Below are 72,089 nucleotides of genomic sequence, written 5' to 3'. Positions count from 1 at the left end.
CGAAGTTCCAGGGGCTCCGCTCTCAGGCTCAAGAAATGTTTCCCTTGGATTTTCAGGAAAACCTATCGTTAACGAGATATCAAAGCCAGTTACCCTAGAAGTAGGTCCATTGTCCCGCACTACTGATCTGTTACTTACTAAGTCATGTCCAGAAAATCTATTAGGCATTAAAACACTGAAAGAGTTGGGTGCAGTCATATGCTGTTCCCCAGAGGGAATACGACTGTTCCTACGTGACTTTAAGGGTCACTATGTATTACGAGATTTTGATTCAAGACTGTCTAAAGTTCCGCAGCATCTATGGGCGCAAGGTCCAACTGATGTAGGTTACATGCAAATCACACCCCATCGTGTGACTCTCAAACCAGGTGTAGTGTTACCACGAATCAGGCAGTATAGATTGCCACCCGAGGCTGTAGCAGCCTTATCCAAAATTATAGACGAGCTCATCGCTCAAGGAGTAGTTGTAGAAACTGACTCCAATGTATGTAATTCTCCGATCATTCCAGTCATGAAACGCACTGATCCAAATGCACCCCCAGTATATCGATTAGTGATTGATTTACGAGAGCTTAATAAATGTATTATTCCTCAGTACCCAGTTGTCCCAGATATTTCCTCCCTGTTAACTGCTATTGATCCCGAAGCCATGTTCTTCACTGTCATAGACCTCAAGAATGCATTTTTTAGTGTTCCCATTCATCCAGACAGCCAGTTTCTTTTCGGATTTTGTTTAAATGGAAGGAGCTATATGTTCACACGCGCTCCTCAAGGTTTCACAGAAAGCCCTAGTATTTACAGTCAAGCACTGAAGAGACAACTAGACAATATTCACATGCCAACTGACACTGCCCTGCTCCAGTATGTCGATGATCTACTGATCACAGCCCGTTCTGAACGTGATTGCGAGCGGGCATCACTGACAGTTCTGTATTTCCTAGCCGAGATGGGGCACAAGGTGTCCCCTTCGAAGCTTCAATTCTGTGTCCAGCAAGTGGTATACTTAGGACACTTGCTGTCCAAGAGGGGTAGGCAGTTGACACCCGACCGTATCCAGTTAATAGCGAGTCTTCCCCAGCCCAGAACCCAGAAGGAGGTACGTGCTTTTATCGGCCTTACTTCTTATTGCAGACAATGGATTCCCCAGTATGCATTTCTAGCCAAGCCACTGATACAGTTAACGACACAGGAGGCAGCCGTATCGACTGTCCTCCCTTGGACATCTGAACATACACTTAGTTTCAATGAGTTAAAGACAGCTTTATGCCAAGCTCCAGTTCTAGCTACACCGAACTACAGTAAGCCTTTTACACTTTTCGTCACAGAACGTGAAGGTACAGCATTATCTGTTCTCACACAAGATCAAGCAGGTCAATACAAGCCCTGTGCTTATTTTTCGAGCACATTAGATCCAGTCGCCCAGGCGTTGCCTGCGTGCCTCAAGTCAGTTGCAGCCACAGCACTAGCTATCAGACAAAGTGATTCCATAGTTTTAGGACACTCCCTGACAGTACAAGTTCCACACTCCGTAGAAGTTCTTTTAAACCGAACACAAACACAGCACTTGACAATTGCACGTTTAACAGGTTATGAATTGACACTGTTTCAGCCACACATAGAAATTAGACGCTGCAATATCCTGAATCCTGCTACACTGTTACCATCAGTTAATTCAAATCCTGACACACATGACTGCGTGGAAGTAGTTAACATTACGACAAAGCCAAGACAAGACCTGACAGATATTCCGTTACTAGATCCTGACCTGACACTTTATGTGGATGGTTCATGTATGAGAACTAGTACAGGAGAACTAGTCGCCGCATATGCAGTGACTACTGACACTGAAGTTATTGAAACACACCGTATTGATACCCTGTCCGCTCAAGCAGCAGAGCTAGTTGCTCTGACACAAGCCTGTATACACGCCAAGAACCTGAAAGTTAATGTTTACACAGATTCACGTTACGCATTTGGAGTTGTACACGACTTCGGAGTGCTCTGGCAGGAGAGAGGTTTCATGACTTCTCATGGAACCAAGATTCAGCATGGTCTCCTTATTCAAGCTCTGTTAGATGCCATACATTTACCGACATCCATTGCTATCATGAAATGCAAAGCACATACGAAAGTTACTGACATTATTTCTCAAGGCAATGATCTAGCAGATCGCACAGCCAAGCTTACAGCACAGACTCCAGACATTCCAGTTAACCTGACACACACTCCAGATCCGACTACATGTATGACAATTAAGGACCCTACTCAAGATGTCATAGATATCCAGTTACATGCTACTCCTGAAGAAATCAAGAAATGGTCCGAACAAGGAGGGGCCCAGACAGATCAAGGATGGTTAACAAAGGGTAGAGCCACATGGTTTCTCCCCGACTCTATGGTTCAAGTCATTATTAATACCGCACATAGTCCAGCACATTTAGGAGAAAAAGCTATGCTAGACAGTATCCAGAACATTTGGTTCAACAAGCATTTACGAGCTGCAGCCAAGCAGAAAGTCCGTACCTGTATGATATGTTGTCAGTTTAATCCAGGTAAAAGTGTCCCGGTGGAACAAGGTGGTTTCCAGCCTCCTGACCACCCTTTTGAGGTCCTCCAGATGGATTATATTCAGATGGAGCGATGTCGAGGTTTCAAGTATGTCCTTGTAGTTGTATGCGCTTTGTCCAGATGGACAGAAGCATATCCAGTCCCAGATTACACAGCCGCGACCACTGCCAAGCAGTTGGTTCGTGAATTCTTCCCTCGATATGGACTCCCTAGAGTCGTATATTCTGATAACGGTCAGCCATTCTCATCTGAACTCATGAAGCACGTTTCCCTTTTGTTAGGGTACCAGTGGAAGTTCCATTGTGTACGCCATCCTGAAGCAGCCGGTCTAGTCGAGAGACATAATCAGACCCTGAAAATTCGAATCGCCAAAGTTTGTCAAGAGAAAGGTGTGGACTGGCTAGTAGCTCTGCCAGTCGCTTTGTTTTATATGCGCATGGTCGCACATTCCAGATCAGGTCTGTCCCCGTATGAGGTCGTTTTCGGCCGCCCCCCTAACATGTGGGGTACTCCTAGACCCCGAAGTATTACCGATGTTTCATGTAATATGCTGACAGATTACCTAGCTTCCTTGATGTCTGCCCTCAACTCATGTCGTTCACAGGTTGCTGCCGCATTTCCAGACAATACCGAGGTGGCACCGCATGAAATCGTTCCAGGTTCGCTGGTGATGATCCGAAATTTTGACAGATCAAGTCCGCTGGAACCTCGTTGGAAGGAGCCCCGTCAGGTCCTCCTCACCACCCGTACAGCCGTGAAGTTGGAAGGCCGAAAAGGATGGATACATCTTTCTCACGTAAAACTTTTCAATGGATTGAAACCCGTTTCTAAAAACATTTCCAAGGATTCCCAGGATTTTAAGGACTGCCGAAATATTGTTCCTAAGGACTGTCCCGCAAAAGACATTGACACAACCCCTTCCCTGTTAGAGAAAACTCCGCAGCAGGAGTATAAGTTAAAGCTCCGGTCTAGTAAAATAAGTCAGTCAGTTTGATTGTATAAGTCCTCCCCTAGGTGAAACGGTTAGGCTGTTTCTGACATGTATAAAATAGACCCCCATAGTGAGAGAGTTAGTCAAAACTCAATTCAATGTATCATTTTTCTAAGCTTCATATTATTCATCAGCATTATGATTTCTTGCATCAGCTATGCATTTTTCCTGTATTTTTCAGTTTCTCATGTAAATAAGTCTGCTAATGTTACAGGAGAGCACACGTTTAGTGATCTGCCTCCTCACGAATATGCTTACCGCCTCGCTATGCGTAACAATTCATTTATCCGTATGTTACATTACTCACACCAGACCAGCAATGCCACTAATTGTTGGGTGTGTGGTCGACTCCCCCCTTTCCAGACCCCGAAGGGAGTTCTGCCACTTTTTCCTTATCCATTCTCACATAATGGTTCGTGTGGAGCATGGTCCACGTTAACGTCATCCTCAACAGATATGTCTTTTCTTAACAGTACATGTTTCCCAGACAAGCAAGGTTTCCCCCACAGAACAGGTTTAGATCTAGAAAATGAAGTGTATAATTTAGGTAATTATTCGTCGAATTTCATGGTCCTGAATGTCCAGTCTGATACTACTCCAGACTCACCTGCTATTTCAGTATTACCAGTCAAAGGCGAATTATGTGTCCGTAGTCATGGTTCTGTACACGTAGGACATAGTGATTGTACTACTATTGTCAAGTATAGTGACAGTGGGAAATCTAATTTTAAAGCTTCACGTCATTCTTATTTTGTTTGTGGTCAGACCGCATATGTTCGTCTGCCCCTCGATTGGGAAGGAAACTGTTACATTGCCTTCCTACTGCCACCAGTTTTTCTAGCCCCACCTGACTATCATAGAAACACACATCTAGTACATACTAGACACAAGAGAAACCTCCCGATCGTCGATTATACTGAAACTACCGCAGAGCAATTCATTGATATAGATAAAGGTGTGTTCCCTTATTTAGGTACAGTTGTAAACAGTAAGCTAATCCGTAGGTTAACAAGAACCCTTGAAGCAGTAGTAGATGAGACTGCCTCCGCTCTAGGTAACTTAACCGAAGAGCAATCCTTTATGAGAATTGTCGTTTTACAGAATCGTCTCGTCCTTGACGTCATACTGGCCGATAGGGGCGGGGCCTGTAGAGTTCTCGGATCTAGTTGCTGCATTTTCATTCCTAATAACGCGCCGTCTGTTTATTCAGCTATAACCAGACTTCATAAAATTACCCATCTGTTACACCAAGATCCAGGCACCTGGACATGGTCCGGTTGGTTCTGGAATATAATTTCCGCCTGGGGATGGAAAGTCCTGTCCTTTCTAGGTATTGCAGTAGCGATCATATTCAGCTGCTGCCTCTGTATACAATGTGGCCCTGCGATTTGCGGCATTTGTGCTACCTCTTGTATTCCTAGTCCCAAGCCCCGTTCTAAATCCCGTTCCAAGACAATTCGAGACGAGCAAATGATACTATATGAAATGATAGATGGTATCATGAATATTGATGTTTCCTGATGGAAACGTAGTGACAAGGAGGGAATGTGGAAAAGTAAATTTTGCCATGTTCTGTGTCCCTACGTGTCATCCCTCATATGTTATGTGTGCATGACCAATATGCATATGTTATTCCCCATGTCCGATTAATGACGCAATTATAGTTGTGTCCACCTCTAGTATGCCAGTTTCCAGTTCTCGTGAATACTACGAATATCAGGCCTATGTAAAGCTACGTTGCCACGTTCCCCAGTGTGCACGTTATTTCATTATAAAGTCCCCGTTTCCAGGCCTCAACAGGGCCCGGACACTAGATTCAGCTCCTGTCTCCTGAAGCCTCGCTGAGGAGCGATACAGCCCCCACCTGTATCCTCGACCTTTCACTTACTTCCTGCCTCGCAGTGCCCGGTGCAGCTTGGCTCTGCCTCTGAGTCTGCCAAAAGTCCAGTTATCAGTTCAGTCCTCCTTCTCTGCATTCCTAAGCTACTGAACTGCATCAATAGTTTCCGTCATTGTCTAGCCTTCACGTCTCCATGTTAGAGAAATACTGTATTTACTGGTCATTTAATATTCTTCATCACGCACTACATGTAGAATAATGCATGGTCCAGTCTTAGAGTCAAGTTAGCTTTTCCCCTCATGACTTCTAGTTTATATCAACATGTTCCCTAAACATCAGATACTAGATAGGGTTTAGGTACATGTCGCTCCGACCCTCCAGACTTTAGTCTCTGCTCCTAGCACAGAGTTCATAGCCCCCAGCTTCTCCTAGTGATACGTCATTGCCAGTTTACGCGCACCACCAGGTTAGAGGTCCCGGCTCCTTAGGTAGCCCCCTCCAATGTTTCCGCCCCATTCATGACATATTCTGTTACGTCTGCACCACATGTCTATGTATACGCCCAGTTACACCTACTTTTACTGTTATCTTTCGCGACTGCTACGCGTCACACCTTCTGCTCCACCCACTGCTACGCCTACTGCAATGTAATGCTATGTGTTCGCGCTATGTATATATGCCCGTGTATTGTTATTAAAAGTTAGCGCGCTCATCCCAGACCCAGCCCCGGCAGCTGCCGGGCCACTCTAGCCCTGCCATTCTGTTCCTATGCAGGTTGTCCTGATCCTGTCCTTATGCTGTAATAAACCTGCAGAAACTCCTACTACCTCGAATCTTGACTCTTATTTATTGAGCTATCTGTTATGATATATGCCTAGTCAAAAATAGGGTATTATTTATTTATTTACCACAGGTGTCTGATTAAGGTTGAAGCATGCAGTCTTTGATTGATTTCCCTTTTGGCGGTATATAGTAGTTGTCGAATGTTGGCTTGTGCAGATCCAGTACTGGAAGATATGTATTCTGGCTCCTGTATTAGTGCATATATGCGATCGGTGTCATTGGTATTAAATTCGAATGTGTCTGCGACACGTTTGAAATAGCAGTTCAACAAGATCTACATACTATCTTCAGAACCTCTCCAAAACATCGCCCAAATATATCTACTAATGAATTCCAAGCACTACGACAACTTTCCTCTAATTGTAACTTAAAAATTTGCAAAGCAGACAAAGGAGGAGCACTAGTAGCCTTAGATACTTGCTACTATAACCAAAATCTGGACACTCACTTGAATAATTCAGATCTTTACATGCCTCTGAACACCGATCCTACCTACGAATTCAAACAGGTTTTGATCACTGTTGTCAACAAAGCTGTCTCTTCTGGGACCATCACAGAAAAAGATAAAAGATTCCTTATCAAAGAACATCCTCAGATACCATACATCTACCTAGTACCTAAAATTCATAAGCACGCCACCAAGCCACCCTTCAGACCCATAGTGAGCACACGTGATTCCATACACGAGCCCACTGGCAAGTACATCGATAAACATTTACAAAGATCTGTGACAAGCATGTCTACATATATACAGAACCTAAGAACAAATAGGGTCGGCTCTTAATCAGCAAGGCTGAGCCACAATTCTATATCAACGAAGAACAATTGCCTATACTGATATTTGGTTAACAAAGAGTTTGCCACCAGAGCAAAGAAAGTTTATCCAAGCTGGGATGTGCTTATAAGTAGCCTTTTATTCGAATATCTCAGTCAAAAAAACAGGGGTATATTTGTATCAGTCATATACAGTTTGAACAAAAGCAACATTTTTTGAGTACACTAGAGAAATTGTGGACAGAAAAAATCAATGGAATATTAAAATTCAACATACATGCTAAATCCAGTCATATCACAATCATACCTTACCAATCATACACAAAACACGTACAAAAACAAATACACCCACGACTAGATAGAAATAAATAATCGTGTGATGTATTAGGTCTGCTGCAGTCTATACAAATATATACACAATTATATTTACAGATATAAATCAAAAATAAATCAGCAGAATTAAATGTCAAATCAGAAACACTATATACAACAATTTTTTTGTAAGCCAGTAATGTGTCACTCTGTTCACACTACGGGACAACACCAATGTGAAAGAAGCAGACACTGGACATGGGACGGCCTACGCGTTTCAAATCCCCAGGGTTTGACAGGGATTTTCGTCAGGGCCAAATGATTCACTATGGAGCATATCCGGAGAAAGGAAAAGCCTTGAGAGTATCTGTAGGGTTGCGAGTTCAAGTAGAGATGGAATGGGGAGCCAGAGGATCGTGAGAAAATACGTCCCCGCTGGCACTAATCTCCCGCGCAGGAGATTAGTGCCAGCGGGGACGCCGATTCATCGAAACCTGCAGAGCTCTAAACCGAGGCTGTTTTCAAAAAATTGTGTTGGATTTTTACAACCATCGTTCCTGTTCAAGGACGTATTTTCTCACGATCCTCTGGCTCCCCATTCCATCTCTAATTGAACTCGCAACCCTACAGATACTCTCAAGGCTTTTCCTTTCTCCGGATATGCTCCATAGTGAATCATTTGGCCCTGACGAAAATCCCTGTCAAACCCTGGGGATTTGAAACGTGTAGGCCGTCCCATGTCCAGTGTCTGCTTCTTTCACATTGGTGTTGTCCCGTAGTGTGAACAGAGTGACACATTACTGGCTTACAAAAAAATTGTTGTATATAGTGTTTCTGATTTGACATTTAATTCTGCTGATTTATTTTTGATTTATATCTGTAAATATAATTGTGTATATATTTGTATAGACTGCAGCAGACCTAATACATCACACGATTATTTATTTCTATCTAGTCGTGGGTGTATTTGTTTTTGTACGTGTTTTGTGTATGATTGGTAAGGTATGATTGTGATATGACTGGATTTAGCATGTATGTTGAATTTTAATATTCCATTGATTTTTTCTGTCCACAATTTCTCTAGTGTACTCAAAAAATGATGCTTTTGTTCAAACTGTATATGACTGATACAAATATACCCCTGTTTTTTTGACTGAGATATTCGAATAAAAGGCTACTTATAAGCACATCCCAGCTTGGATAAACTTCCTTTGCTCTGGTGGCAAACTCTTTGTTAACCAAATATCAGTATAGGCAATTGTTCTTCGTTGATATACATATATACAGGACACTACAGATTTCCTAATCAAGCTTCAAAACATCAACATTCCACCGGATCAATCTGTAATCTTATGTACCATCGATGTAAACTCACTATACACATCAATACCTCACAATTTGGGATTGGAAGCACTAGAAACTGCCCTGGTACAAAGTCAAAAATCTACAGACCTTCAAGTTTTCATCATGGAATTGATGCAATACACATTGCATCACAGCTACTTCAAATCTTCTACTGGTCAATTTTACCAACAACTATCTGGAGTTGCCATGGGAAACTGTGCAGCTCCAGCATATGCGAACTTATTCATGCACTCATTCGAGAACCAACATATATTGAAACATCAGATGTGGCAACCATACATACATGCTTACTATCGGTATATCGATGACATTTTCCTTGTTTGGAAAGGTAACGAAATTCAACTAAAGCAAGCTATCTGCGATTTGAATCATGTGGACGACCGCATCCAATTCACATACTGTTCTGATTCTAAATCCATATCTTTCCTTGATGTACAGATTTCGCTATCCAATAATCAATTTGTCACCTCAATATACACCAAAACCACAGACCGGAACAACTACTTACATTACCGGGGTTTCCACCAACCCAGCTTGAAACGTCACTTGCCATACTCGCAGCTTTTGCGGGCCAAAAGAATTGCATCCACACCAGAAAATTATGCTCAAAACAGCGCTACGATCATCACCAAATTTAAACAACGGGGTTACCCCGATGAACTTACTGAAGCAGCAAAAAATAGAGTCTCGAGTAAACTCAGACAGGAGCTACTGAAACCCCGAGAAAAGCCAGCAGACTCAGATACCCGCGTAGTGTTTGTCTCCAAATACTCCACGCAATCTATCAAAATCAAACAGTCTATTCGCAAGCACTGGCAAATGCTACAACTTGAAACAGATTTCAATAAAATATTTGACAAACTACCTATTTTCGCACACCAACGTTCTAAAAACATTGCATCCATGTTGAAGCCAACACCTACTAAAGAGGAAATCGCCTACAAGGGCACTATACCATGCCACAACTGTGGCCACTGCAGTAGCATCATTTCAGGAAATTGCTTATCACACCCCACACAAGGGACGCCTATCCGCCTTCGAGTTAATGCTACCTGTGACTCTATGAACGTTATATACATGCTAAAATGCCCGTGTGGCCTCCCATATGTGGGCAAGACTGAATGCAAAATTAAAATAAGACTAACTGAGCACCGCAGTAACATACGCACTAAAAATCTCAAGTCCTGTGTAGCGGCTCATTTCATTCAACATGGTCACAATCCCAGCCAAATACGCTTCCTCATTGTGGAAGTAGTGGACAAATATCCACACATCGACAACAACAAGAACTTGCTGCGTCGTGAACTGTACTGGATACACCGCCTTCTGGCCATGCACCCGAAGGGATTAAATGACAGACTGGAATACAGTTGTTACCTTTAGAATTTTCCCAGTACTGTACCTCCACCCTTCGTACTATGAACTGCAGATTTGTTTGATCCCCCTTATAGCTCTTCATTTTACCCTCCACTGCACCCATTCATGTGTTACGTTCCATGGGTCTTATTGTTTTACATGTGCCACGGGTTGCATATTGTCTTGATATTATTGTTTACAACATATTTCCTCGTTTTAATAATTATACTGTGAGTTTATGATTGTTGACATAACTACACCTATCTATCTTTGAATCTTCTCCACTCACTTTTTCTTTTGTGACTTTCTGTATCTTACCTGATAGATTATAGTTCCACTGTGCACGTTTTACTTTCCCTTCCTGTTACCCTATTTCTTCAATTCCTCTTATAGACGTTAGTTCAATTTCTGACGCTTCTCGCGTTATTTATCATTCTTTTTCATTTTACCCTATTCCTTCTGGGAACTCTCCCCATACTCTCCTCCCTATTATTGATCACATTCCGTTTCTCTATTACTTCGTTTATGTTTTTTCTCATTCATGTTCCATTGCGTATTCTGTCTCCTTCTAGCTTTAGTCCGTCTTTACTCTCTCTGCTCCTCGTGTACATAGCACACCTTATGCGCATGCTCGGCGTCTTCCGGGTTTGTGGACACTTTACTCGGAGCTTATCTGCTCACACCATATAGAATGTATCTCCACCTTGGTTAATCGGTAAGAATGCACGATTTACCCAGTTTTCTTTTCGTTTCACAGGCTATCATCTAATCACACGCGTACTGCCGATATTTTAGAAACACGTTTATTCCGGTGTTGGTTTCTTCGGTTTACCTATCTTTTCATTGGGCATTCGTGACTTTCTTGATTCACACTTTTGTCTCTAACTTCAATTTCCTTCATCAAATTTTAGTTAATTCGTGGCACCTCACTTTTGCATTGCGTTTTGGTCTACATTTGGTTTTCTATCATCTTCCATTTACGAAGTAGATTATTATTACCACTAACTTCACACAAGCATGCGTTGTGTATTTACGACTCCTGTAGTAGCGTTCTACATATGTTTCCTTTTACTTTCTAGATTCCCCCTGAAGAAGTGCACCTTTGCACGAAATGCATCGGGGATTATTTGATTGCACTGTTCTGCATAAACTTTGATATCCATATTATATATCATATGACGGCAATATGATTATGGAATTATTGAACTGTCAAATGTAACCACCACTATGGAGAAAGACTTGTTGAAATAAACTCTAAAACTTCACGTAGAACAATTGATTTTGGAACATTATTAATTACAACCACGCACCACGGTGCCTACTAGAGTGCCCAGGATTTGTCCTTACCCCCTGTAAGGCTTGTTTTGTTCTTATATTTGTACGCACCTTTTGGACCTAGAAGGTGACTTCCTGTGCACCTATATAACTGAGTATCGCATAAACTGTTTACCTTGGAGTGCAGTGGTCTTTTCATACTTTATCTATTTCCTCCCCAAAAAGAAACAACTCACCAGGGGTAAGAGAGTGGGATCTGCGCCCTGGTACACATCTGAGTTGAGGACATTGAGGAAGGGTTGCAAGAGGCTGGAGCGGACATGGAGGAAAGATTGGAGCGAAACGAGCCGGAGAGAATATCGGACGGCTCTTAGTACCTACAAATCTGCTATTCGGGTAGCTAAATCTGGATTCTTTGCGGAGAGAATTGGCTCTGCGGCCAACTCCTTGAAGGAATCATTTCGGGTCATTAAAGAACTCTTGAAAGCCCCCGAACCTCAGGTCATTCACGAGGACCCACGTGAGAAATGTTCCGAACTGGCCTCCTTCTTCAAGACAAAAATTGATAACATCCTTGCATCTCTCCCCCGGCTCACCGAGGATGTTGCCTCGGATGGTAGCCCAGGGCTTCAGCCCATGGTGCGATCGGTAGAGCTGGTTTCTCTCGGCCCTGTCACTGTGGAAGAAGTTCTCGCAGCTTTGATAACCATGAAAAGTGGTTCTCCGAAAGACCCTGCACCCATGAAGTACTTGAAGCAGGTAGCCCCCACCATCGGTCGGCCAGTGACGGACCTTATAAATCTGTCTCTTGCCCAAGGAGTGGTACCCCCTAGCTGGAAGGGAGCGGTTGTGAAGGCTCTGTTGAAGAAGCCTAACCTGTACCCAGTCGACCTCGCCAACTTTAGGCCTATCTCCCTGCTCCCCGGCCTTAGCAAGGTGGCGGAGAAGTTGGTGAATAGTCGCCTATCTGGCTTCCTGGAGTCCAACTCCCTTCTGGCCAAATCTCAAACTGGCTTTCGTCCCGGTCAGGGGACCGATACTGCCCTGCTGACAGTCGTGGAGAGTGCAAGGAGCATTTTGGATTCAGGGGGATCGGTGGCAGTGATCCTCCTGGACCTTAGTGCTGCCTTTGACACCGTAGACCATCAGGTGCTTCTCCGTCGGCTGTCGGGGGTGGGGGTCTCCGGGATGGCCCTCAAGTGGTTCGCCTCCTTTTTGGAAGGTCGGACATTTGAGGTGTGGGAAGGCCATGAGAAATCACCCTCAGTACCTCTCCAGTGTGGTGTGCCACAGGGCTCATCGTTGAGCCCTACCTTATTTAACATTTACATGGCCCCCCTGGAGAGTGTGGTACTGCCTCTGGGTATCAAGATCATCAGCTATGCTGATGATACCCAGCTGGTGGTAGGTCTTCCCCAGGTAACTCACCATCCTGACCGGCTGCACACGTGCTTGGACAAGATCTTCACGTGGATGTGTAGCTCAGCTCTTAAGCTCAACGGCTCCAAAACGGAACTGATGTTGCTTGGGAACTCCCCTCCCTCCTTACCACCTAGCAGTTGGCCCAGCTGCCTGGGACCTGTACCCACCCCCAAGCAGGAGATCAAGAGCCTGGGGGTGTGGCTTGAGCAGGACCTTTCTTTTAAAACACACGCTAAAAAGATCTCAGGCGTGTGTTTTGGCCTGCTCCAATCAGCCCGGAAGATCCTACCTCTTCTCCCAGCGGCCTCTAGGAGGTTACTTATTCAGGGGCTTATCATCTCGCGGCTGGACTTCAGTAACGTACTGTTTTTGGGCGCCCCAGAGTCCACCCTAAACAAACTGCAGCAAGTGCAGAATGCGGCCGCCAGGCTCCTGACGGACATTCCTAGGCGCCAGTCGGCTCGTCCTGCACTGAAGGCGCTACATTGGCTTCCCGTCAGAGAGAGGGTGAAATTTAAGGCACTCTGTGTAGCCCATAAGATACTACAGGGGAAAGGCCCACCCATTCTCGGGGATATGGTCCAGTCTTACAAGGCCTCCCGCTCTCTTCGCTCTGACCATCAACATCTGCTGCTGGTCATGAGGGCGAGGAAGGCAAGAACAGGTGGTAGAAGATTCTCTATAAATGTGGCCATCCTGTGGAACTCTCTCCCCCTGTACCTGCGCTCGGAAGCGAGTTTTTTACGGTTTCGTAAACTCTTAAAAACTTTCCTGTTCCCTGTCTAATTCTGGCGCTTTGTGTGGTAGTGGCCTTTCTCTGGAAGAGCGCGGGGATGCCTATTGGTAACCAGGCGCTATATTAAAACTTGTTAATAATAATAATAATAATAGAGGCTACTATAAGTGTACAGGGGCATGGGATAACATGGGCTGGCACCAATGCATTCCCAGGTTGCCAGCTCCATAATGGTCCCAATGAAAAGTATCATGTGTGGCATCAAACAACTTTTCACTTCACACCCGACTTTTTCCTTAAGTTGGATTAAATGTTCCATGCACCTAGGTGGCTGCCGTAGAGATTGCCCAACTGATTTCCTCAGTCTTTCCTGTACCCTGGCCGACATCCAGTGGCTGCTGCCTCCAAGACAGGAATCCAACCTCCTGCCACGTTCCTCCATTACAGGATGACTAGTGGCATATCACAGCAGTGAGCTTCAAAGCTCTCACCACTACTGAAATGCAACTAGGCTTCCCCCCAGAGAAGGAAAAAGTCAGCCCCTTGCCCAAGGCACATTTGCAAGCTGGGCAGGAGGGGAAAAAATAGATAGTTAGGAGGTGTACAACCGTGAAGGCTTGCCCCACCCCAAAGGTGGGTTGCCTGGTCTGTACAGCTGAAGGAGGGTTCTGTCATTTTTAAAAGTGGCAGAATAGAGTCTTCTGGGTAGAAAAGATGCCACACTTCCCAAGAAGTAGTCGCCTCAGGGGCAAATAAGCAACTGGAGCAAATATCCCATTGGCTACTAGCTCCACATCACTAATGCCCCTAAATCTAGGCGTTAAGGGGCTCTCTTTGGCACTAGATCATCAGTCCTGGTCTACTTCCAAAAACTGGCAAAGAAGAGACCCAAGTCTCCGGCTTCAGGACCTGCACAAAACAAGGCACCAAAGACTGCACCTGTGGCAGCCACTCTGCAACCGCATAATTGAGACTCATCCTGAACCAGAGATTGGTTCCAAAGGAAACAGTAACCCCGCTGCAAGCCAAAGGCAACTCCAGAACTCCATTGGACTAGAGGTACTTGTCTCCTGCAGCCTGCAGGCAAGAACCACACTCCCAGATCCAATGAAGCACTTGCCATCAGGTCTGCCAAGGGAATCGCCCAAAATATGGCTACCATTTTTCCCCGGACTTTAGGACATTAAAGTGAGCAAACACTGAGGTTGTCAATTACTAAGGCTTGTTGGTAGCGAGCCAGGCTACTACAACCCTTATTCGACTCTGTGCCTTAAGGGAACCCTGAAGCATCTTCAACCCGAAACCTCCATGGCACCATTGTCATGAGTTTGCATTCTCAACTTCACCAGCACCGTCTAAGCGACAAAGTCAGCACCCGCAGCTCCGGCTACAGCACCAGGGACAGCCAGGACTACTCTGCACCTAGGCGCTACTAACCAGGTAAAAATCAACTGACTATCCGAGCCTGGTCCTAGGACCTGCCTCACCATCACCCCCAGTGGTTTACAGTGAGCTCGACCTACAAGTGGCCGATTGTCACTAGTCCATTTCCCCTTTGGCTGCAACGTTAATGTTTTGCAGGAGAGAAATGGACTGATTTATACTATGGAATTCAGACATACCATAACATACCATGCTATATCACACCACACCATATCATACAATAATAGGCCATTCCACCAAATGACAGGCCAGACCATACAATAAAAGGTCATACCATACAATGCAATGCCATACCATACTATAAAATGCAAAATAACAGGCCACACCATCCCATACTATGTAATTCAGGCCCTACCATACCATACCACGCCATGGCATGCCACACCATACCACACCACACCATACAATGACAAAGCATACCATACCATATGATACCTGTAAAAAGCTGCCTCTCTATATAGTGCACTGAAACAAAGTACACTGTTCAGAGAGTCCAATGGATCCCAGCTTGGCATTCAGAGGCAAAAGTTTATTATACTAACGCTCTATTTGTGGTAGTGTGGGCAAGCAGTTTGGCTTATCAGAGAGTAGTGCTAAGCATTTGTTGTACTGAAAGAGTAGATAAATGATACACACACTCGAGAATAAATCTGAGACCAATTTTTGAAAATACCATTGATTTTATAACATTTTTCAGACCCAGAACATCATTTTGAGGCAAGTACTTTTTAAGATATGAATTTTCAAACTTTGCAAAATAACACACTCTTACGTACAATTATGCACCATGAAAGTCTATATGAAAATAGGAAAGTGCATATAAAATCATACATTTGAATCTCGAGGTTCACAGTCTGGATTTTGGTATGTATCAAGGCCAGGTCCAATGTTCCACCAGCAGATTGTCTTGAGCGTCCTGGATTCAGCCGGAAGCAAGGTACTGTTGTTGTTGGTAGCAGGGGCTCTACAGAGAAGGGGGCCACCAGAAAACACACTGCACAAGAAAACCCAAAGGTAAGTTAGAGGTGTCCCACTTCAGGGAGCAGGCTGATAGGGACTCATGAACATAGGACCACAGCTTGTTTGTTGGCACCCAGGCCATACGGGCTTGCTGCAGAGCAGACACGTCAGTTGGGCGGCATGTGTCAAGATGTCTTCGTGGTCACCGCCAAGCAGGTTGCAGGAACGATTCCGAGACAGCTGGGCCACTCATGAAGTGGGTCTCGGAGGTCTCGATGTCCCTCGATGGGCACTTGCTTCTTGGGCAGTTGGATTCTGGATTGGACTCTATGTCTCGTTGTAGGTTGCAAGAGATACGGTACACCAGGTATTGGCATGGCATGGCTCCAGTTGGTCCTTGTGTCTTCACGCTCAGTGAGGAGACAGATCTGACCATTCGGAGCTGATGTACCTCTTCTTGCTTGGATGCCGCGTCGGAGGTGCCGGGGACGAGCAAGTTGGTTAACCTGACTCTGAGGGTTCAGAGCCTGTGGACTGCAAGGAGTAGTTCCTCTACCCAAAGGGGGTTTTCTGGTGATTGCAAAGAAGTGGTGGTTATCCAGTGTTCTTCGTGACCTCACAGTTGCAGGGTGAGACAGCACACCACAATGGTTGAGTCCTGGGAGCAGCAGGCATGGTTTAGTATCTGTTGAATCTAAGTTCAGGGTCTATAATGCCACCTAAATACAACATTTAGGGATGTTAAAAGGGAGCGACAGGTAGTATCCAATGGGCTACTTACCTTTTGGGTGTCTATACCTGCTAAGTGACCACTTCCTATGGAAAGAGGCACTATCCTAGGTCTGATAGGTTAATTCCTGCAATTTCAAGCAGAAGAAATTGCAAAAGTAGTGTCCACATCACCTGCCCCACCTTAAGGGTGGTGCTGGTTGAATGTGGGCACAGTTCCAAATCTAACACATTTTCCCACCTGTCCTCCCTCCAAATGTGGGGAAGAAGGGGGGTTGGAATCCTCTACTATCTTGTGATGCCTAGATTGCATTTCAAAAGTGGCATCACCTTTGAAGCTTTCTGCCCTGGAATGGCATTCTGGCTTGGGGGAGGTGTGAGCCACCTCCGCCCAGAACAGGCTTTGTTCCTGGCCTCTGAGAGCACTGGCTCACCCCCCAAGAGGTCAGAAACAGGTCTGGTGGTAAGAGACTGGCTAAGACTAGTCTGATACCACACCAGTGGTTTTCAGTGGACCCTCTAAGGTGTCCCCTGTGTGTATTTATTATTAAATCCAACACCAGCATAGGCCTGTAGAAGGGGTGACCTACCTATACTGCATGCAGTGTCGGTGGCATGGCATACAGGGCTGTGTGCCATGTCAACTCTTCAGTTTTCTCTGCACCAAGAAATACAAACTGCAGTGGCAGTTTGCATGGTCTTGGTGAGGGCTACCTAGATTGGCACAATTAGTGCTGCAGCCCTAGTGGATCCTCTTAAGTACAAATGCCCTAGGTACCAGGGGTACCATTTATTAGGGACTTATAAGAGTTGCTGAAGTTGCGCCAATTGTGGCACAGTTTTAGGAAAGAGATCTGGCACTGGGAACCTGGTTAGCAGGGACCCAGTGCACTTTCATTCGAAATCACATTTTGCACCAGACAAAAAGTGGGGGCTAACCATGTCAAAAGAGACACTTTCCTACAATCCCATACAATGCCAAACCATACAATGGCAGGCCATACCAAAACATTATCATGCTGTGCCATACCATACTATAACATACCATAACATGCCATACTATACCATATCATGCAATGCCATGCCATGCCATACCATACCATACCATGAGAGGCCATACCATTCCATATCAAACTATACAATGGCAGGTTTACCATGTCACACCATATCATACAATTTAATGACAGGCTGTACCATAACATATGATACAACAACATGCCATTTGATATACTATACAGTGGCTGGCCATACCATACCATATGCGGACTCGTGCAGCAGAAAGGCACGTTTGTAAGCGCACCCGCTACTTTCTTGGAAACTGTTTTTAAACCTGTTCTTTGTCTTATTTTCGCCGCATTTTAAATCACTTCTCTGCTACTCACTTACCTGTACTTTCCTGGCAGCGCTCTTGCATTCCTTCCACACCCCGGTCCACTGCAGGTTTTACCTGATTGTTGTGGAGGGTGTAGGCGGTCTCCTTACTTCTGGTTGGGGGCGGAGACAGGAGGTCAGCGTGCTAGGTGGGCTGTATTTAGGCAGCACACCAGACCCGCAGAGCAGTGGACACGTGCATCAGAAAGGCACGTTTGTAAGCGCACCTGCTACTTTCTTAGAAACCGTTTTTAAACCTGTTCTACGCGCAGCGGACGCGCGCAACTGGTGCACCGAAGGCAAGCCCGTCTGCACCCGTCCGCGCCGGGACCAGGGGCCACGAGCCCAGGCAGTATTCAAGACTGTAATTTCACCTACAGTGCTCATACATTGCTTGGTATGAAATGGGTCACTGGCATCAAATGCCTACACTCACTGAACATTGCCAATAGTCCCTCCGGCTGCTCCCACTGTAATTTTGCGGTTCAAACTAACAGTAAGGAGACACCCTCTCGCGGCCCTCCCTTAAAATGCTACCTATTAAACTGTCGTTCCCTTCCTAAACACTCAGTCGAATTTGATCTCCTAATAGAAGACCTTAAACCAGATGCATTATTCCTCACTGAGACCTGGTTACAGGATGAAGCGGACCCAGCTGTTACTCAAACCCTGACACCTAGGTTCTTAATAGAAAGAGTCAATCTTAAAACTGGAAGAGGCGGGGGTCTAGCGATAGTTTTTAAAGAACATTTTTGTTGTCGGCCTTCTACCGACGGGCTGCCAGACTGCCAAAGTATGAACTTTTCTCTGGAATTCTCTCCTACTAGCACCTTCCCTGGCTTACTACTCTACATCACGTAGGACCCATGGGACAATTTCTCAGCGCACTTCCGATTCTTGTTTCTAATCTAGCATTATCCCCAGCTAACTACACAATACTGGGGGATCTCAATATCCATCTGGACGATCCCTCCGACCACATGGTCAAAGAGCTACTAACTAGCCTCTCAGCACTTCAAATTAACCAGAAAGGCTTTGTACCTACACATATAAAGGGTCATCTCCTGGACCCTGTGCTCAGTAATGCATGGAAACTTTTGGTAGGCACACCTATTCCCCTCCCTTGGACTGACCGTTCATTAATTCTTATGATCTGGGAAACTGCAGCCGCCATTTTCCCTTAGAGTGTCACTCGGACGCTAGAAAGGAAATGGTCAAATCTCTTCGTCAGCCAATGGTCCAATTACCCGGAGAACACCATACCGTCCTCTGGTTTCGATCCTGAGAGGGCAAATGACAACTTCAATCTTTGGATCCAAAGCTCTCTGGATACATTACTTCCCAAAAGATCGTCCTGCAAGAGATCCAAACTAAAATCAGCACCATGGTTTTCCCCCCAAATTAAGGGAGCTTAAACAAACCTGTAGGAAATTTGAAAGGAGTTGGAGACAGAACCCAACAGAAGAGAGGAAAAAGGACTACAGAGAGGCAATTAGGAAATACAAGACAGAAATTAAAATTGCCCAGTCCTCCTTTTACGAGGAGATCAGTGCAGCCGCTAATTCACTAAAAGAGGTCTTTTGTATCACCAAATCCCTTGTCACCATACCATATAAAACTCCCAATCCAGAGGATGCACTAGTTCGATGTAACAACCTAGCTGAATATTTCTACCAAAAAATCCACCTGATTTGCCAATCCTTTCCTCCCCGCCAGACTGAGCCTACCACGTCCAGCACCGAGAGTTCTTCTCCCGACCTACAATGCTTCCTGGCGGAGTTCCCCTTATTAGACAAGGTCTCCCTGAATGCACTTATCCCTAGGGTTACCTCGGGTTCTCCCGTGGACCCTGCTCCCCGCAACACTTCCCCTTAGTTACTGATGCCATTCGCCCAGTAATTTTGGATATCTTAAATGCCTTCATCTCCTCTGGCACGGTTCCCTCCGCCTGGAAATGCGCCCTGGTCAGGGCCCTCTTGAAAAAACCAAATCTAGATCACTTTAACATGGCCAACTATTGTCCTATATCTCTCCTTCCCTGGTTGAGCAAGCTGATTGAGAGACATATAAACTCAACACTAGTACAATATCTGGAGTCCTACATCCTGCTACATGTCTCACAAACAGGATTCCACCCTCGACTTGGGACAGAGACGGCCCTTTTGGCAGTAACAGAGGAGGCACGGAGGCTTTTGGATCAGGGTGGCTCAGCAGCAATTATTCTTTTAGACCTCAATGCCGCCTTTGACACTGTTGATCATAACATCCTGCTGGAGCCACTAAAGAGTCTGGGAGTGACCCACTCGGCACTTACTTGGCTACTGTCCTTTCTTAAATAACGGTTCTTTCAGTTCTTTGAGGGCAATGCCACCTCCAACCGCTGGCCTCCTAGCTGTGGGGTTCGAAAGGGCTCTTCCCTGAGCCCCACGCTTTTTAACACCTATATGGCGCCTTTAGCAGAGATAGTCATTCCATTCGGCATAAAGATCATCACCTACGCAGATGATACCGAATTGGTGGTGGCACTTAACCACCCTGAGGGATCATCTTGCTCTCTAGGCAGCTGCCTGGAGGCAGTAGCCGAATGGATGGAACTATCTCACCTTAAGCTAAACGGTGACAAGACCGAGTTGATGTTTTTGGGCAAACCTCCATCTTCCTCCTCGGCACTCCTATGGCCGACTTGCCTTGGCCCGATGCCTGTCGCAAAGCAGCAGATCAAGAGCCTGCCTTGTACCTGGGCGCCCCGCAGGCGACCATTCAGAAACTCCAAGTGGTCCAGAATTGCGCGACTCGCCAACTGCTCCAAATTCCTCGGAGACAATCAGCAAATCCTGCTTTGAGGAATCTCCACTTGCTCCCAATTCAGGCCAGGATACAGTTTAAGGCCATGTGCCTGGCTCACAGAGCCATTTGCGAATCTGGCCCGGCCATCACCCATTCCTTGGTCACCCCATACCAACTTTCTAGAAGTCTTCGTTTCAGCTCCGCTTTCCTCGCCACCACAAGGAAGGAACATCGAGCCAGGTTGGGTGGACGTTCTTTTTCCTTGAATGCCTCAAACTTCTGGAATTCTCTCCCCCCACTCTGCGTGGAGAACCAAACTTACAGGCCTTCCATAAGCTTCTTAAAACTCACCTGTTGAGCACTGTGCCTAATTTGTTGTGCTTCTTGCTGTCCGGTCCACAAGCGCTACGTGGCCGCAGGGTAGAAACGCGCTATAGAAATTTAATTTCATTCATTTATTTATTCATTCATTTCATTCATTCATTCATACCCATACCATACCATACAATTCCGGCCGTACCATAAAATGACAGGCCGTCCCAAAACATACCACACCAAACCACACCACACCACAACACACAATACCATACCATACCATGAGAGGCCATACCATTCCATATTAAACTATACAATGACAGGGCATACCATGTCACAGCATACCATACAATTTAATGACAGACCATAACATAACATACTATACAAAGACATGTCATATGATATCATACTTTACAGTGACTAGCAATACCATACCATACCATACCATACCATACCATACCATACTATACCATACCAAAGCAAGCCATACGATACTATAAAATGACTGGCCACACGTTACCATACTGTTAGACCTGGCATCTTTGGGCGTGTTTCCCCTGTCTTTTTGCTTTCTGACCTCCTGGTTTTGGTGATATGCTGAACTTTGTTTTGCTGGTTTAGTGTCTCTGCTCACTTTCTCACTGCTGTTCAGTGTTAAGGTGCAAGTGCTCCTACTGTAAATTGTGTCATGATTTGTGTTTCCCTGATTGACGTGATTTGATTTTATACTAAGTCCCTAGTACAGCGCACCATGGGCGCCCAGGGCCAGTAAAACAAATGCTGCTAGTGAGCCTGTAGCACTGATTGTGCCATCCACACATGCAGCCTTTCAGAGGGTTCTCAGACCCGACACTGCAGTGTCTGTGCATAGTTTTTACTGCCATGTCGACCTGGCAAGTACACCCTCTTGCCAATCCCTAATCTTCCCTTTTCTTACATGTAAGACACCCCACAGGTAGGCCCAAGGTACCCCGATGGGCAGAGTGCAATGTATGTGAAAGATGGGACATGTACAGGTGTGTTGTACATGTCCTGATAGTGAACTATTGTGCATTTTGTTTTCACTGTTAAAAGGCTATCTCTCCGGTAGGTTAACATGGGAACTGCTTTGTAATACTCTTACAAATGTAACTGGCCAAGGGGTGTTGATAGAAAAGTGGAGTTTATTATGCCTGAACTCAGGATTTAAAAATATATCTTTAAGTAAAGATGATTTTTATATTGTGTGTTTGGAAATGCCACTTTAAGAACATGGGTATTTCCTTGCCTAACCATCCATGAGCCTCTGCTTGTTTTGCATATTAGCTGACTGTGCTTTAGACTGACAGGGGCTGGTTTGTGCATTCACACTAAACAGATCCAAGGGCGGGTTGAGGTGTGTCTTGCCTTTCTTGTGTGACTCATAGCCAGGCTGAATAGACCTGGCTGCATTCAGAGTAGTGGGAGGAGTTGTTGCTTGCACCTAAATGGACTGTGGCTGCCTCTTACAAAGCTATCGCCACCTCCTGGAGTGAACCTGGCACGGGCCAGGCGGAACTGGTTTATGTATGCCCGTGGAACTTTGTTGGTACCAACTTCAAAGGGAAATGTGGTATAAATATTGGGGCCTGACCCCAGAACTTTAGAACTCTTTTGGATCAAGGAACCTGCTAAGAAGAAGATCTGGAGAAGCTGTGAGAAGAGACTACTACTTTGCTGCTCACTTTGCTGTGTTGGCCTGCAGTAGCTGCTTCTGTTCTTGGGCAGAGAAAGGACTGGACTGAACTTCTCACCGATGACGAAATCTGCTGCCGCCACCGAGCTACTGCTTGCACCGTGACCCATGTGCACCGCAATCCGCCCCACCCCACTTCACTCCACCGCCCTGGTCTCACCGATGACACCGCTGCCAGCTAACATCGCTGCTGAGGTCTGCACTATGGTCTGAGGGCACCTCTCTTAAGCTGCACAAAGCATCGCCCCGTCCCAGACTGCAACCTCGACCCCATCGACCGCTGATCTTGAATGGGCGCTGTTGCTTGCACCGTGACCATCAGCACCACAACGAGCACCACCCTACTTCGCACCGCAGACCTGGTGTCACTGATGCCGCTGGACAACTGGCATCGAGCCGCTGCCTGCACCGCAACCTGAGAGCACCGCACGTCTGACCGCTCTGCTTTGCACCATAGCCTCATCTCCCACTGTGCCATTCATTGGATGCGGGGTACAGCGGCGAGTGCGAGGCTGGTGGGTGGGGGTGTAGAAGCTGAGTCTGCTGTTCAGGTAGGCTAGTCCGGCATTGTGGAGTGTTTTGTGTGCGTGGGTGAGGAGCTTGAAGGTGATCCTCTTGTCGACGGGGAGCCAGTGTAGGTCTCTCAGGTGGGGGGTGATGTGGGTGCGGCGGGGGACGTTGATGATCAGTCGGGCGGAGGCATTTTGGATGCGTTGTAGTCGTCGTAGGTGTTTGGCTGGGATTCCTGCATAGGGTGCGTTGCCGTAGTCCAGTCTGCTGCTGACGAGGGTCTGTGTAACCGTTTTTCTTATTTCCGTCGGGAGCCACTTGTAGATCCTGCGGAGCATGCGGAGGGTGTTGTAGCAGGAGGAGGAGACGGTGTTGACCTGCTTAAACATGGAGAGGGAGGAGTTGAGGATAACTCCTAGGTTGCGTGCATGGTAGGTGGGTGTTGGTGCTGTTCCCAGTGTGGTCGGCCACCAGGATTCGTCCCAGGCTGAGGGGATGGTTCCGAGGATGAGGACCTCCGTCCTATCCGAGTTCAGCTTCAGACGGCTGCTCCTCATCCAGTCGGCAACAGCCTTCATTCCCTCGTGAAGGTTGGTTTTGGCAGTATGTGGGTCCTTGGTGAGGGAGAGGATGAGCTGGGTGTCGTCGGTGTTGGAGATGATGATGAGGTCGTGATGGCGGGCCACTTGTGCGAGGGGGGCCACGTAGATGTTGAACAGAGTCGAGCTGAGGGATGAGCCCTGGGGGACACCGCAGATGATGTTGGTGGCTTCGGATTGGAAGGGTGGGAGGCCGACGCTCTGGGTTCTGCCGGAGAGGAAGGACGTGGTCCAGTTAAGGGCCTTCTCTTGGATTCTGCCTTCTAGGAAGCGAGTCTTCAAAGTGCGATGGCAGACCGCGTCGAAGGCGGCCGACAGGTCCAGGAGGATGAGGGCTGATGTTTCGCCATTGTCTAGTTGGCGCCTGATGTCGTCTGTGGCAGCGATGAGGGCTGTCTCGGTGCTGTGGTTTTGTCTGAATCCGGATTGGGATGGGTCCAGGATGTTGTTGTCTTCCAGGTGGTGGGCCAGTTGCTTGTTGAATATTTTTTGGATGACCTTTGCCGGGAACGGGAGGTGGGAGATGGGCCGGAAGTTCTTGAGGTCCTTGGGGTCCACCTTGGGTTTCTTGAGGAGGGCGTTGATTTCGGCGTGCTTCCAGCTTTCCGGGAATGTCGCTGTTTCGAAGGAGATGTTGATGACCTTCCGTAGTTGGGGTGCGCTTGCTGCATCTGCTTTGTTGAATAGGTTGTGTGGGCACGGGTCTGACGGAGACCCTGAGTGGATGGAGTTCATGACCTTGCGTGTCTCGTCTTTGACGTTGGACCAGGAGGTCAGATGGATGGCGCTGGTGGTGTTCACAGGGGAGGTGGAGTCTGGCGTAGTCGGGGCGATCGTGGTGTTGAAGCTGCCGTGGATGTCAGCGATCTTGCGATGGAAGAAGATGGCTAGTGAGTCGCACAGTTCTTGCGAGGGCGGGATGTCGTTGGTGTTGGCACTGGGGTTGGAGAGTTCCTTTACGATGCTGAAGAGCTCTTTGCTGTCGTGTGCGTTGTTATCCAGGCGGTCTTTGAAGGAGGATCTCTTGGCTAGTCTGATGAGATGGTGATGTCTGCGGGTGGCGTCCTTGTGGGCTGCGTGGTTGTCCGGTGTGTGTGGAGCCATATTTTCTCCAGTTTCCGGCATGCACGTTTGGAGGTCTGGGGTTCGTCGGTGAACCAGGTGGCTCGCTTGCTGGCGTGGCTGTTGGAGGGTTTCTTGAGCGGGGGGAGGGTGTTGGTGCAGTCGTCGATCCACTGTCTGAGGTTGCGGGCTGAGGTGTCTGGGTTGGTGGGGTCGATGGGTGGGTTCTGGGCGAGGGTGGTGATCAGCTGGTCTTTGGTGACTTTGCCCCAGCAGCAGCGAGGCAGCTTTTGGGTGCGGTGGTGCGTGGTTGGTTTCTTGAAGGTGAAATGAATGCAGTGGTGGTCGGTCCAGTGGAGTTCGGTGGTGTGGTCGAAGGCGACTTGGGTGCTTGTGGAGAAGACGGGGTCCAGCGGGTGGCCGGCGGCGTGGGTGGGTGCGGTGATGAGTTGTCTGAGGCCGAGGTTGGCTAGGTTGTAGATCAGGGTGGCGGAGTTAGCGTTGTTATTGTTCTGGAGGTGGAAGTTCAGGTCCCCGAGGAGGATGTAGTCCGTGGAGGCGAGGGCATGGGTGCTGGCGAGGTCGGCGATGGAGTCGCTGAACTGAGCCCAGGGTCCGGGGGGTCTGTAGATGAGTGTTGCTCTGAGGGTGGTGTTCGGGTCGGTGTGGATCCGGAAGTGTAGGTGTTCGGCGGTGTTGAGGGTGTCGTCTGTGTGGGTGGCGACCTTTAGTGTGGACTTGTGGACGATGGCTATTCCTCCTCCAGTTCCATTGGCGCAATCCCTGCTGGTGATCTTGTAGCAGTCCGGGATGGCTATGGCTATGTCAGGCGTCGAGGAGTCATTCCACCAGGTCTCGTTCAGGAAGGCAACGTCTGGGGCGGAGGTGTCGAGCAGATCCCAGAGCTCAACGGCATGTTTGCGTGCGCAGCGGGTGTTGAGAAGTATGCAGCGGAGGTGGTTGGGTCCAGTCCTTGGAAGTTTGGTGGTTCTGTCGCAGGTGAAGCTGCAGGTGCGGCAGGAGAAGGGTCCGATGGTCCGTTTCGGGGTGACCTGGAAGCACATGTGGTTTAGACCGTCGTTGAGTGCGTGGAGGCTGCTGGCGTCGTAGTGGAGTATGGTGTCGTGGCGTTCGTGGGGTCCAGGGGTTCTGTCGCTGGGCGCGGTCCAGGTGCGGACGGGCGCAGAAGGGCTGGCATTAGGCGCACCTTCGGCGCGCCAGCGGCACAGCTGTGCAGCTGCCATCATTTTAAGGGGAGGTGGGAGGGAGGAGCAGCTGGGAGGTGGGAGGCAGAAGGTTAACGAATGGACGTGGGGGGCGGGGCCGCAAGGGCAGTAGCGGCGGGAGTGGCGATCAGGGGAACGGGGGGCGAAGAAAGACAGCGCCCAGGAATGGGCAACAGAGACCGAGGATGCAAGGCTCTGGTGGAGCTGAGCTGCAGCGGGGGGGGGGGGAGAGACCTGGGGTCGGGCACAATCAGGGGAGCAGAAAGCAAAAGGCAAGAAAAACGGGTGCAATCAGGGGAGCAGAAGGCAAGAAAAACAAGTGCAATCAGGGGAGAAGAAGGCAAGAAAACGAGCACAATCAGGGAACAGATAAGAATGCAGGTACAGAGGGTAGACAGGCAACAGCGGTCACAGACACCAGAAGACAGTATGGGCAGTACAGGGAAGACAGACAGACAGCGACAGTGATACAAACCTAAGGCCAGGTGGTAGCCTGCGGGTGGAGGAGGGCCTCAACTTCTACAGCAGCGGCAGCTAGGGCAGGGTCAGAACACAGAGGCGGAGCTGTGTGGTGGGGAAGCGACCTACCAGCAAGGTCAAGGGTACTGTTGAAAGAGTCTTTCGATACCACTGCCGGGCCGCACCGCCGCGGTTGGCTGGAACCGTGGGACTTCTCTATCCACACTGCCATGGTAGCCCCGGACAGAGCTATCCACTTCAAGAAACAGTTTTTAAAGTCTATTTTGCTTTATGAGTATTTTTACATAACTGTATGATGGATTTTTATCGTTTTGGTCTTGCTTCACAAAGATTAGATATTTTTCTAAAACTGGTGTGGTGTCCTTTTGTAGTGGTTTCACTGTATGACTGTATGTGATGTGCAGATACTTTACATACTGCCTCTGAGATAAGCCTGACTGCTCGTGACAAGCTACCAAGGGGGTGAGCAAGGGTTATTTCTGAAGTGTAACTCTCTTATTCTGACTAGGATGAAAGGTCCCCCCTACTTGGACAGGGTAACACAGGATCATCGTTCAAACTACAGTTTTCTCTTCAGCTCAATTCGTCAATTTAAGTGCATTTTGAGTATTCTCTCCATCTACTGAGACAGAAGGAATCCCGTGTGAGAATAACTTCTACTCATTCAGCAATCTCCCTACCACAACGTACCTGATGCACGCCCTATAGAAGATAGACACCCAGATGGCATGGGAAATTTCTCACCTATGGAAGGATCACTTTTTCAACAGGAATCCTATGCGCTGGGGAATATTTGAGAAGTGTGGTGGCTTTTTGCAACAAAGTAATGAATAGTCAGACACCTGTCATGGTGAATCTGGAAAATTTCCTTAAGGACCTCGTGATGTTTCACTGGGAATTTTTCCGGGTATCAATGGGAGGGTATTTAAGGCTCCATGCCCGGACAATGCGTTTATTTAGGCTACTTCACACAGGCACTTGTCCCAAACCTGCAAATGATGTTGGGATGATACCTACAGCACATACTGGTCCTGTGGTACAACTGGACTACTATTTTACAAACTCAAAAATGTTTTGGTAATTAAACCTATTGCTCTTCCCTTTCTTATCCCCGCTGCTTCTCATAATGTCATCCCCACCTACCTCACTCCTTTTCCATATTTACTCTCAACATGGCCATGGTGTTCTCACTTTACTGTCTTGCTCTTCGATATCAGTATTCAATCCCTGGTTTTGTAAACCTGTGCACTGGTTGTTGATTTACTCAATAGTCACAGTAATATACACAAACACCCTGCAAAAGAGCTAATGGGACAGTTCTATATGTAGACAATGGTCACGTTCATTTACAAGTGACTGGACATCCCAACCAAATGTAGGGTGACTCCTTCTAGGACACGCAGGAGCTGTACTCAGAGTCTTGATAATGACTACTACCATCATTACCAGCATTGGTGTATTTATTTAGAGCAGCAAATAAAACAAGGGAAATCATTGGTCTTTCAAAAGTGAATATGAAAATGTACATCTTGATGCCACACTCAATCTATGATCTTGCATGTTCCAAACAAAACCACAGTGGAGCTAGCCTTTGTGCCGCTATTTCTATTCACTATCAACACAAAGAGATATTAACGATGGTCTGTTCTGTCCGTGGTGCTCTGCTGGCCTGAGATTAAAGGGCAGTGGTGATCACCTGTGGGATTTTTAGTGACAGCCTAACTACAGGCTGCTACAAAGAGGACTTGTATATGACTTGAGGGACCTCTAGTAATGGCTGAAGGTACTGGAGCTGCTAATATGAAAGTGCAGAATATCTCTTTTCAAAGGTCAGAGGGTACGCAAATGACATATTTGGCTGAGGGTTTTTTTGTGTGTTTTTTGTTCATTTAAATTTCACGCCTTTAACAGTGTGAACATGAACATTAGTAAGAGTCTGTGTGCAAAATGAATGGGCATTACCAAACTTAATAGGACTAGCTTGGATTTTCACTTTCAAGCTAGACCTATTGGCTTTCGTACTGCTGATTTACAAAAAAAGCAAACTCCATGGGTTTTTTCAAAGGTTATTTTTAATCTTGTATGTTTGCCTACTTCAAATCTCCCTGCCTCCATTTCTTCCTTGTACTCTTGTATTCTCACGGTGAAATTGCATTCCTTAAGGTAACAAGAAAAGTTTAAACACACAAAAGGCGATGCAATATATCCAACCACTGGCAATCACTCGGGTAGCATTCCAGTCCATCATTCTTTTACCTACCATACCACCTCACCGTGGTGTAGCAAGGGGGTAGTGGGGGGACGTTCCACCCCGTATGGCACGAGTTTTGATTGCAGTGTCTTCCCTCCAGCTCCCTCTTGCTGTGCCATTTTTGGCGGCAATCCGAGGAATCACAAGATCACAAGCAGCTCCCCCCCTCTTCAATGCGCAGGGCGATCAAAGGTTAAACTGCACCACTGCCACCTCAGTTTGATGCCAGCCATATGTTAATCAGTCTTGACCCTGCTCCAATAGAACCAGTCCATCCCAAGCTACCAGACCAGGCCTCCCGGAACTGGAACCCAAGCAGCCCAAGAAGCAGCTGCGGGCTGGCCTGCATAGTCCTGCATTGTCAAGGATGCTGTAGAGGAGGGGCTTTGCGATTCCAAGGCCTGTGTCAAAGATGCGTCACAAGGGCGAAACCAGGCCTGGGTTGCGTGTGTTCAGTTCAGTGAGGACCTGACTTGGCAGTTCAGGCTAAACTGTTACCATTTGAGAAGGGTGAAGACTGATTTGCATATAGCTGGCTCCAAAATGAGGTGGTATGGTGAGCAAAATAAAGATGGATTAGGATGCGGCCTGAGTAATTACCAGTGTCTGAGATTATTTTAAGCATTCCCTCCAACACTATTTTTGTATACTTTCATAAAGGAAAGAAATGCAGATTGGCCATCTGCATGCCTAAAATGAGCTTTAGTATTAGATTCATACACTATCTTTGCAGTCCTCCTGTCATGTATATAAAAAAGTGTTGGAGGTATTAATTAAGCGTTACTGCTCACAGCTCAGGGTGTTAACACTAGTTCATGCTCTCTGGGCATTAAGTACTGCTCAACAAATATGCGCCTGAGAGCTCACAATGAGGAAAAGGGAAATTAATAGTTGTAAATGCCCAACAAAATGTGAGCAATGTGGCTACTAGAAGTCATCTCCCTAATATCACCCAAAACAGGCAGATAAAGATGCCCGCTGCCTTTGTATGCTCAAGTCCCCTCCACTGAACCTTCAATGCATGCAAACCACTGTAGTTAGTGGTAGCATTGTAAGGATTCTGATTGGCTGAGCCAAGATCACCATTTCGTTCAAGAAGCTAATACGTGAGACTGCCATAATAACGTAATTTTTTTATGGGTAAAAGAATATCACTAAAGTCACTGATTTGATCTGTGTGTCTTCATGATACATTTCCTGTATGTTTACTTGTGTTTGCTTTTAATCTAACAAAACTGCACAGGCAACTTTCGCAAGTTAGAAGCCTAAAACGTCTAACCTTTGATGACTCCCAAATGGAAAGCAGGGGAATTGTTTGAGACTGTGGCGAAACAGAGCAGAGATATCGTTGTCTGGTGTGAATGAAGACATTCGCTCAGCAATTCATGGAATTAGAAAGTGCTCAGCAGAGTGTGGCACGGAACACAACAATATAATTACCCAAGGGACGTATGGAATTAAAAATTAATGAACTCATCTCTTTGAAACGTGTATCTCAGATGTGTCTGGCATGTAAATATATATAGACACAAACAATCTGCCTCACTGTAGTTTGCGGTCCAATATGTAACGTTTAGGCTCCACATTTGGAAACCTTTGCTCTTTATTGTACAGAGTTTTATATAGCGCGAACTTGACCCGAATGTATCGGATATCAGAGCGCTTTACATTGCACCAGTTGCGTTACATGAGGACACGTTCATTTTATTTGCTAGGCACCGGTAGATTCTGGGTCAGATTTACAATAACTGGCGCATCCCAGCATATCAGCAGTTATTGTGCGTCACGGCAGACACCTCTTGCGCCACCATGGATGTGCCCCTTTTACAATGCGGCGCACCATGGGGCAAGAATAGACAGATGCGTGACGCATCTGATGCCATATAGATGACGAATTGTTGGAGATGCATCGCAAGCGCGACGCAGCTCCAGCAAGGCTCGGGGTGCCCCTATGCCTTACATGCTGCGTCAATCCTTACGCCTGCTTCAAGCACCACAGGGTTTTGACGCAGCATGGCCGTTAAAGTGACTGAGTGAAATCTTGTAGATTTCACTGAGCCACTTTTAGGAGGCGTTCCTGCGCCGGAATACCCCCCCCCCCCGTGCCGGAATACCCACATGTGGCACAGAGCTTTACAACGTGACGCATTTCCCTAGATGCGTCACGTTGTAAATACCCCGCAGCATGGCGCTGGCTGTGCGCCGCCGCTGCATCACAAAAGAGACGCAACGACGGCGCAAATGTGGCGTACGGGGCTTGTGAATCTGCCCCTAAGTGATTTGCCCTCATTCACAGGGGGCTTATTTACAAGCCCCGTGCACCACCCTTGCGTCACTTTTCCTATGTTAAAAATGACACACAAATGGCACAAGGGGTATGTAAATCTGCCCGAGAATGTTCAGCGTCGTTGCCTAGACTCGAACCCAGTTCCCCAGATTCGGGGTCGCCAACTCCTTTTAGTTTCAATGTTTGTCAGATGTTTAATATACAATAGTTGTCAGCAGCATGGAGAATCCCATCACAATAGTATGTGCTATTTCTCCTGTTTCAAGCCCCTGTCTAATGTACCTGCCATCATTCCCTTCTGATCTCGCTGAACTAACACTCTATTGGTCGGTTGCGAGCAGGATGATGGCGTTTGTAAATACAATAGCTGTGTTGACTTTTTTGGATGTGTTTGCCAGTGCTATTCACCTCGATGGTTTTATGTGGAAACTACAGAGTTAAACTACTACATCCTTCTTCTGCTTTGTAAGTTTAAATGCACTTACTTCTTTTTATTAAAAAGTTATTTTTCCTTATTTTGATTTTCACAAGTACGGTTCATAAAACCATTGCTATCCTTCGACAATATTTCCTCAGAAGAAAACACAGCAGCTGAAGTTTTCTTCCTCTGGCCCATTCTTGTTACATTATTGAACAGCACGCACTTTATCACACCAATGCCTGCATTCCACTTTTTAAAATGTACTCTGGAGTTAGTTTTAATCACCAGTGTTCAGTGCTAGCACATTTCTTTGTCCATAATATCATAGTGCCAAATGCATGTCTCTCAGTCTATTGTGATGCAGGGTTCCCTTGTTAGTGAGGGTGCAAGAGATTTTTCAGCCCACACTTTACCTCAGTTCCTCTGAAGTTGAGCTGTGTGAGGGGACCTTAATCAACCACCCAAAACGGTTCTTGTTAATTGCATCCAAGATCTATGAATTAAGCAATTACATTCTATTTGCACCGATCTGCATATTTCCAGGCACGTGTATAGGGACACATTTCTTTAGCAGAATTAAAAGCATGATGGAGTAATATAAAATTATTTTTAAAAAATGGTTTTCAGGCTGCTTAGAGAATCATAGTATTTCACTAGGATGCATAAAATGAAATCACAATACAGAAACTACTGTATCCGAAAGCCTCACTTGCCCCAGGGACTGACTGGGGGTCTATAGGGAAAGCAACTCAGAAAGACGTCTGGTAAATGACACACATAAAAGAATGAGAACCTTAAAGTAAAATAAAGGGCTGGACGTTTTTTTGTGCTTTGGTTCATTTCAAATGCAGCAAGCATCATTATTGGGACCATGAAATCGCTCACTATATATATTTGGACAGAATCACAGTTGTATTAAAGCACTTGAGTGTTGTGTATTTCACTCTCCAGGGGGTTTTACGGGGAATTTAGAGAGGTACTGAAGAACTGTAGTGAATGTCTCCCATATGCTGAAGTGCATGTTGTGTATTTTACTCTCAAGGGGGTTTTATGGGGAAGTTAGAGAGGTACTGAAGAACTGTAGTGAATGTCTCTCCCATATGCTGAAGTGCATAGTCTGTAGTAGAGTCTGTTGTAGTCTGATTCTAATATATGATGTGGAAATTCCTAATTTTTTCAACTTCGCATGAGACATCACTAGCAGCAGAAATGGGATTCCACTCAACTGGTCCCTTATTGAGAAGAGACCGGATATATTGATGGACATGGTGACAGTGCTACATCCCGCCGATTTACTACAATGTTTCAAAGATCGAAATGAGGGGTTTGGGTTTTATTGGTTGGTCAAATGCATTTTTATCTCCCTTCTGCTTTTGTTTCTGTACAAATTCCTCTCGGTAATACCTGAAGAGTTTGGGGAAGAAAACCCCCAGGTCCATGTGCAATTTAATTCCAACACAGAATGTGAAACTGGTATCAAAAAGGGCTCGTGCCAGATTTCTGGATTTCTGTAGGCATTGGAAAGAGACAGCAATTTCATTGTCAAACGTAAATCTATACTCCTATATGAAGAAACATTTTCCATCAAAGGATTTTCATTGGCAGCACCACACAGATGGACTAAAAGCAACAATATGACCTAATAACAAACATGTGTCTCTTTCTTTTCATGTATGCACTGAGCAGCAGCGTCACACTCCTATGGCAGGCTCAGTGGGGCTTAATCACACAAGGCATTTTGGAGTACTTAAAATAGTACTCCTTTACTACTCTATAATGCACTTCTACATGAATTTGTAAATTAGCCTCAATGTGAATGAAATGGTAATATTCATAGAAGTGTCATATACAATCAAGTACAAACAGAAAGGACAGAGCCCTCCTTGCATCTTTACTAATAGCAAGTTGGTAATTTCTTGACAGAATTAATGAAAAGGCAAGGAAGAGTTTGTAAAAGAGTACTTCTGTAGTATTACCTCTCGTACTCATAAATGCTTTTGTGACTCAGTCTCGTGCTGTCCAGGTTATCGCACCTTTAAGGCTCCGCTACAGTGATTCCTCTATTGACCTCAAATAGACCTACAATTCTGTCCAATCCAATCACACTTTGATCCCATAGACTCATACGGCTATCATAAAATAGTGTAAGCCATGGGGGCTGGACAAAGATTGCCTAAGGCTCCTGATAATTATTAAAAAGGTTGTGCAACAAGCATGATACCCATAGCACTCCACCGCCTAAGGTACAACCTTTAGAGGCACAGGGAGGAATGGACAGTTCTAATAGCCATTTGGCGGAGGTTGACTAAAACTACTAGAGATTGGTGACACCAACTATAGCCTTTTAGAAATGAAGTAAAAGGATTATACAGACGCTACTACCGCCGCTACTGGACTGTTTGGGGGGCTCCGAGCCCCAGAAACCATTGCTCCCAGGAGGGAGGGGCTATTATCGCGTTCTTAAGCGCCAACACACACCTGCAGCGCTGCTGCTGGACTGTTTGGGGAATGTATGACATTACAGCGCATACATTTACAATGTATGCCTTTACAACACAGTTTTTACATCGCAACATGCTTTACAACGCATACATTTACATCGCATACCATACAGCAATTTTTTTTAAATTACACTTACTACACATTCCATTACATCACATTATAACTTTACAACGCATACCATTACAACTCATACCATTACATTGCATTTAAGGTAAGTCTTGGACAGTGTTGGGGTAAAAATTACTATTCTAACTCCAGGGGGTGCAACAGTAGGGTAAGTGTTGGATAGTGGAGGGGGAAAATTTACTATTCTAACTCCAGGGGGTGTAACAGTAGGGTAAGTGTTGGATAGTGTAGGGGTACAAATTACTATTCTAACTCCAGGGGGTGCAACAGTAGGGTAAGTATTGGATAGTGTAGGGGTACTATGCATTGTAATGGTATGCATTGTAATGACATGCAATGTAATTTATTTATTTATTAAGCTTGTAGAATGCGACAGCTACCCAAAAAAGGGTTTCCTTCCCGGCGCTAACAAAGACAAGAGCCGCATGACACAGAAAACCAGTAATTTATTGATTAAATAGCCAGGTTTAATGGCTTTACGGAAACGACCGTAGCAGTTCTCTGAACGGATTTCAATAGGGAGAGAGTTCCAGAGTCTGGGACCTAGAAAGGAAAAGGATTTGCCGCCCATTCTTGAGAGTCTGTATTTAGGCACGCAGAAAAGACCTTGTGAAGAAGAGCGGAGAGGACGTGCAGGAGAATAGGTTTTTTACAAGAGTTTGCAAATAGCTGGGTGCACTTTCAGTCTTAATTTTGTGCATATAACTTAAAGCTTTTAATTTTACCCGGCTCTCCACTCTAAGCCCGTGGAGATCTCGGAGGCGCCCTGAGATGTGATCGGTTTTCTTGAAGCCGCAGAGTAAACGTGCAGCAGCATTTTGAACAAGTTGGAGGCGCCTCATGACTGCCTTGGTGGCCCCCAGGTAGAGTATGTTTCCATAGTCCAACCGGGATGCCACCAATGCGTTAATTACGGACCTCTGGGTGTCCTTAGGCAACATCCCAAACATTTTCTTTAACCAGCGTAGAATTGTGAAACAAATGGCAGCCACCTTGTTTACCTGAGCTTGCATTGTCAGCCCTTTATCTGTAGTTACTCCCAGGTTGCGCACGTGCTCAGATGGAGATGGAAGGGGGCCCATTTCAGAGGGCCAGTGTTTGGAGCTCCAAAGGTCATGCTTTTGCCCGAGGACCACGACCTCAGTCTTCCCTCCATTCAGTTTAAGTAGGTTAAGGTTCTTCCAAGTGGATATTTCCTTAAGTCCTGACTGAAGGAGGGAGGAAGAGGCCTGGTCAGATTGAGATAGGGAAAAGATGATTTGAGAATCTTCAGCGTAGGTGAACAGAGTAAGCCCCGCACGGTCCGCGATGTAAGCCAAGGGAGTGACATATAGATTAAAAAGGAGAGGGCTGAGAATCGAGCCCTGAGGTACTCCATGAGGTGAAGAGTAGGTTTTGGACGTCGAAGAATGTGAGAAAATCTGAAAGGTCCGGTTGGTCAAGAAAGATGTCAGCCATTTTAGGGCTTTGCCACCAATGCCCATAGCAGCAAGGGATCTGAGGAGAATGTTATGAGAAATAGTGTCGAAAACCGCACTAAGATCGAGTAGGATCAGTACAGCTGTGTCTCCTCTATCTAACATAAGACGAAGATTCTCGGTAACGCCCAAAAGCGTAGTCTCAGTCGAAAAGCCTGGGCGAAAACCAGACTGGGAAGAGTGCAAAAGATTGTTGGTGGCGATGAACTGGGCTAAGTGATGATGAATATGCCTTTCCAAGACTTTAGAAAAGGCAAGCAGCAGCGAAATAGGGCGAAAATTTTAGAGGACTTTAGTTTTGGCATCGGGCTTCTTCAGCAGGGGAGTCACCATAGCATGCTTCCAGCAAGCTGGGACTGTGGCATTGTTTATGGAGAGGTTGAGTGTTGTACAGATCATGGAGAGCAGTGGTGTATCTAATAGTCGAAGAATAGGAATGGGGAGAGGATCAGTGGGTGAGCCTGATTTTACTTTGCACAAAATTTCCATGAGGGTTACAGGATTAAGTTCTGGCCATGAGAGTAGCGGGGCATGAGTAAGAATGGAAAAATGACTCATGTCACTAAGGCTAGTGGCCAGCGTAGGAGAAGTGCTGTCACAATTTTGATCAAGTATGTCCTGATTATTCTTTTCAATTTTTGTAGTAAAGAACTGTGCAAGTTCATCACACTGTTTGCTATTAAGAGGCGGAGGTTTAGCTACGGTGCGAGAACCGGCAAGATCCTTGACTAGACCGAAGAGCACTTTTGATTTGTTCGTTGCTTCAGTAATAGTTTTAGCGACGTAGTTGGCCCTAGTCTGGGCGCACGTTCTATGATAACGCTTCAGTTCTTTTTTATAGGCGAGGCCTGCCGTAGAAGAATAGTAATTTCTCCAGATCCGTTCTAGTTTTTTGCATTTGGATTTATCAACTTTCAATAGTTCACTGAACCACGGAGCGGGCGTTTTATGGGTGGCCAGTTTCTTATGAGACGAAGGAAGGCAGATGTTGATGGCTTCAGAGAGCCATAAATTAGTTGCAGAGGCCGCTGCTTCCATATCCTCCAACTTGTACAAGTCAGTGGGGAGATGTAAGTATAAAATCTTTTTAAAAGAAGCGATATCAAGCTTTTTCCAGTCCTTTTTGATGGTAGTCGCAGAGGCTCTAGGATGGAACAGAGTGCCCGTGGATGTAAGGGTGAATCTAATGAGAAATTGGTCGGACCAATGGACAGGTGATGCAGGGAGACACTGTACATGGGGAAGGTTGGAAAAAATGGGGTCAAGTAAATGACCACATTTATGTGTGGGGCCACAATTGTGTAATATAACATTCATGGCCGCGAGGTCAGCGATTAGATTTTTGTCAGCACTATTATTCAAGTCTTCCATGTGTATATATAGGTCATCAAGAATCAGGAAATTACTGGAGTTCAAAAGTATGGTGGCTATGTAATCTGAGAAATTTGATGACCAAGTATTGGCGGGGCCGGGAGTGCGGTGAACCAAAAGTCCCGTAAGGGTATACTTTGGATGGAGAGCACGTTTGAAATGAGCTGCCTTGCAATTGCTTAAGGTAATAGCGTCAAGCAGACACAGATTCTTAAAAATGATCGCAATGCCTCCTCCAGTTCTGTTAGCCCTTTCGCACCTAACAATGGCATAGCAGGAGGGCAACGCTTCAGCAATGTCCGGGCCAGAGCTGTCATGAAGCCATGTTTCAGTGAGAAACAGGGCGTCAGGTCACTCTTCAGCCAGAAGATCGAAGATCTCACGTTTGTGCTTGGCTAAGGAACGGCAATTAAGACTGAGGAACGTAAAAGTAGTCTTTGAGGAAGGCAAGGTGCGCGGTATACAGCATTGACATTGCTGAGGAGTCTCCACAAAGAATGTGCAATGCAGGCAGGACCTTGGGACTTCATCTTTCATATCGAGAATGATGCAGCCCTGCTTCATAGAGGGTCTGAGAGCGAGGAATCGATCTGCAGAATATGTAACCCGCATCATAAGATTTTGCCCAGGGGGTATGGCCCCTGGGCCCGTTTGGGCGCGGACGGGCGCTGACTGGCTCGCCTTTGGCGTGCCTTCGGCGCGTCACCGGCGCGCCCGCTATGCGGTCGGATGACGAGTGTCATTCATACAGGATGAGGGCGGGAGGTTCCAATCAACTAGTCCGCACCCAGAAAGTACCACTAATAGGGCGGCTTACCCCCAGTGCATTCCGCGGCAGCGCCTATTCGGCTGCAAGGGACCAGGGTACTAAAGCGGTAAGAAGGAGGAGTGCAAATAGCAGTATTAAAAAGCGATAGGTAGGCGGAGTGCAAAAGACAGTATTAAAAACAAATTTAAGAACAGGTAAGATAATCTGTGTCTATCTTTCCCGGCTTCCGCCTCAGGAAAGTGCTATGTGCTCAAAGTCAATGCCTGCGTTGTAGTGACATGCGATGTAGTGTCATGCGTTGTAGTGACATGCAATGTATTAGATGCGTTGTAGTGTCATGCTTTGTAAAGGATGTTGCGAAGTAATGCCTGCGTTGTAAATGTAGTGCAATGTAATGGTTGCGTTGTAAAGGTTGTTTCCCCTGTTTGAGGGACTCCAAGCCCCAGAATCCATTGCTCCCAGGAGGGAGGGGCTACTCTCACGCTCTTAAGCGTTATTGCACACCCGCGGGACGCTGCTACCATCGCTGCCGGACTGTTTGGGGGACTCCAAGCCCCAGAAACCATCGCTCGCAGGCGGGAAGGGCTACTCTCGTGCTCTTAAGCGCTATCGCACATCCGCTGTGCAGGACGTGCATGGGCCAAGGGTGGGCCCGTCCTGCGCCCGTCAGCGCCAGGAAGATGCAGAGCAGGGTCACCCCTCATGGTCCCATACTGTAAGTACAATATGCTCTAACTTGGTGTGGTGGGCCCTAAATTGTTTATTAAAGTTTGCCCAAACGATTAGTGCACTGGGTAGTGGCTGGCCTTGTCCAAAGTGCCCACAAATGAATAAGTCATGGACAAAAGACAGGGATCTGACAAAAACCAGGGAGCATGTAGTACAAAAAAAATCCCACAACATGCTGCCGATATTTGCACCCTCGACGAAATTGAAAAACTTATCGAGGAAGTGGAGGACCTGCTAGCTCCTAAACCGAAGGCTAAAAGGCAAAACTAGCAAGGGACGGTCTTAAACTGGAAGGGAAAGGGGGAAAACTCAAAGCATCAAAAAGTATTGTCACCTACTTTGACCAACTACCAGAACCGATTCCAGTTACTACCCTAACCACAAGCCCAAGTGCCCGGGGCCCGCCACCAGCTCCTGCTCTCTCTCCCATGCCCACAGCAGCACAAATAAACTGGAAGGAGGTGTGCATAATTGCCAATGTGGAATGCTCAAATCATTATACTGTGGTAGAAAATCTCGAGTCATTGGACAACAATCCCCCACAATTTGCCTGGGGTGCGTGACACTGTGAGGGCCTGTGTGACCAAAGACCATGTGGGCATAAATGACCAATTATTTGTATTAAGGATTTAAATCAACTAGCTAAGAGAGACCATGGAAAAGATAGTCAGGCTATTAACAACTATGCTGGACACCCTTACTGCCCTAGTCAAAGGTTCACAGAAACAACCTTTTGAGCTCGGGTACTGTCCTCCCTACAGGACAAAGAGCAAGACAGAGAAACAAAATGGAGAGCAGTCCAATCCTGTGATTCTCAATTCCTGTAATTCCATCATGAAGGAAAGATTGCTGGCTCATTCTTCCTCAGCACTTGTTCATTCCCTGGTGCGAGAACAGAAATTGGATACAGCTAGAGTGAGTGACAGGAGCTCTGGGCCATACCCGATAATAACGGGGACTCATAAACTTAATGTGGAATATTATAACTACATCCATTCCAAGAGGCACATCTCGGAGGGAAGGCGGGTGGCTCCCATTCCCCCTAGTCCAAATTACATCCCCTGGTGCTAGCAGCTGAAAGTAAACCATAGCTTGGTAGATGGGAGATACAGACCCTGGTCAACAACTAAAGAAAAGGCATTTAACAAGGTACACCCCGAGACCAGACGTGGAAAGCCTTTCGACCTTTTTTTGATTAATAGCCCCCAAAAACCAAAGTCCTTACCAGGAAAGTTATGAGTCATTGGTAAACAAGGTGATCCATTGGGTTCGGTTCAAAAGGGGCTGCAGATCCATCATTAGGGAGGACATATGTAACGTTAAACGGTTTGGTACTGATAATCAACAGTGGGACCATATTGGAGTGGCTTTGAATGACAAGGCCTTAGCGGATGGTATACTAGCACTGGAACTACATTTCAATCCTTCCAATGACACTTACATAAGACTAAAACTCAATACTCCAGATATTACCCAAGACCAGTCAATGGGAGATAATCAAGATTCACCCCTAAATGAGGGGCATCCTAAGCATAGGGTAATTGGTAGTCTCAGGAGCACTTCTGATATTGATTGACTCAGAAACAATATCCCTGACCGCCCTGCAGATCTAGAAGCACAGTATCCAGCAATTACTGTAGGGAATCTTTCTATTGTACCTTTCAGCAAAAACTCTGTGACAAGGGACAGGGTCATCGCTACCCCCAAAAGTAGAGTTAATCATCTTACACAGCAGTGTGAACACACTGGTACTATCCCGAGGACCCCAATACCAAGTAACCCACATAGTTTAAACTTGCTCTCTTGGAATAATGCGGGGATCAAATCCAAACTCCAAGATCCAGAGTAGAATACATTTGTTGACTCGCACCATGTTATACTCCTCCAAGAAACATAGGCAATCGACCCAATTTCTCGACCAGGTTTCCTAAGTATTGGTGAAAATGCAATCCCTTCCCTGGCCGTACGTCCATCAGGTGGGTTGTTAATCTGGCTATGCCTAGACTTGTTCTCCTTTGTTAGATCATTTCCTTACTAGCGCTGGGATTTATGAGCAATTGAAATCCACCTCTCGATCAAAACAGGCCCTAGATATATAGCCTGGGTTAATGTTTATATTAGGACCATTCCCCCTAACAATCAATCATTAATAGTGGAGGAACTAGATGCCCTGATGGGACAGTTTAACCGGAAAGCCCTATTGATTGTAGCAGGCAATATTAACACTCAAATATCATCAAATGTTGAGCAGAATCCTTCGGAAATTAATAGTGGGATGGACAAAAGAACTTCTATGGCACCACTGCCTGATTTCAAGAAAGGAACAATAATTACCAAAGTGGGTGCCCAAATCGTAGACTTAATATTAGACCATGACCTAAGAGTGGCTAATGATAACACTAAGTCCTTGTCCAACCTTTAAAAGAGGTTTGAGTACCTCACAAATAGATTACATCCTAGTGGGGATAATGAGCTATGGTCAGACCTACACGATATGAAGATGGTCAGTAGACCGGACAGTAAAAATCACTCTATGATTGTGTTTTCTGGCACAAAACTAGATCTAGCAGTGACCATGTCACCCATAGTCCCTACAACTAATTAACAAAAATATTAAATGGGCAGTCACGGAGATGGACATAAAGAGAATGACCCATTTATATAATCTTTTCGTACAGAAACGTTCTCAGGTAGACTTTACAGATATAGGTAGTATCAACTTTGCCTCTATTCAATCTTAGCTTATGGGCACATTAAGATCATGCTTCATGAAGAAGCAAAAAGGAGGGGTTTACCAAAAGAAAACCTCCTCCTGGTATTCAAAATCCTGCCATCTAGACAAATCCCTCTTACTAAGTGCGATCAAAAAGGGACAAAGAGCCGAAATCGCAGAGGCCATAAATAAGTACAAAATCACGTTTAGAAAGGCCAAAAGAGAGTGGCAGGAGGAACATTGGTTTCTAATGGCCAAAGCCCTAGAAAAGGGTGACCAAAATACTTTTTGGAAATGAATCTCTGTCAATCACACTAGTGCCAACCATTTAGACATATGAGTTTCCCACTTTAGTGGCCTGTATAAGGGCAAGCAGAACCAAATTATTCTAACAAGCCTCCCCATAGGGGCAAAGGGTACCAATGTAGGAAACACAATCCACGTTGAGTCTAGTAGATCCGCTGCACCAGAAGTCAATCTCTGCTTTACTAAAGCCAAAACCCGTGTAGCTGTAAAGCACATGAAAAAAGAAAAGACGCATGGGATGCACGGTATACCAGGTGATATCTTTTTGTCCCAACCAGACATTTGGGTACCATACCTGAAAACCGTATGTAATAGCATCTTAAAAGGCAACTCTAGTCTGCCTACATGGCACGGAGCGATTATCATACCCATCTACAAAAAGGGAGAAAGATTGAACCCCACCAACTATAGACCCATCAGTCCTCTGGATAACACCCAGAAAATCTTCTGCAGGCATGCGTTGTTCAAACTCAAAACCTGGATACAGGAGAACAATATCTTAGAAGAGGCGCAAGCTGGATTTAAACCCAAGATTAGCACACTGAACCAGGTCCTCCGCTTCAAGGTGATAACCTGGAAATATGTCACCTTGAAGCGTGACCATCTATATGTCGCCTTCATAGACTTGAATGCGACATTAGACCTGGTCCCAAGGGAAACACTGCGGGAGGTATTGGATGGATATTGTATTCCCCCAGACCTACTAAAGCTACTGAAAGTCTTACACACAAGCACCTATGCAAAGGTCAGGTGGAACAATGCAGGGGACTTGACAGATAAGATTGAGATCAACCAAGAGGTAAGACAAGGATGTGTTCTTGACCCCACCCTCTTTAGCTTATACAATAATGGAGCAGTAGGTAGGCTGATGGACTGCAAACATGATGCCGCTAAATTAGCAGGTGTGTCCACACCTATTCTGATGTTTGCGGATCACACCCTGCTAATTTCATGCCCTCCAAAGGGGCTACAAGCAGAATTAAATGCCTTTGTCTCCTTCTGTGAGGAAAGAGGTCTAGAACTAAACTCCTCAAAGTCTAAAGTAATGCCCAATAATCCTCACAGAACATATAGAGGAAATGTGCATATAGACGGGGTAACCCTTGAGAAAGTCCGGTATTTTGATTACTTGGGAGTTCGGTTAAGTGATAGCCAAGACATGGGGTCCTCAACTAGAGAAAAGCAAAGACATCCTCCAAATGAAAACCTCAGCCATATGGAGAAAGTGTAGGGCTGCCTCGGGAGGTGCCCTGTCTCTGGTTATTACCGTGTACAGAGCAACAGCTGTAGCATCAGCGACCTATGGAGCTGAGATCTGAGGTCATGCCCCAGCAGAGGTGTTGACAAGGGTTGAAAACAAGTTCATAAGGGGCCTCTTTAATCTTCCCCCAAGTTCCCCTATCAGCCCATTGTGATTTGATCTAGCCCTTAACCCAATGCACCTAGTGGCTTTACTCAAACCCTTGCTATATTGGATTAGACGTTGGTCCACCAGGGAATTAGTAACGTATTGGGACTGTGTAAAAGAGCTAGCGTCCCTTGATAGGGACTTAAGTACACCCAGGCTGAAGGCGATAAAAGTCATATCACATAGAATAGGCATAGTTAACCCATGGAACACTATGGAGCTGATTATCAAAAGTGATGCCCAGGAAGCAAAAACCTGGTTATGGGAGGAAATCGTACTGCAAACCTGGAAAGTATACCAGGAAAAACCATAACTGTTCAGTTCCTCACCCACAAATGTACACCCAGCCTAGAGCTTTACATGGATCGAATGTACCCATGCCATTCTAAATGTGTACATGTCCAATTCAGGTGCAGCATACTGCCCCTGAGAACCCACACTATGAAATCGGACAAGACACCTTCAATTTCCAAGTTCTGCCCAAATTGCCATAACATTGCGGAATCTGTAGAACACTTCATGGTCTTCTGCCCTCAATACAGAAATCTGCATAAGAAATGGCTGATGGAGGTACTAAAATCCATGAGTATGAGACACTCCTTAAGAGCGACACTAAGGAACTACTAGCATTGGCAGTTTCGCGCTATTTGCTCTGTGCTTGAAATCAGAGGAAGACGGCCATAGATGACTCAACTCCTATGATAGCCAGTCCGCAGTAAAAGGCACCAAAGGCTTATCTAGCGTCCTACCATCCATGGTGTATTCTCCTAATGTCGACATCAGGGATGCTGTTATTTTATGGCCTGTTTATTAAATTGCTTTACCTACATCATCCATATCCCAATGAAGAATATCTGTACAATAGGCCAATTTTGTTGGTATTTGCAATAGTAGCATTGTTTTATTTAATATTCATTAATTTTAACTATTGCTGATTTTAACCTAATGTAAAAAGGAAGTTTGTATGATGTTTTTATCGAAATTGAATTGAATTATATATTTCTTTGAATGTAACTTTTTATGGCTTTTAGTCGAAATAAAAGGTTTGATGATGATGATTATACAGACAATGCCATTCTACTGAAGAATTTAATAGGACCAGGGTGTTGACCACCAGCAACTGCAAAACTACAAAGATTATACCACACAGATAATAGGACAGATCCTGTGCAGTGATTTGGAATGAAATTCCTCCGAATATCATCAAACCAACTATTGCTCTACACATAAAGCCACAATTTGATTAGTGTAGGAGGCTGGCTTAGTGTATGGTACACACTTATTTAAGTGAAGCACCTTGCACTTATCCAGACAACCCTTATGTTAGTGGTCTTAAACAACGTTAGAGCTCTCTAAGTGGTAGCTGTGGAGGGCAGCCTTCAGGCTTAGTCCAGAAGGAGTGTTAAGTAGCTTATTTTACCAGATCTATTTATTTAGTGTTGGTAGAATGAAAAATAATTATACAGTGTAGTTATAAAAATGTCTATTTATTACACAACACTAACTAACACATTGGTGTGTCTCCTACCCGGAGATATCAACACAAATACTCAAGAATACTTCAATTGCAAGAGGTAAGTAAGCACAATACACAATGTTCTCCCAGGGGGGACCAAACCATATACTAAGAAGGTGGAATGCAAACTGCGACCAAAGTTGGGACCTGGATCAGGAGACTCAGAAGAGCTGGGAACACAAGGAATCACCCAAGTTAAGTACCCCGGAACCCCACAGAGGCTGTTTGCAGAGTGGTAACACAGCTGTGTACTCAATAGAAGTCAATGGGAAAGTCACGGTTACAGTTTTGAAAAAGAAGGACCCTTCCCAGTGGACCCTGATGAAACCATGTGGAACACAGAAGGTTGGAGAGGCTCCCCACCCATGGATACCCCAGCTAAGTATGGGCGAATTTTGCGAATCAGCGGTCCGCGAATTAGCGTGCAAATCGGAAAAAATCCATGAATTCGTGGATTTTCCTGCGAAATCGTGGATTTTTTTGCGATTTGCACCATTCTTAACTGGAGTACTTTCTACTGGCTAATCAGTAAGTGCTACCTTGTTGGGTAAATGTATTGTGCTTTTCCTACACTACAGCTGTGTAAAGGCCCAGAAGAGTTGTCTCCAGTGACCCCGTGTGTCTGTAACTTTGCCACCGCGCCCATAGGCGCCGAGGTCCCTCGAGTGAGCTGTCCATCACAGTGGGGGAAAGGGCGGGAAGAGGTTGCATAGCCTAGTGTGTGTGGGCTGGGGCCGGGCTTCTGTGCGAGTTCACATGCCTCTCGTTTATAAAGGGTCAGAGACCGATCAGAGCAGCAAATGAGGAGAAAGCAGTAAGGGCCACCTCGTTGGGTAAATGTATTGTGCTTTTGCTGCACTACAGCTGTGTAAAGGCCCAGAAGAGTTGTTTCCAGTGACCCCGTGTGTCTGTAACTTTGCCACCGCGCCCATAGGCGCCGAGGTCCCTCGAGTGAGCTGTCCATCACAGTGGGGGAAAAGGTGGGAAGAGGTTGCATAGCCTAGTGTGTGTGGGGCCGGGCTTCTGTGCGAGTTCACATGCCTCTCGTTTATAAAGGTCATAGGCCGATCAGCGCAGCAGATGAGGAGAAAGCAGCCTCCTGGTCACTGGAAGTACAGGGGGATTGTGCTTGAGAAACTCGTGCATGCCTAGTCCCCCATCACGGATTAAACCTAATTGTAGACGGTAGACCTGGGGAGAAAGCACACCTGCCTAGCATCGACCATGCTCATTCGATTCTTGGGTTGATTATAATGCGTTACTGAATTTGAGCTTCAACTCGGGCACCTGTTATCTGTAAGTGCTTCCTGCTGAGGTTTAATTTTAGTGACAGGAGCCTCGTTGCCTAATTGTAACAATTCTCTGACCCTGCTTCGAGGGTCAGAGCAGGGTCAGAGAATAGTTGCAAGTAGGCAACGAGGCGCCGCTCAGGAAGCACTTACAGGGTTACAGCAGGTCCCCAAGTTGAAGTTAATTTCTTTGTATCCATTTTGTAAATGGTTACAAAGAAATTAGCTTAAACTTGGGCACCTGCTTTAACCCTGTAAGTGCTTCCTGAGCAAAATTCGTCCCGCTCGCGGATTGGTGGATTTTGGCGCGATTACGCGCGATTCGCGGACCGCGAAATTGCGGGAAATCCACAAAATCCGCGAGCGGAACAAATTTTCCACCCATGCTTACCCAGAACCCAGGATACCTACATCAGGGAAGCTGGGTGTATAGGTACGAAGTGATGTCGGAAACCGCCGTAGACCACAATGGAGGACTTCAGTAAAGATGCTGCTGGCGAAGACTATGCAAGAGTGCAGTGGAATACAAGGGTGGATTCTTGAAGTGATGAATCTACAAGCAGAAGGCACATAGTCTATGCCCCTCTGAGGTGGATTCAAGATAGCCTGGCTGATGGGGGTTATGAACCCGAAACCGGTCCCAGGATGCTTGTTTCCGGTCCAGGGAAGACATGGCTTGGCAGTTTGGGCTGGGCTGTTTCCATGAGGCACAGGGTCAGACTGATTTGCATACGGCCATGTCTAAACTGGGGTGGTGGAGTAAGCTAAAGAATGATGATGGATTATGCCCAGATCAGTTGACTGGGGGTGAGTGTTTGATTTGCTCCGACGCTCTGTCCATCAAACCCTCTGGTATCACTCTGAGGTGACCAGCAGGGACGGAAGAGCAATACCACCAATGTCGGAGGATGCAGAAGTGATGATGGTGACCTTTTTGTTGCAGCTGTGAGGACCAACCGATGCTGAGGAAGACCAGGAGCTGTACATGAGCTGTCCTACATATGAAGTTGAGAACCAGGGTGGTTCGTGTTTGGCAGGAGCACCAATAAACCTTAGCAGCAACAACAGACATGGAAAACGATGAAGGAGCAACATTGGGACCAGCAAGGTCAACGGGACTCACAAAGTGCAGGAGAGTAAGACCAGGCCCTGAGCAAGCAGAGGAGCCCATTGAAGCAAGAGAAGACCCTCAAGAAGGCCCACAGGCCAAAGGCATAGTAGTCACAAGAGGACCAAATGATGAAGGTCCATGGTGCAGAGGATGTGGTGAGGATGAAGATATTGGCAAGAAGAGATGCTGGAGACTGGAGCTTCTTGTAGCCCGAAGATCTCTGGAGTGCAGAGCCAACAGTCCTTTGCAATGGCAAGTCAAAACGGTGCACAGGGGTTCAGTCCCAGCAGTTCTGATGAGGGACACTGGCCTCAGAATTGCAGAGAGGACAGGTCAGTCCTTAAAGGAGTTGCAGAACCACCACATGTGTGCTGAGCCTTTCAATGTCCGTGGGATGTCAGGTCTCCTTCACTCCAAGGGAGATTACTTTGGGTGTCCTTGATGCCCACATGTCTGTTGAAGATCCTTGAAGAAGCACAAACACAGACAACAAAGAAGACTTGCAGAATGGCGAGACCAGGAGCAGCAGGAGCCTTCCTTGATGCAGTCTCGGTTCCAGGCAAAGTCCAGGGAAGTCCAAGTGTCCAGACGGTCAAAGAGTAATGTTTTTTCAGGCTTGAGTCTTGTTCCACAATGAATCTGAAGAGCCACCCACAGGTAAGCCCTTACGTACCCTAGGGAAAGGATTAGAACGACCCAGGGGTCCCTCCCAGAGGAGGGGCTGGACAGAGGGACAGAGGGGAGAATGCTCCTATGTCCTTAGTCTCGTTTTGACCCGGAGTGGGAGCCAAGGGCTCCCTGAACTGGTTCCAACTGGAATATGCAAGAAGGGCACTACATTTGCCCTTCAAAGCAGTCTGGTGGCGCTGGTAAGTACCCCCACCCCAGCCCAATACACTAAGTCCTGTCTGGGGAGTTGGTCACACCTCCCTGCGACAGGAAACCTATTGTTCTACCTTCTCCTGCTCGAGCTTGGCTTAGCAGCAGGAGGGCAGAATTTTGTCTGTGATCGGCAGCAGTATTAGCTTGCTGTCAGACCCTGAAAGGCTGTAACTGGGTGTACAGGGGGTCCCCTAAGGGAGCCCCACAGTACACAGGATCATACTTCCAACACTGGAATCGGTGTTGGGGTATAATTTCAACATGTTTGATACCAAACATGACCGGTTTGGTGCTGTAACATTATTGTTAGAGATCTCATAATGACTGATGTCCACTTTATGGTTGAAAATGGCTGACTGCACTTACAACACCTGGAGAATCGACTACTGAGTTTGTAGGGGTGTCCTGCTCATGCAGGGCACCCTCACACTTATAACCAACCAACCTGCCTTCAGGAATGAAAGGCGTGCCTTAGAGGGTGACTTATAGGTTTCAAGTGTAGTGACCTCAGATATAAGGAAACTTATATCTGTCGTAAGTGGTGCTAGCATCGGCTCACACAGGCTACAATGGCAGGCATGTAGTCACAGTTTGAGTGGTCCTTCATGGGTGGCATAATACTTGTTGCAGCCCATGGGAGATCCCTGGGGATCCTTTGCCCTAGGTACCTTAGTACCATGTAGTAGGGACTTACAAGGGTACACCAGTAGCCAATTGTGGTGGTACCAAAGTACTTATCATGTCACATTTAGGGAGGAAGTCCAGAAGATGGGGTCCTGATTAGCAGTCAGACTAGTAAAATAAAAACAAACTGACACCAGCAAAAAGTGAGGGTACCCATGAGAGCAGATCCTACTTTCCTTCAATTAGCAACCCGTGATTTCAAGTTTTAGTTGCTGGGGCAAAGAGCAACATGTGGATTTTTTTATTATGGACTTGATAACAGGGACAAGGTTCCAAGGGCCAGAGAGAAATTCAGAATGTTTCAAAGTGTACGGTTATATCACACCTGATTTGAGAATACTGGATAGCCAGATAAGGATCCAAAGGTTATTAATGGTTAAGATTCTTAATCGCCATCCGCATTTATTAACACTCAAACAAACAGGGAAAATTCAGAAAACAATTAAGCAGGGGAGCAGCCTTACATAACAAAAAGGTATGAGGAAATGTGATTCATTTTTTGGAGAATTTTAACTTTATAAAAGTATGACTTTTTTACTTGGGGCTTCAGAGGATTGTGCTACAGTACATATTGCAGAAGGACAGGCTAACCCCTGCCCTTCTGCCTTGTTTCATTCTGTTTCTGGAATGTCATATCAAGAGTCATAACCAGTAATTTAGCTAACCATAACTGTTGGATCTCTGCATTTTTTTTAAGTGGCAAACTGTTTCCATAGGAACCATTTACGTAAATTCAGGTAATGTTATAGGTTAGACTGTAATATAAAAGAGAGTCATAATAGTCACTAAGATAAGGTTTTTCAGTCAGAAAACTCTGGTGGCTTGATCAATAACTAATGTGGACAGGAGACATAGTAAAGGTCTTGTGCACCTGTTTTTAGTTTGGTGTAAATCTGCCCACTGGTTTGAAAGAACTAACTCCCAAAAGACTTTCAAATAAAGTCTCAATGTATCTGCATATATCTCTATTGCCATTTCGGTTCCCTGCAGATTCTCAGGCTGAATTCTGAAATTTTGAATATAAGCTAACAATGTAATCATCAGTCAGATTGCCACTTAACATATTTCTCCTGATGGCTAACTTGGATTAACAAGCCTCAAATGAGGTTTGCAAATTGTGTTACGGAAAAAACTATATGCATGCCCTTGTATGTGGAACTGTGGGTTGGGGACATAAACCAGCCATCTCACCCCGAAAGGAAACCTGACAAACACTTAAGATGCAAAAGGGACAAATTATCCTTGTCTGGTCCATTTTATCCAAGGGATTGGTGAATGTTTAAAAAACTTCCACATCATTTTGCACTATGGATGTTGAGGCAAATTGATGTTTCCGTTGCCCACATTGGCCCCTAGGGACACACCATTGCCCCCATTCCAGCCTGTGACATGAGCTGCAGAGTTACCATGATCCCCCTTTTCATTCACCCACCACAATCCAGAGCAGCAGTTAACCACCCGGACCACCATCTCCTGCTTATGGGTCTGAGAGCAGGAGGAGCATGGAAATTGATAGGTGTCATGGTGCCCCACTCATAAATGTGTGACAGAACAGTTAACTACTGCCCTGGTATTTATTCTCCCACTTCTATATCAGGGGGCTGGAGGGCCAGAGTAGGTGACCACAGACACAGTGCAGTTGTGAACAGGACACCAAGGGCCCGATGTATGACCCTTATTTGCGGCCGCAAAATAGGTCAGCCAATATACTAACCCTATTTTGCAAGCCGTTAACCTATTAGCAACTCACAAAAGAGGGTTAGTGACTCGTCATTACGAAGGGGAATGCCAAGGGCTTCCCTTCCAAATAGCGAGTCCTTACCCAATGTATGATTGTTTTGCAACCACAATTGAGGTTGCAAAACACTCGCAGTTTACCACCCATCTCAGAAGAGTGGTAAGGCACTCACAAACGGGAAGGGGTCTCTAAGGGACCCCTTCCCCTTTGTGAATGGATGTACAAATATTTTTTAAGAGCAGGCAGTGGTCACAGGGACCACTGCCTGCCCTTAAAAATTAAACTGAAAAGTTTTCTTTTTCTTTTTTAAATGCAGCCCGTTTTCCTTTAAGGAAAACGGGCTGCATTAAAAAAAACTGCTTTATTGCCAAAGCAGTCCTAGACATGGTGGTCTGCTGACCGCAGCAGGCCACCATCCCTGGGAGTACCAGCCATTCCCAATGGAGACGCAAATTGTGACAGCCTCATTAATGTTCATGAGGCATGCAATTTGCGACCCCATAGGGAATTGCAAACAGTGTCTGAGACAGTGTTGTACATTGAATTTTGCGACTCGCAATTTGTTGCAATTTGTGAGTCACAAAATTCAATGGTCATATATCTGGCCCCAAGACAGGTAAGTGCTGCATAGTGTATTATTCGCAATGCAGATTAAAACAGATATTAGCTTTAGAAATTAAAACCCTATGGCATAGCAAAGGCACCACAGTCCCCACAGTGTGGGGGTTGGGGGCCAAGCTCCAGGGGGCCCCCTCAGTACAGTACCCTGGCCTGAGAGCTCCTGAGTGAGTCCAGGGGGAGGGGGAGCTCTATGTACTTTGCAGGCCCCCCACTAGAGTTTCATTACACCACTGTAAAAAACCCTGACCATTCCTGCCCTGTAAGGACTGTGAACATTGTGATTGTGGTCAGTCAGACTGGACTGTTCCTACTGGGGGAGGAACAAGGATGATTTTCATAAGACTGGTGGCATAGTGGCCAAAGTAATGATAGGCTGGGACGTGGTCTCGATTAGTTACCAATATCTGAGATTAATTCAAGCATTCTGCTCATCACTTTTATTTACTTCAGTACAATGCCCTATGTGTGTTAGGTATATCCAGATGTGTGTCCTGTGCCACTGGAACTAAACTGCACCCCACTGAGGAGGCCCAAATAGATTTAAACGAGTCTTGGGTGCTTGTGCTCCTATTGAGAAAGGGCCTGGCTTGGCATTTCAGGCTGGACTGTTCCTATTGGAGAATGAACAAGGCTGATTTTTATATGGCTGGGCATAATCTGAGATGGCTTGGTGGACTGGGATGTGGTCTGAGTTATTACAAGCGGCTGTGGTTAGTTTAAGCATTCCACCCATCACTTTCTTGTTTACTTCATGATGAAGTCAAAGGCTCATTATTGTCTTGAAATTGCTGCACTTTCTGTGTCAGAGCTGCTAGAGTGTTGTCAGCAGAGATATGTATCATGTGAGCTTTCCATTTCCATTTTATGACCTGTAACTTCCACAGCTCCAAATTCCTTCTCCCGGCACCTGCCAGTGTCTGCCTATGTCTACCTACTGCCCTCAATTAGAGTGGTTGTAGTGGGTAATGGCTCGCTTGGAGCGCAGACTGCGTTAATAATTTTATAGTAGACACGGTTGTCCACAGTGACTAGATGACATGAAACCAGAAAAGATAGAGCAAGGTAAAGGGAGGTTAGAGAAAGCACTGGGACCGTGCTACTCTCAGAGATCTATAGAGCCACTGAGCTGCAAGAGAGTTGAAAATGCCTATAGAGAATGGCTGAGATCCTCAAGAATTTATGGAACATTGCTTGGCCTTTTCTTTTCTCTATGTGCTTCCATTCCAGGTGGTGAGTCTGTGGCAACGATTTTGAGCTAGCCCAGAAGGACTGAAGGAGGCTAACGCACTAGTGGTATTGGTATGACATGTGGCCCATGTTCCTGTGTTACCTTAACTCCCTCCTCCTGTTTAACTGAAGTAGAACTAGGCGCGGGCAGAGAACTTCGCTCAGCCCGCGGAGTGTGCAGAGATTTGCCTACTCTGTGTTCCGCGGAGAACGCGGAGGAGGCAAATCTCTGCACACTTCACAGCGGAGCGGAGTTGACCAGCCCCCGTCTCCATCCCCCCTATTAAGAATTCATTTAAAATATATTAAAGGTAAAATAAAAATGAATTACCTTGACTGCGGCGTCCCCGGGATGCCGTCCTCCTATTCCTCGCCGTCTCAGGGTGATCTGCACATGTGTGCGCACCCGCGCATGTGCATTTCTTGTAAGAAATGTGCATGCGCAGGTGCGCGCGCATGTGCAGATCACCCTGAGACGGCGAGGAAGAGTAGGACGGCAGCCCGGGGACACCGCGTTCAAGGTAAGTATTTTTTCTTTAACCTTTAATATATTTTTAATTAATTCTTAATAGAGGGGTGGAGGTGGGTGGTGGAGCGGAGCAGAGTTCCACAGAGTTTGTTCCCAACTCCATGGACCTCCACATAGCCCCGCTCTGCCAGCTCCGCCCAGGGTTAAGTAGAACCACAATAATGCAGGCAGATGGCGGTTTAACAGTCTGCCATGATAGCTGGCAGATTTGGGAAACTGCAGGAGCGGTCTGGGGTACATTTGGGACTCTGTTTAGTGCAGCAGAGGTGTGCTTACAGCAGTGGTGATCAGCAGTGTCTCACCCTTATGGGTATCAAGGCTTCTCCTACTTGTTTTCTGGCTTATTTTTTATTTGTTATCTTGTAAATAGTGAATGATTGCCTAATATTTACTATTGGCATAATTTGAAAAAATGCTAACCCATTCGCTATTACCGCAGACCAGCAACTGCTCAGGCATGAATCTGTCTGATGGCTAGAGACAGTACATACAGGCAACTGAACCAACAATCAGACAGCCTATCCTCAGGGGTCTGACACTCAGGTGCTACCCCATTAGTGACTAGTGGCAGAGTCACCGTTACAGGTTGCCCTGAGTGCCTTAGGTTTACTCCCTGTAGTGAATCAGACTCTCAATTCACCCACTCCCATCTTGTCACAGGGTGGGGAGTGCGCTCATCGACCGACTCCTCCTTGCGAGTGTTGAGCCAGTATGAGGGGGTAAAACAAGAGACTAAAAGCTGAAACATACCAGTGCATGATTATGTACTATGCAGGGCTCAACTTTAGGTTTCCTGCTTCAGAACCCAATTTTGGAGGGAGCACTGTACAATCATAAGTGGATAATAAGCAGAAAAAGATGAGTGGAGCCAGGGGCCACTCCAGAAGTCAACCGGTGGCAATGAAACAGTGAACACCCCTGCATACAGATGGGGTTATTCCATAGGAAGGCACTTTTAATGCGTAACCCTAAGCATTTTTTTACTGCCTTCCCCAATTCCCCAGTCTATGGGAGCACTCAACTTTGGGGGAGCAGTACTTAAAGGGGTCTGGGATGCACTTTGAAAGGGCTGATAGGAGGCACAGACTGTTGCCTGTGGCTTTTCTGGGGGTTTACCCATAGTTTTTATCACCCCTTCCATAGGGGGGTACCCCAATTGGTGCAGGTGGGGGATCGGGAACTGGCTTGATGGTTTCAATTCCCAACCACAATTGGGCATCACACAGGCCTTCTCCTTTTTTGTACAGAAAGGGGCAACAACGAGCATGTGGTGTGACTCTTAATGGGGCAGGACCCCACCTTGACTTAATAACTCTTCCTGCTGGACATGTTAAAAGGTCTTTAAGTACTGAAGGAAGCGGGCATGTTGAGAATTGTGTCCCCCATTGTTGTTTATTGCCGCCCAGGGGGTGCTCAAAAAGGGTAAATGCAATTGGTAGTATTAAAAGGGGTCCTAAGGAAAGTAGTAGAATCTGGCATAAGGGGGCAATTTCTTGGGCGGGTCCCATGTTTTTATTTACCCAGCACAAGGAGACACCACTGTTTGACCTGACAGCCTTAAGGTGGTCTTCCCCAAACATTTTGCCTGCTTACCTCCACTTTTTGCTGTATTCTTTTTGGTGGTGTTGGGACTCTGAGCACTTTACCGCTGCTAACCAGTGCTAAAGTGAATATTACTTCTCCCCTAAACATGGTTTCATTGACTTATCCACAATTAGTGTATTTAATTTATATGTAAGTCCCTAGCAGAGTGCACTACTTGTGCCCAGGGCCTGTAAATTAAATTCTACTAGTGGGCCTGCAGCACCGATTGTGCTATCTACACAAATACCCCTTTAAACATGCCCTTCAAACATGAGCGGGTGTGCAGTTTACACTGCCATGTCGACTTGGCATTTAAACCCCCTTGCAAAGCCTTAAACTCCCCTTTTATTTCATATACGTGACTCCTAAGATAGGCCCTAGGTAGCCCATATTGCAGGGTGCTGTGTAAGTAAAAAGTAGGGTATGTACTTTTAGGTTCTACATATCCTGGTAGTGAAAGACACCTAGATTCGTTTTTCACTACGGTGAGGCCTACCCCTCTCATAGGTTAACATTGGAAATTCCTTATTGCACTTTAAAACTGTAATTCCTGGACGAGGAGTAACTCTGAAAAACCAAAGGTGGTGATGGACGGAGTGTTGACAATACAAACACTCACCCCCAGTCAACTGATCTGGGTTTAATCCATCACCGTTCTTTAGCTCACTCCGCCACCCCAGTTCAGACATGGCCATATGCAAATCAGTCTGACCCTGTGCCTCATGGGAACAGTCCAGCCCGAACTGCCAAGCCATGTCTTCCCTGGACCGGAATCAAGCTTCCCAGGACCGGTTTCTGGCATCACAGCCGTCTTCAGCCGGGCTTGCTTGACTCCAGTGGCAAAGTGAGCAAGGGACTCACGTCTGAGCATACCCTGCCAACTTAGGGCGAACAAAGAAAAACCAAAGGTGGTGATGGACGGAGCGTTGACAATACAAACACTCACCCCCAGTCAACTGATCTGGGTTTAATCCATCACCATTCTTTAGCTCACTCCGCCACCCCAGTTCAGACATGGCCATATGCAAATCAGTCTGACCCTGTGCCTCATGGGAACAGTCCAGCCCGAACTGCCAAGCCATGTCTTCCCTGGACCGGAATCAAGCTTCCCAGGACCGGTTTCTGGCATCACAGCCGTCTTCAGCCGGGCTTGCTTGACTCCAGTGGCAAAGTGAGCAAGGGACTCACGTCTGAGCATACCCTGCCAACTTAGGGCGAACAAAGAAAAACCAAAGGTGGTGATGGACGGAGCGTTGACAATACAAACACTCACTCCCAGTCAACTGATCTGGGTTTAATCCATCACCGTTCCTTAGCTCACTCCGCCACCCCAGTTCAGACATGGCCATATGCAAATCAGTCTGACCCTGTGCCTCATGGGAACAGTCCAGCCCGAACTGCCAAGCCATGTCTTCCCTGGACCGGAATCAAGCTTCCCAGGACCGGTTTCTGGCATCACAGCCGTCTTCAGCCGGGCTTGCTTGACTCCAGTGGCAAAGTGAGCAAGGGACTCACGTCTGAGCATACCCTGCCAACTTAGGGCGAACAAAGAAAAACCAAAGGTGGTGATGGACGGAGCGTTGACAATACAAACACTCACCCCCAGTCAACTGATCTGGGTTTAATCCATCACCGTTCTTTAGCTCACTCCGCCACCCCAGTTCAGACATGGCCATATGCAAATCAGTCTGACCCTGTGCCTCATGGGAACAGTCCAGCCCGAACTGCCAAGCCATGTCTTCCCTGGACCGGAATCAAGCTTCCCAGGACCGGTTTCTGGCATCACAGCCGTCTTCAGCCGGGCTTGCTTGACTCCAGTGGCAAAGTGAGCAAGGGACTCACGTCTGAGCATACCCTGCCAACTTAGGGCGAACAAATTAAAACCAAAGGTGGTGATGGACGGAGCGTTGACAATACAAACACTCACCCCCAGGAGTAACTCTGTCATGTTTAATATGATTAGAATGGTAATTATAAATCCTCTTTGCTGGCAAAGCTATATTTAACAATACTATTTTAGAAATGCCATTTTTAGAAAGATGACACTTCTCTGTTCCTAAAGTTCGGTGTACCTACAGCCTGTCTCCAATATACACATGGGGTGGGTGACAGCTTGACTTTGTGCATTCCCTCTAGACAACCACACACAAAGGAAGGTTAGGTGTGACTGAGTGCCCATCTGCATCCTAATGGGTAATCCTGGGCAGGATGGGAGAGAGGAGCTGACACCTACACCTGAATGGGCAGTGGACTGTCCCCACACAAAGTGTTGCACACCCCCTGGTAGTGAGTTTGGAGCCAGAGCTGCGAAGGGAGGACCTCTGAGCTCTTCAAAGCCCCTCTTTGATGTCACCTCCACTTCAACGGCACACGTGTGTATAGGTACTGGGACTCTGACCCCACCAAATCAGACACTTCTGGACCTGTAAATAAACTCTGCCAGGAAGAAGGACTGATGTGCTGCTACAAGGGCTGCCAATCTGTTAGACTGCTGCTTTGGAAGAACTGCTTTTCTGCTATGCTGCCCTGCTTCCTGATACGCTATGCCCCTGCTTAGGAAGAACTGGACTATTCCTTGAATCCAGAGTGATCTCCAAGGGCATGCTGGCTTGCTTCCTGTTTTGAAACTCAGCGATATCAACGTCTCACCTCCTGCTGCAATGCCTGGTCCATTGGAATTGGATCCAGGTCCTTGCTGCAGTGGAACTGACACATCCTCTGCTGTGTGAAGCAGAATCACAGCATTGCAGCTGTTGTGGGAACAGAACTGGTGCATTGCAACCAGTGCATCGTCCTTTGAAGTGATGCATCAGGACTGTCATATCGCTGCCAATGCAGTGAGAGACGATCAACACAGCGGCTTGGAGCAAACACACCTCAGCTACGGGGCTTCATTTACGGAAACCGGCACATCACCATTGTTGTCTGGAGAATATTGACACATCTACTCTGCTGTGGGATCCACACCATCCCATCGCCCGGCTGCACCCCGCATCTAACTGAAGCAACCAGAATCAAGGTACTTTGTTCAGTTGTTCAGCTGGCCTGTGTGGCTCCTGTATAGGGCCCGTGCTCCATTTTGGTTGGCCTGAACTATTGACTTCGCCCTGGTCCAATGCAACCAGATAACCCCCATAGGCCCTTATGGTTCAAATAGCTATTTACACTTTTATTATTTATTTAAATTCATATCTAAACTTCTTATTGGATATCTGTCATTTTGGCCCTGTTTTATTTATAAAATCATAATCAATTTTTCTAAAAATGGTCTAGAGTCTTTTTGTTGTGTTTTCACTGTGTTACTATTTGAAATGTTGCATAAATACTTTACACATTGCCTCTTATGTTAAAGTGGACTGGTTTGTTCCAAGCTACCAGAGGGTGAGACAAGTTAATTAAAAGTGCGTTTCTAACTTACTCTGACTAGAATTGTAGTTTCTACTTGGACAGGGTGTATCCCTCTGCCATCCAGAAACCCAATTTCCAAAAACCCATAAAAGGACAATTAATGTGGTGGTACTGAAAGGGGTGTATGAGGTAGAAAATCAGAAGGATGGTGCACTTTGGGGGATATCCACAAGAATGTGTGATAATTACCACAAAATTAGCTTAACGCAACTCTTCTTATCGCATTCTATTGTGGGAAAATAACGCTGTGTTAACGTAGCATTCATAACACGATGGTACCATGTGATAGGCCCATGATAATATAACATATGTCCGCGATAAACTCACTGCCACACCGCAAAAATGCAAAACACAAATGCTAAAAAAGTTGCGATGAGGCCAATCGTGATACATAAATCAGCGAAAACCAGCGACAGGCCTTCAATGCACACACGTCAGGCGGGAAAAATTACCATAAAAGTTGAAAAAAAACAGACAAACAAAAGGCAAACAACAGCGAAGCACAATGGATGTTGCCTGAGCTAGTACGGAGGACAACCAGAACCCCACAAGCCCCCCAGAGGACCAGCCTGGACCTCGGGGTCAGGGAAGGGCAAGGAGAAGAAGAGTAGGAAGAAGTGATTCAGACTGCAGGAAAACAGGATTGTAATAACTGAGGTGGTAGAACACCATCAACAACTGTTCGTCACCTCCACTGTGTCATTGGCAAGAAAAAGTGGACTATGGCAGTCTATTGTGGACAAGATGAATGCAGTCAGAGTGCTGAAGAGGACAATGAAAGAGGTCAAGAGGCGCTGGAATGATGTCAAGCGCAAAACCAAGCTGAAACTCGCCAACAACTGGAAGGCAGCAATGCAGACTAGAGGTGGGAGTCCTGTGCCACAGGAGGACCAGGACGAGATGGAGGAAATGGTGTCCACAGTCATCAGTGGGGAGATGGTGGCAGGAGTTGGGGGACCGGGCACTGCTCAACATGACCGGACACAACAGCACCAGGGTGAGTAGCAACCAGGGACTGGGGGGACGCGGGGAGATGAGCACAATGGCACACATGTACAATTAAGTAGAGCACATCTGCGGACAAACCATGCTCCAGCCCCCAACTCCCACCAAGAGACCAATGTATCCAAGTATGCAACATCTCAGCACTATATAAGCACAGAAGTCAAAGGTACACCGCATGAAAGGGATAAGGGGCAGCAAAATCAGAGCTACAGGGGTGACTGACCCAAAATAGCAGCACACACACACATAACATGCAGAGCACATCAACATTTACAACAATGTGGTACAAACCACAACAGAACACAGGACTCAACTGTTGCCGCTTGTGTGTCGGGACTGGCTAATCACATTTGGCATTGCAGGTAAATGTGAGTTGAAAATGTACAAGTACAAACACACATCCGTTATGTTGTTGAAATGTCCACTGTCCCCAATCAAATAGGCAGCTCCTCCCAAGCAACCACAATGTACACAGTCATGCATTCTGTATGAAAACATGTACAATGCAACAACATACATGTGAACACATTGTTAAACTGCATCTCCCCTTCACATTGCAGATGAAGAATCAACTCCTCCTGTAGAGCAGCCTGAACCTCTCTTCTCTGATGATGCAGAGGACCACCACAGCTTCGACTCTGATGCCCTCGATCAGCTCGTGGAGAGCCTCCGCAGCCCACCTTAAGGAACAGGGCAGCCCAGCTGCTTAGAGGAGACCCCACCCCCTGCACAGACCACACAGCAGGCAGAATCCACCACAGCTGCCTCCCAGGACCCCCACGAAGAATACATGGCCTTCCAACACCGTGTGTTGGAGTGCCAGGAGAATCTGGCTGAACAGGTGCTGGTGGGCTTTGACCGAATGGCAGCCAAACTAGATGCCATACGCGGGTGTCTAAGTCCCATCAGGGACCACTCACGGTCTCAAATGGACACCCACAGTCCGCTCCATGCTCTCCAACGGACCATAGCTGACATCGCTGGAACCCTGACTCAGAGACTAGAACAACTGTCCAGTCAGAGTGGCTCTAGCAATGCCACCCGGGAGTTGGGACACATGCGGAAGTTAATGGAGACCATGGAGTGGACGCAGGTGGCAAGAGCAGCTGCCATGGCTGAACACCAGCAAGAGGTAGCTGGGTTTCTCAATGACCTCAAGACCATCATCATGGCATTGCTGTCACAAGACCTGGTGCCTCTGCATGCTGCTGCTACCACTACATCCACATCTCCGCTCCCTGAAGTGTCAGTGCGACACAGTGGGGCAGACATTCCACCTCTGGCTCCTGAGGTATCACTGCCACACAGTGCTGGAGACAGAACGCCACCACACGTAGGGCACATAAAACAGCAGAGGACGAAAATGCGGATGAAACCGCCGTACTGGTAAGAAGAAAACTGTAGCATTCATCTCCGCCATATGGCCTGTTTCTGCTTGGTTCTGCCCTCTGGATTACCACCTTCCACTGTCCCCCGATAAACTCTGCGACACTCACCTTGGACCTCGACATGCACTACCATATTCTGTTTGATCGCCAATGACACAGCAATCAGACTGCGGGCTGAACTCTTCCTTTGGACTTGTCATTCCCTGAAGGATTCTTGCTGGCCCTACACAGGCCAACATTGTAAAGTGGATTTTGCATGGTCCTGTACTGCTCCAGCTCCAACCCTCCACTAAATGTGCATTAACCCCTTCGCTGCTAGGCCTTTTCCCCTCCTGTGCTAAGCCTTTTTTTGGTGCTTTGGGGTAGTGCACACTTGGGCCCCTGTAACTTTTTGACCACATAAGGTATCCACGCCAAATTTGAGTCCTTTTCTTACAACATCTTGTGGATTCTAAAGGTGCCCAGGGTTTGTGGATTCCCTTGCAGGGGTCCCATAAATTAAGCAAAATACAATACAATTTTTGTTTTTTTCAGAAAATTGTGAAGAGCTGGCTGCAAATGAAAGCCTCTGGGTTTTTCCTTGCAAATGTTATCAAAAAAGGGTTTGTGAGGCTGAAATCTCCATATTCTTAGCTTTTAGGGAATGACAGTCTTTTGTCAGAGAACCAACATTGTTCACACAGTTTTGGCATTTTTCTGGGACATAGCCTATTTTTGCTATTTTTAGAGCTTTCAACCTCCTTCCAGTTAATGGTAGAAATTAGTTTGAAAGCAATAATGGATCCTGGAAAGCTTTACATGTTCGAAAAGTAGACACAATTCTGAATTCAGAAATGGGTCATTTGTCTAAATCCATTAAGGTTTCTTTATAGAAACTAACAGTTAGATATTGGAATAATTGAAAATTAGTTGAAAAAAACAGCCTTTTGTCTCAACGTTTTCACCTGTAACGTCTTGTAATTTTGACAGGTGTTTGAAAGAAATATACTGTTACATCCGTTTGACCTTCCTGGTTGTGGGGATATATAGGACTTGTAGTTTCACCAAGAACCCGATGAACCCAGAGCCAAAACCTGAGCAGCAACTTGCAATGGTATTTTATTATTTACTGGGTATAGAGCACTTATTCTTGGAAAATGTATACATGGAAAAATCGGTATGAAAGACACCTATGTATTTCTCAATTGGGTACAAATTATAGAGTTTAGAAACAGTATATATTTGCACATCTTCAAAATTGGAAATACTCATACTAGCAAGAGAATTATTGGTCATTTTTCAAAAAGATGTTTTTTTTACACAATGTCTTTCATTGGGAAGGGAGAAATGCATGAAAATTCAATAGGTAATAACAGTTGATTTACAAATCTGAATTACCCTAAGTCTCCCGATAAAAACGGTACCTCACTTGTGTGGGTCAGCCTGTGCCTGCGACAGGAAACGGCGCAAAATGCAACGTGGTCACACCTCAATTTTGCAGTAAAAAATGTACCCTTTTATGGCAAAGTACCTAGCTGTAGTTTTTGCACCCTAGCTCTGCCGGCACCTAGGGAAACCTAGCAAACCTATACATTTTTTAAAACTAGACACGCAGGGGAATTCAGGGTGGGGTGACTCGACTGCCTCCCACCCGGTTCTGATACCCAGAATCCCTTGCAAACCTAAAAAATTGGGGAAAAATACGCATTTTCCTCACATTTCTGTGGTGGAAAGTTCTGGAATCGTAGTGGATCCACAAATTTCCACCCACCCAGCGTTCCCCCAGGTCTCCCGAGAAAAATGGAACCTCAGTTGCCTGGGTCTGCCTAGTGCCTGCGACAGGAAACAGTGCAAAACACAATGTGGTCGCACTGAAAATTCGCATTGAAAACAGGCCCTTTTTTGGCAAAGTGCCTACCTTTCATTTTTGAACCCTAGCTCTGCCGGCACCTAGAGAAACCTAGTAAACCTATACATTTCTGAAAACTAGACACCCAGGGGAATTCAGGATGGGGTGACTCAACTGCCTCCCACCAGGTTCTGTTACCCAGAATCCCTTGCAAACCTAAAAAATTGACCAAAAAAACACATTTTCCTCACATTTCTGTGGTGGAAAGTTCTGGAATCTGCGTGTATCAACAAATTTCCACCCACCCCGCGTTCCCCCAGGTCTCCCCAAACAAATGGTACCTCACTTGCCTGGGTCTGCCTATTGCCTGCAACAGGAAACAGCGCAAAACGCAACGTGTTCGCACCGCAATTTCGCATTGAAAACGGGCCCTTTTTTGGCAAAGTGCCTACCTTTCGTTTTTGAACCCTAGCTCTGCCGGCACCTAGGGAAACCTAGCAAACCTATACATTTTTAAAAACTAGACACCAAGGGGAATTCAGGATGGGGTTACTCAACTGCCTCCCACCAGTTTCTGTTACCCAGAATCCCTTGCAAACCTAAATAATTGACAAAAAAAACGCATTTCCTCACATTTCTGTAGTGGAAAGTTCTTGAATCTGCGTGGATGAACACATTTCCATGCATCCCGCGTTCCCCCAGGTCTCCCAAAAAAAATGGTACCTCACTTGCCTGGGTCTGCCTAGTGCCTGCGACAGGAAACAGCGCAAAACGCAACGTGTTCGCTCTGCAATTTCGCAGTGAAAACGGGCCCTTTTTTGGCAAAGTGCCTACCTTTCGTTTTTGAACCCTAGCTCTGCCGGCACCTAGGGAAACCTAGCAAACCTATACATTTCTGAAAACTAGACACCCAGGGGAATTCAGGATGGGGAGACTCAACTGCCTCCCACCAGGTTCTGTTACCCAGAATCCCTTGCAAACCTAAAAAATTGACCAAAAAATGCATTTTCCTCACATTTCTGTAGTGGAAAGTTCTTGAATCTGCGTGGATGAACACATTTCCACGCATCCCGCGTTCCCCCAGGTCTCCCAAAAAAAATGGTACCTCACTTGCCTGGGTCTGCCTAGTGCCTGCGACAGGAAACAGCGCAAAACGCAACGTGTTCGCTCCGCAATTTCGCAGTGAAAACGGGCCCTTTTTTGGCAAAGTGCCTACCTTTCGTTTTTGAACCCTAGCTCTGCCGGCACCTAGGGAAACCTAGCAAACCTATACATTTCTGAAAACTAGACACCCAGGGAAATTCAGGATGGGGAGACTCAACTGCCTCCCACCAGGTTCTGTTACCCAGAATCCCTTGCAAACCTAAAAAATTGACCAAAAAAAGCATTTTCCTCACATTTCTGTGGTGGAAAGTTCTGGAATCTGCGTGGATCAACAAATTTCCACCCACCCCGCGTTCCCCCAGGTCTCCCAAAAAAAATGGTACCTCACTTGCTGGGTCTGCCTAGTGCCTGCAACAGGAAACAGAGCAAAACGCAACGTGTTCGCACCGCAATTTCGCAGTGAAAACGGGCCCTTTTTTGGCAAAGTGCCTACCTTTCGTTTTTGAACCCTAGCTCTGCCGGCACCTAGGGAAACCTAGCAAACCTATACATTTTTTAAAACTAGACACCCAGGGGAATTCAGGATGGGGAGACTCAACTGCCTCCCACCAGGTTCTGTTACCCAGAATCCCTTGCAAACCTAAAAAATTTACAAAAAAAATGTATTTTCTCACATTTCTGTGGTGGAAAGTTCTGGAATCTGCGTGGATCAACAAATTTCCACCCACCCCGCGTTCCCCCAGGTCTCCCCAAAAAAATGGTACCTCACTTGCTTGGGTCTGCCTAGTGCCTGCGACTGGAAACAGCGCAAAACGCAACGTGTTCGCACCGCAATTTCGTAGTGAAAACTGGCCCTTTTTTGGCAAAGTGCCTACCTTTCTTCTTCACAGAGAATTCTACTGTTTTGGGGTCATCCTAGTCACAGGCCTTTGGCCCACCCACACAAGTGAGGTATCATTTTGCTCGGGAGAGCAAGGGGAATGCTGGGTGGTAGGACATTTGTGTCGGCACGGAGATCCCACACAAAAATGTATGGAAAAGTGTTTTTTTAACCTATTTTTAAGGTTTGCAGGGAATTCTGTGTAGGAAAACGTTGGGGGACCCACGCATGCCATACCTCCCTGGACTCCCCCGGTGTCTAGTTTTCAGAACTGTTTGGGTTTGGTAGTTTCCAAAGATGGCCGCCGAGCCTCGGGCCAAAAACACAGGCGCCCCCCAAAAACAAAGTAGTGTTGCTAAAGTTAATTTTTAAGTCTCCACCGTACAATTTGTGCCTTTTCCTGTTGTAGCCACTATGCCTACCCACGCAAGTGAGGTACCATTTTTATCAGGAGACCTGGGGGAACGCTGGGTGGGAGGAAATTTGTGTGAGCCCAGTGATGCCACGCTTTCCCACGCAAAAATGTGTGAAAAATCTGATTTTTTCAGCTAAAATTGAGGTTTGCAAGGGATTCTGGGTAAAGGAACGTTGGAGGATCCTTGCAAGCCATACCTCCTTGGAAGCCCCCGGGTGTCTATTTTTCAGAAATGTGTGGGTTTGTAGGTTTCCCTCGATGGTCGTCTAGCACAGGGCCAAAAACCCAGGTAACCCCCCTTGCAAAAGATAGTGTTTTTGACATAGGCATAACTGCAGGAAATATAGACGTTGCCATCAAGGGACTGGAAGACCAATATGAAGCCAGGGAATGCTTCCTTATCAATCCCATCAAAAAAGTCAAACCTAAAAACCTCTTCATCTCATCCAGATTTGTGGGACTCCAACGGGTAGCTCTAGAGTGAGGCCCAAGTTTGGCACTGTTGTCCATCAAAAACTGTTCCGCATACAAATTAGTCTGCTCAACAATATCAGCCAAAAAGACATCATCCATGAACAACTTAAAAACTGTATAGGCAAGAAACTTTCACAATCCACTCTACACCCTGCATAACCAGTAAAGTCAGACAACACCGGCTGCACCATGTTTGGATCAACCCAGAGTCCAGCACTTCCAATGGGAAGGCTTGCAGCCCAAAGGCTGCAATCCAGATGTCTCTTGCACCATCGGCACATCAATCTCCTCATCTAAAACAGGCACTTCGTCCGCACTGAGAGTGGATTCATCATCCGATCATTCCATGTAGAGAGAAAACTCACTGCCTGAATCTTCCCCTCCCTCCTCTCCCTCAGACACACTGTCAGTCTCATAATCCAGCTCAGAGGAAGATTCAAGAAGCAAACCAATCACCTGCTGAGCAGTCATTCTACAGCTAGCCATAATGCTAACTAAAAAAGGTAACTTGTCAAACACGTGAACAACAAATCCTTTGAAAAAAAAGAAATAAAAACAATGTTGCTTTATCTCAAAGACCTATATACTCCAACACTATACCACTCACTTGACAGAAGCAGCTAGACTCAGCACCACCTACTCTGCACAGACACAGAAAGGATCAACAATATCCCACTAAAAAAGAAAAAGAAAAAAAACAAATTACACACAAGACAACGCAAAACACATCGCAAAGAATTTCATGCTCAGAACACAAACAGAAATACAGCCATTATGACAGCACTTACAAAAAAAGACATTTATGCATAACAATAATACTCATTTGGAGTAAACCCTACAAAAATGTTTATCTTACCAAATAAAGGCAAATACGCAAAACTGCAGAACAACCACTGCCGAAACCACAAACAGGAATCACAAGATTTACACTACAATAAAAAGGAGAAGAAAAAGCATTACAATCACATGTTCAAATAATGCACCAGTCAACACACAATACACCAGCTAAGCTAAGGGGTAGGTGGGCCTAAGAGTTTAAATAAAATATTCACCCCTGTAAAAAGGGAGCAACCCTTGCCCTTGAGGCCACCCCCCACACATGGCTTCATTGGTGGTCCAGTGGGCCAATACATTACGAAACATTTAATCTGCCAAAATAAATTGCACCCCTGGGGGAGCGACCCTTGCCCAAGGGGCTGCTCCCCACACACATCCCTGGTGGTCTAGTGGGCCAAATATGGTGCGAGAGGGCCCCCAATGGAAAGTGACAATTGCCCAAGGGCCCACTCCCCACACATGGCTACATTGGTGGTCCAGTGGGCCAGTAAATAAATAAATATTTAACCTGCCCCCCCAGGGGGGATGGACAATGTAAAATGAATTACACCCCATGAAGAGAGAGACCCTTGCCCAAGGGGACGCTCCCAACAAACAACCCTGGTGGTCTAGTGGGCCAAATGTGGAGCGTAATAGCCCCAATGCAGAGTGACCCTTGCACAAGGGGTCACTCTCCTTACAAACATCCCTGATGGCCTAGTGAGCCCTACAAAAACATAAAATATTGGGGGCAGACAGCCAAAAACATGCCCCCTAAGGGGAGTGACCCTTACCCAAGGGTCCACTCCCCACATATGGCTACATTGGTGGTCCAGTGAGCCAGTAAATAAATATTTAACCTGCCCCCCCCCGGGGGGAAAGGATAACGTAAAATAAATTTTACACCCCTTGGGGAGCGACCCTTGCCCAAGGGGCCGCTCCCCACACACATCCCTGGTGGTCTAGTGGGCCAAATATGGTGCGTCATAGCCCCAATGCAGAGTGACCCTTGCACAAGGGGTCACTCTGCAAACAAATATCCCTTGTGGCCCAGTGGGCCCTACAAAAAATGAAAAACGGCTTGATCTGCCCCCCTTGGGGGCAGACAGCCAAAAACATGCCCCCAAAGGGCAGTGACTCTTACCCAAGGGGCCACTGCCCACATTATGCACAATTGGTGCCTATATAATAAAAGATAATGAACCAGCCCCCCCCCAGGGGGGGCAGACAACATAAAATTAATTGGGCCCCTTGGGGAGCGACCCTTGTCCAAGGGGCCGCTCCCCCAAACAGTAAACAAAAAAAAATTCCCTGGCTCTAGTGGGCATTTCTGCTGCAGCAGGAATGCACAAAAGAGGCATCAGGGGAAAGGAAAACCCTTTCCTTTCCCCCGATGCCTGTTTTGTAAAAATCGCCCGCTCCTCGGAGGAGAAACTTACCTTCCTTTTCCAACGCGCTGGAAACAAATGGCTTCCACCGCGTTGGGAAACCGAAGGTAAACACCCAATGACGTCAGCGCGGCTCGCGCGCTGATTTCATTGATGATGAGGCGGGGGGGGGGGAGGCAGGGGAAGGTCTTCCCCTGCCTTCCCAAGTTAACAAATGAAGATCGGAGACCCGCGGGGGGGAGCGCCAGCGCTTCCCCCGTGGGTGGGCGCCATGACGGCCGGGAGCCGTCATCAGCACACGAGCACTGTGTGCCATGACGGCTCCCGGCCATCATCAGCATCGAAGGGGTTAAAATAATTGAGAACAACAGTGAAGAAAAGCAGCAAGTGTGAAAATATCCTACTGGCTTTGGCCAAGGTATTAGCTACAACAAAAAGGCTTGATAAAGGGCCTTGTCTTTGAATCAGAAAATGAAATTGCACAATAATTGGTAACCCCAGCCAACAAAGGCAGTTAGTGTGCAAATTTCCCACTGCCTTCGGCCGGGGTCGTAGGTACAAGAAAAAGGCTCAAAAAAAGGCGAGTTTGTATCAGAATATGAAATTCGCGAATAATTGATACCCCAGCCAAGAAAGGCAGCAAGTGTGCAAATTTCCCACTGCCTTCGGCTGGGGTAGTAGCTACAACAAAAAGGTTCAATAAAGGGCCATGAGTTTGAATCAGAATATGAAATTCAAGAATAATTGATAACCCCAGACAAAAACGGTAGCAAGGTGGTATGTGTTATGTGTAGATGATGTGTTAATTGAGTGGAAGATAAAAAAGGTGAAAAATTTGAAAGGCTGCAGACGTGCAAACTATCCACTGACTTGTCAGGGAAGTGGATCTTTGGACTTCCACCTCATTATACGGATAGGGCGTCACATTTTGCACTGGGATGCTAAGAAATGGCTACCACATCAAAGGAAGCAATGTGAGTGCATTAAGTTAACACTGTGGGTGGTAGGGTTGAAAGATTACAACACCAGGCCCATTTTAGGGACTGTAGTTTGAATTCGAAAAATACTTGGCAAAGGCTGCAAGAAAGTTAACAGGTAGGTGTGTTTGAGGTAGTGGGTGCAGAATAAGGTGAAAAGGAAGAAAGGTAGCAGATGCGGAAAGAACCCACTGTCTTGTAAAGGAAATGGGTGTTTGGTTTTCTAGTGCATTACAGACTGTGAGTCGGATTCCGCAGTGGGAGCCTGAGAAACGGGTATCTTTAATAAAAAAAAAAAATATTTTTATTGAAAACAAAAACACATATAAACAGTGACCGAGATGCAGAGACCAAAATCGCAGAGTTCCTACATTGACTTCTAGGTGTTATACAGTACTTGACAAATAGTAGAAAAACCAGGCCTAAGAACTCTCCAGGTCCACAGTTGTTGGCTCCAGTGCAGGGGGTTCACAGATATCCCCACGATATGCATTCCATGCGCTCCATATCTTGACCCATTTTCGGGGTCGCCCCCTAGAGACATACACAGACTTCTCACGAAACATACACCAATCAAGATCTTCCATCCATTTCCCGACCCTGGGTGCCCGAGCCGCCCCCCAAAGCTGCGCAATGTTGCGCTTGGCAATTGCACACGCTAGAGTCACCCACACCCTACCATGAGTCGGCAGGTCCGTGGGTTCCCACACATTTAGCAAGCATCGCCTTGCCTCGGGATCAACTCGCAGCTATCTTTGTCCCATATATCCCGAATCTGCGAAATGCCTATCAGGTCCCACCGATCAAACCCCTTCGACTTCCAGAGCAACCCAAGCTTTTCAGAGCTTCACAGCGGCGTGGACAAGTTCAGACGTCCAGCCCATCGAAGGGCACCATTGGCCTCGTGCCACACTCTCGTGGAGCACAAGGTGGGCCCCTTCAGCGGGAAGCGGCCGCGTCGTGCGTACAAGACTTGGGTAAACTCACCCCCCGGCAACTGACCACGGTCCATTGCGTAACCCGGGTCAACCGGGGATCCATAAATCGCATGATTAATGGGAGCCAGCTGTGACGCCCAATAATATTTGCGAACATTCGGCAAGCCGATTCCACCATCATACCAGGGCAACATCAATTTGGAAAGAGCTATGCGCGGTCTTCCCTCCCACAGAAGGCCGCGCTGAAGAGACTCAATCTCGCGGAAATACGAGGGGGGCACAGGATCAAAAGAGTTCTGAAGACAATATAAAAAGCGCGGAAGGGCCATCATTTTAAAAAGAGTAGCGCGACCCAGCATGGAGAGAGGTAACGTCTTCCACCGAGCCGTGTCCGCCCGGAGCCTGGCTAGGGGGGGCAATAAATTTAGGCGATGGCGCACTGTAGGGTCTAAAGAGATATGAATCCCTAAGTAGCGAAAGCTAGTCGATTCCACCCTCACGGGACAGTTCGCGGGCACCCTGGGCAGAGCCCCGCTCAGTACAAACAAGACCGACTTCGCCCAATTAATTAAGAAGCCAGAGTATCTGCTGAAGATGGCGAGGACGTCCATAAACACTATCAACGAAGCCCTGGGGGAAGTCAGATACAACAGGATATCATCCGCGTAAAGCAAAATCTTATCTTCCCACTCCGGGGTCCAGCGCAACCCCTTTATGGAGCGGTCCCAGCGCACCCAGGCTGCAAGAGGCTCCAGGGCCAGAGCGAACAACAACGGCGAAAGGGGGCACCCCTGACGGGTGCCACGCCCGAGAGAAAAATCACCGGATCTGTGATTGTTCACGACGACTCGCGACAAGGGAGCAGAGTAAAGGAGGCGGACCCAGCCGATGAAGCCGGGGCCGAATCCCAATTTAGCCAACACCGCGAAGAGATAGGGCCATTCCACACGGTCAAAAGCCATAGTGGCGTCCAGGGACAGCAATATTGCAGGCTCATGAATATAAGAAGCGCTGGCCAGAACACCGTGAAGGCGTCTAAGATTGAGAGCAGTATTCCTTCTGGGCATAAAGCCAGATTGGTCGGGATGGACCAGGGTGGAGATGACCTTCACGAGGCGCGTAGCGAGTAATTTTGCTAACACCTTGGGTTCCACATTTAATAGCGAGATCGGTCGATACGAAGAGCATTCCAACCGAGGCTTACCCTCCTTGTGGATGACGACTATGTTGGCGATCCGCTGGTCGTACGGCAACTGACCACGCTCCAAGCTCTCTGCAAACATGTCCTTCAAGTACGGAGCTAATCTATCGGCATGAGGTTTAAACAATTCAATTGGGAGACCGTTAGGGCCTGAGGCCCTACCGGAATGTACACCCCTAATAGCCATTGCCACCTCGTCATTAGTGAGAGTAGAGTCCAGGTACTTCCTATCATCATCCAACAACACTGGCAGAAGAATATCCCGCAACATATCCGAGTTATCAGCCTCAGAAAACGCACCCGAAGAGGTGTAAATCTCAGCATCATAACGGGCAAACTCCTCTACAATCAGCTGGGGGTCCGACGTGTCCACAGAGCCAGCAATGTGCAGCTCCGGGACCAGTCTAGAGCCCCAGTCGCCCTTCTCTAGCCAAGCAATCAGTTTCCCGGCCTTATCGCCGTGCTCGTAAATCCTATCCTGAGTGACGTCGAGCTGCGCCCTAGCCGTATCTCGAGGTAAAGTTTTGTATTCATCCCGGAGCAGCCCAAGCTGGTGATCCGCCCACGGGTCGCCCCCGGAGGAGACAGCTGTCTCTAAGGTCAAAAGCTCTACTTCCACCCTATCTAGCTCAGCCCTCCTCTTCCTTTTCTGTTCAGCCACAAGGGAAAGAACATCCCCCCTGACAACTGTCTTATTATACGCCTCCCATAAGGAGCATCTGTAAGCGACCGAGCCCTCGTTCTCGCTGAAATAACTGTTAGTGACACGCTCCAGTTCCCTCTTCACTACCGGGTCTCGCAAGCACCAGGCGGGGATGGGAGCAATCCTACCCACGTCTCTCCATCCCACACACAAACGCAGCCATTCTGGCGAGTGGTCAGAGACCCCTTGCACCAAGTGCGTTACTTCGCCGACCGCGGCCGCATGGGCCGCCGGCAACAATACATAGTCAATACGAGAGAGGAAACGGTGCGCCGCAGATGCGTGTGTGTATTCAACCGCTCCCGGGTGTCGCAATCGCCAGCCATCAATCAATCCAGAAACCGAGAGAAAGTCAGGCAACCACCTGCGGGAGGGCAACAATTCACCGTCCATAACCGCGTTAAAATTGCCACCGATCACCATAAGGCCCATAGGCAAAGCAAGAAACACCCGGCCCAAGTCACAAAACGTGTCGGTCTGCAGCGACGGGGGACATAGACAGAAAGAAACGAGACCGTTCTTCCCTCCCAAACTCCAGAAACACCGACATAGCGCCCACGATTGTCAGACCAAGTAGACTGGATCGTAAGTGGGAATGAATTTTTAACCAGGACACCCACCCCCCTGGAGCCCGAGGTAAAACCAGCATGTGCTACCAGCTTATAGCCATCCCTGTGCAGAGCCATACAGCGTTTCCCCAGCAGGTGGGTCTCCTGTAACAGGACTACATCTGGCGATCGCCGTCTGATAAATTGATTCACGGCAGTGCGCTTTATCCTATCACCCAGGCCATTAACATTCCAACTAAGGACCGAGAATCCCAGGCCCTGTCTAGATGAAGCCATTAGTCAAAAAGCAAGAGTGTTTCAAAGGGTCCCACTGCATACACCGGTCACAAACCACAAACAAAACAACATCCCAACCCCCCCAACCCCTGAATGGAACTCCCCCCACCCTGCACCCCTGCATGTAACGTGTACACATCCCCAACTCGCAGTGTGCCTGTCGCCCCCACTAACTAAGATCTAAAAGTAGAAAACGGAGGAGGACCTTACAACAGGTCACCAGCCCCCACCACCCCATTCCGACCAAATCCCCCCCCTCAGAAACAAAAAGATATTAAATAGAAATGATAAATTGCTGGGGGGGTGAAGATGAAGAGCAACAAACCCCCCTTCAATCCCTCTACACCAATAATGGTAAATGTACGCTGCCTAGGCCAAACAGTTCATCATTCTTCGTCTTCCGTCTGGGTATGTCCCTCGGGACCAGGGTCCCCGAGTCGATCCAGCCAGTCCGCCGCTACCTCCGGAGAGTCAAAGAACCACGTCTTGCCATTATGTT

This window comes from Lissotriton helveticus, chromosome 1_1 (genome assembly GCF_964261635.1).
Source record: "Lissotriton helveticus chromosome 1_1, aLisHel1.1, whole genome shotgun sequence".
NCBI classification, from domain to species: domain Eukaryota; kingdom Metazoa; phylum Chordata; class Amphibia; order Caudata; family Salamandridae; genus Lissotriton; species Lissotriton helveticus.
The sequence above is the reverse complement of the archived record's forward strand: the minus strand, read 5'-3'. Positions refer to the sequence as shown.